The 72089-nt window shown below is 40.1% G+C and overlaps 2 protein-coding genes and 1 pseudogene across 4 annotated transcripts; 1 reads left to right on the forward strand and 2 right to left on the reverse strand.

The window, feature by feature from the left end:
- The first annotated feature begins 879 nt into the window (after positions 1-879).
- ERCC6L (ERCC excision repair 6 like, spindle assembly checkpoint helicase) lies at positions 880-30502 on the forward strand. Its single transcript, XM_081277915.1, has 2 exons — positions 880-1050; positions 26517-30502. Exons 1-2 carry the CDS (start codon positions 983-985, stop codon positions 30178-30180), a joined length of 3732 nt encoding a protein of 1243 aa, XP_081134041.1. The 5' UTR covers positions 880-982; the 3' UTR covers positions 30181-30502.
- Positions 30503-38081: 7579 nt separating this feature from the next.
- PIN4 (peptidylprolyl cis/trans isomerase, NIMA-interacting 4) lies at positions 38082-50249 on the reverse strand. 2 transcript variants are annotated; one of them, XM_081278282.1, is made up of 4 exons: positions 50101-50249; positions 45897-45970; positions 39095-39214; positions 38082-38258 (listed from the first exon to the last, which is right to left on the reverse strand). In XM_081278282.1, the coding sequence occupies exons 1-4, from the start codon at positions 50135-50137 to the stop codon at positions 38100-38102; spliced, it is 390 nt and encodes a 129-aa protein (XP_081134408.1). In that variant the 5' UTR covers positions 50138-50249; the 3' UTR covers positions 38082-38099. The 2 variants fall into 2 exon arrangements, with proteins under 2 accessions (XP_081134408.1, XP_081134409.1); XM_081278283.1 differs by having other exon boundaries at positions 50151-50180.
- An 11246-nt stretch (positions 50250-61495) lies between these two features.
- LOC308639202 (ferritin heavy chain-like) lies at positions 61496-62295 on the reverse strand (annotated as a pseudogene). The gene has a single exon. The product of its transcript is annotated as a ferritin heavy chain-like (transcript).
- Between the last annotated feature and the right edge of the window lie 9794 nt (positions 62296-72089).

The following is a 72089-nucleotide window of genomic DNA, read 5'->3' on the forward strand; positions in this document are numbered from 1 at the left end:
GCCATTCTCCTAGCTAGGATTACAGAAGGGGACCAACACAGCCTGCTCCTTTTATTTTTTGTGACCGGGTCTTGCTAAGTTGTTGAGGCTGGCCTGGAATTTATGATGTTCCTGCCTCAGCCTCCCTAGCGGCTGAGATTATAGACTGCCTTGACTTTGTTCCTTTTTTTAAAAAAAAAAAAATATTTCTTAGTTGTAGGTGGACATAATCTTTCTTTCTTTCTTTTTTTTTTTTTTTAATGTGGTGCTGAGGTTTGAACCCAGTGCCTTATGTGGGCTCGGCAAGCACTCTACCATTGAGCCACAACCCCAGCCCAAAGGTTTTTTTAAAAATCTTATTTATTTATTTATTTATTGGTGGGGTTCCTTTTTTTTTTTTTTTTTTGTCTTTTTTGGAACTGGGGGTCGAACCCAGGGCTTTGCGAATGCAAGGCAGACGCTTTGCCACTGAGCTACATCCCAGCCCGGCTTTGTTCCTTAAGACCCTTCTTCAGTGTGACTTTAAGTCATCAGTACTCCACCTTCCAGGGCGTTTGAATTCAAAGTGTGCTGGGCCAGGAACTGGCGAGCAGGAAATGATACGGCGGAGGTCTCTAGAGGCCACTATCACGACTGAGAGCACATCAGGCCACCTCTACTCACAAGGATAGCACAGGCAAGCCCGCAAGCGCGCATGTGCACACTGTAATTCCCCAGTACCGGAATGCACTGAATTGAAAATGCGAGGAGGGTCACAGGATGACGTAATCCTCCCGCGCAGCGCAACCCTGACGTCCCAGGTACCGCGCGCCTAGGCGCAGGCGCACGACCTTCGTGAGCGGGGCTCCGGAGGGGGGAGCTAGAATACGGAGCTACGGATTGGTGAGTCTGGAGGCCGACGGTTGGCTCCTCTCGCCACACGTACACGCACAGAGCCTGCGCAGGGCGGGAGAGAGCGAAATTCAAGCTCCAGCGGAGATACTTGGAATCTTATCTGAGGGTCATGGAGCTCTCCGAAGGCTTGGCAAAAGGCGAGACTTTGAGCCCAGAGCAGACTGCCCAGTACGTGAGGTATGTTTGGGCCTCCAGGTGGGTGTAGCTCGAAGGCCCTGCCGCGGCGGGGTAAGGGTGGCCCTCGGACCCTCCCAGGGGAAGGCCGAAGCGGAGCGTTGTGAGGCTGGCTCCTGCATTCCCATGGGAGTAGGGAATAAGAATAAGTTCTGGACATTTATCGCATTCCTAGTCTAGGGAATCCCCGACACCGCCCTCCCCGTTGGCCAAATAACCCTCCATTATGAGCGACTGGAGAACCAAAACTTCCAACTGATTAAGTAAACCCTCCTTTGGTCTTTTCAACCTACCAAGCGCCAGGACTAGGGATGAGAGAAACACTGTCCCTGTCCCCAAATTGTGTATAATCTAATAGTGGGAATAGACCTGCAAACCAATACTTAACTATAATGTTATAAATGTTATAAGTGTTGTTTAATGTGCAGGGGAACAATCTCACCAATCTCAGCAGAGGAGGAAACATTTCAGCTGTGTGTTGAAAAATGAATAAGCATTCACCAGATGGCTGATGGTATGGGGCATGGTGATGTGGGGATAAATATTTCAACTTAAAAAAAATTGTAAAATATGCATAACATAAAATTTACCACCTTCATCATTTTAAGTGTATAGCTCAGTAGTGTTAAGTGTCACACATTTTTGTGTATCCCATCTCCAGAACTTTTGTATCTTGACAAATTAAAATTATTCCCAATAAACTCTCCATCTCCCCCGCCCCTCCTCCCTACCATACACCATTCTTCTGTATGTCTGTGAATTTGACTACTTTAGACACCTATAAAGTGGAGTCGTACAATATTTATCTCTGCCTTGCTTATTTCACTTAGCACAGGTCCTCAAGGTTGTTCATGTTGTGTCATGTGACAAGATTTCCTTTTTAAGGCTATATTCTATTGTGTATACCACATTTTGTTCTTGTATTTATCTGTTGATAGGCATTTAGCTTGTTTCTGTATATTGACTTGTGAATAATGCTGCAATGAACATGGGACTGCAGATACTTCTTTGACATACTGATTTCAAATCCTTCAGCTATATACCTAAAAGTGGGGTTGCTGAATCATATCTATTTAATTTTTTTTTAAAGAGAGAGAGAGAGAAATTTTTAATGTTTATTTTTTAGTTTTCGGCGGACACAACATCTTTGTTTGTATGTGGTGCTGAGGATCGAACCCTGGCCACACGCATGCCAGGCGAGCGCGCTACTGCTTGAGCCACATCCCCAGCCCTATTTAATTTTTTAAGAGGCAGGATCTCTTTATGTTGTCCAGGCTGGCCCCAAACTCCTGAGCTTAAGTGATCCTTCTGCCTTGGCCTCCCCAGTAGCTGGTACTACAAGCACATACCACCACTCCTGACTTTTAAGTCATTGCTTTTCTCTTTTGTTCCTTTTGTGTGTGTGTGTGTATACACAGGCGCTGGATATTGAACCCAGGGTTTCTAAATACCAAGCACCTACCCTTAATTTTTTGAAGAACCTCATACTGTTTTTTACAGTGGCGACACCAATTCATAGTCCCATCAACAGTGTACAAGGGCTCCAATTTCTCTACATCCTTGTCAATGCTTGTTATTATTTGTGTTTTTTTAAAGAGTAGCCATCCTAACAAGAATGAAATGGTATCTTGTTGAAAGGATACTCGCAAAGTCTACAGAAAGTCCAAGGACCACACCACACACCGAAATCCCACTCAAGAGAGTTATTGTCAGAGCATGGAGCAAACTGACAAGGCTATCCCTCCGAGGAGAGCAGCAGTGTGTCGGCACTTACAGAGCAGCTTTATAGCCTGCAAGAGGAATTTCACAAACATGCTTAGGGTTTACACCATGGGCTGGTGTGGGGTTGACCCTTTAGTAGGCACATGTTCTTAAGGGAGGCTAAGCAGCATTGCCTCAGGATCTCTAGATAAATTGGCTCCTAAATTGAAATCTGGGAGTCCCTGAATAAAATGGTTCCTAAATTGAAACCTAGGAGTCCCTAGATAAAATGGCTCCAAACCTAAAATGGTGGATCTAATGCCAGTATTGATCTGATGCCAATAGTTGTGGTTTCAATTTGCATGTCCCTACTGAATAAGTGGTTTTCATACTCTTTTTGTGTACTTACTGGCCTTTGCATTACTGGGGATTGAACCCAGGGGTGCTCTGTCACTGAGCTACATTCTCAGCCATTTTTTGTTTTTTCTTTTGAGACAGGGTCTTGCTGAGTTGTTCAGGCTGGTCTCAACCAAGTTGCTGGGATTATAGGCATGTGCCACCATTCCTAGCTTGCTTATTTTTTAGTTAGGATTTTTTTGTTGTTGTTGAGTTGTTGTTCTTTATATCTGGATGTTAACATATCTATATGTGATTTGTATTTTCTCCAATTGTGCAGACTGCTTTTTATTCTCTTTTTTTTTTTTAAAAATTATTGTCTAGGGCTGGGGTTGTGGCTCAGTGGTAGCGCACTTGCCTAGCATGCATGAGGCACTGGGTTCGATTCTCAGCACCACATAAAAATAAATACAATTAAAAGTCCATCAATAATTAATTAAAAAAATTATTGTCTAAGTTGCCTTTTCACTGTGTTTGATTATGTCCTTTGATGCACAGAAGTTTTTTTTTCTTTGACACAAGTATGTATTCGTTTTACTCATAAAACAGCCCCGGTTTCCTAAAACAGTGCAGGTTGCTTGTTTATCATCTGTCTGGGGCATCCAGGCCACAGGGAATCCCCTGGATACCCACCTTTATGGGCTGGTGACCATGCAAAAAATCCCCTTTTTTTCTGTACCCATCAGCAAGGCCAGAAAAAAGGACTTTTCTCTAAAGGAAGTAGCCAGGATCAGAAATATCAACCTACAGGGCTTCCCAGATCTCAACAGATAAATACTTTCATTTTTCCAAAATCAGCACTGTTGGGTGGGAGACTGTGGGTGCAGCCCAGCTACCTATGCTTCTCCTCACCATTTGAGCTCTTTGCCAGCACTTGTGGGTGAAAACATAGGGGCCTTTACACAGCACCATTAACTTTGCCAGTCCATTTTCCAAGTGGATTTTTCAGGTGAACTGCACTGTTTCATAGTTGGAAAGACACAAGGGAAGTTTAAAAGAAAGTGGAGTTAAACTCTGATGTATAGAGATTTTTATAAAAAGGGGTTGGGGTTGTAGCTCAGTGGTAGAACACTTGCCTTGTAAGTTTGAGGCACTGAGGTCAATTCTCAATGCTACATATAAACAAATAAATAAATATGAAGGCCCATCAACAACCAAAAAACTTTTTTTTTTTTTTTGGTACCAGGGATTGAACCCAGGGGAGTTTAACCAATGAGCCACATCCCCAGCGATTTTAAAAGCATATTTTAGTTTGAGACAGGGTCTCACTAAGTTACTTAGGGCCTCTCTAAATTGCTGAGGCTGGCTTTTTTAAAAAATTAGTTGTAAATGGATACAATTTTTTTATGTATTTATTTTTATGTGGTGCTGATGATTGAACCCAGTGCCTCACACATGTGAGGCAAGCACTCTACCACTAAGCCCCAGACCATGAGGCTGGCTTTGAACCTGATTATCCTCCTGCCTCAGCCTCCCAAGTCACTGGAATTACAAGCATGGGCCACTGTGCCCAGCTTAGAAGTTTTTAAATTTTGATGTACAAATAAATAAATTGGGCTATGTGTAGTGGCACAGGCCTGTAAATCCAGCTACTCAGGCAGCTGAAACAGGAGGATCACAAATTCAACATTAGCTTCAGCAACTTAGCAAGACTCTGTCTCAAAATTAAAAAAAAAATTAAAAAGGACCGGGGGGTGTAGCTTAGTGGTAGGGTACCCCTAGGTTCAATCCTCAGTACCAAAAACCAAAAAAGCACAAAGAAAGAAAAGAAATAAATTGGGACAGTGGAATAATTCTATTTCTGTTATTAAAAACAAAATTTTTTAAGGTGCTGATGTCTTTGGATTCATTACATTGCTTTCTTTTCTATCTTTCTTTTTTGTACCGGGGATTGAACTCAGGGGCACTTGACCACTGAGCCACATCCCCAGCCCTTTTTAATGTATTTTATTTAGAGACAGGGTCTCACTAAGTTGCTTAGCACCTCACTTTTGCTGAGGCTGGCTTTGAACTCACAGTTCTCCCGCCTCAGCCTCCCAAGCCACTGGGATTACAGGCCTGTGCCACCATGCCCAGTTTACACGGCTTTCTTAAGAAGGCTTGAGGTTGTGTTTTTAGTAGAGTGCTGACTTCAGAGTTGGGTCATTTTACTTTTTTCAATGCTGGGGATTGAGCCCAGGCCCTTCCTTATGTTTGGGCAAACACTCTCCCACTGAGCTACATCCCTAGCCCAGGTTGGGTTGTTTTAGATTCAAATTACTGGCTGTGGGCTGGGGGTGTATGTCAGTGATAGGGCACTTGCCTAGCATTCATGAAGCCTTATGTTCTGTCCCCTTCTTACTAGCTCAGTGACCTCAAGCAAGTGTCTTGAGTATATTGAACCTCATTTTTTTCATCTAGAAAATGGTGATAAAGAGGCTTAGGACCTTTAGCCCTCCTTACCACCCATTCCCTAAGCAAGCAAGTGATTTCCCCACCACTGTGCCTCACACTGACACTTTTCTCTTGCTCCCAGGGGTACCTTCTTGAACCTTCTCAAACAATTCTTTTCACCCCCTCCCTGCAGCAATCACCCCCCCCTCCTCTCACAATCCTTATTTTCTCTAAAAATCCCTACCGTTTCCTGTCTCCTGGTTCCTCCTCTCACAACCTCCCCATCTCTCATGACCCATCACCTATCACAATTGCTCTTCTGTCTCTTTTGATTGTTCTCAGTCTCTGCTGTCCTTACAAATCCACTCACACAAGTATCTCCTCCTCTGTTGCTCATATTTCTGCTCTTCTTGCACAGTTCTCTCTCACACTTTCTCCCCCTCTCCCCTTTCTGTCCCTCTCCTTCCTTTTCTCTCTGTCTTTGCTGTGTAAGCACTGAAAGAGAGCCCTGCATCTTGCTGTCACACACCTTCATCTTTCACAGCAGCTCTGGGGCATACTCTGTCACTCATGGTTTCTCTTGGTGATGCCTGATTGCCAGTTTCTCTCTTGTCCACCTTGTCACTCTCCCACTCATGCTCCCTCTCTAGCATTCATATTATGTCTCTATTTCTCTCTTTCCCTGTCATCCACCACCTCTCTGATACCTATCTGTTCACACTCTCACCTGCATACTGTTCATTTTCTCTGCCATCCACTTGCTTGTTCTGCCATCTCACCCTCCTTCTGTCCCTCTGTCATCCTCCCCACTCTGGCCTCTTATCATCCCTTCCCCCTTTCTCCTCACTCTTGGTTTTATTACCCATTTTCTACTTTTGCCTCTCTACCACCTATTTTCTTTCTATTCTCAATGCTTTCCCTGTCAGCCTTTCTCTCATGGCCTACTCTCTTTCTCTGTCACTATCATTCTGGGTCCAGTCAGCAGATAGAAACCACAGTGTGGGGCTGGGGATGTGGCTCAAGCGGTAGCACGCTCGCCTGGCATGCGTGCGGCCCGGGTTCGATCCTCAGCACCACATACCAACAAAGATGTTGTGTCTGCCGAGAACTAACTAAATAAATAAATATTAAAAAAAAAACAAAAACTCCCTCTCTCTCTCTCTCTCTCTCTCTCTCTCTCTCTCACTCTCTCTTAAAAAAAAAGAAGAAACCACAGTGTATTAAAACAGGAATTTTAATATAAGGAATTATTAAACTGATAAATGAGATGCCAACTGATGAATGAAGTAAGGTATGAGGAAACTCTGAGTGGTACTGTAGGACTAAGGAAGAATATTTAGGGAAGAGTGAACTTGGAAGAAAACTTCTTTCCCCAGGTGCCGGTTGAGAATTCTTAGAGGCGTCCAGGGGCAGCCCCTTGAATAACAGTCTGCTTGCCTAGACTGTATCTGGTGTGTGTCCCAGTACACACAGGCAGGCAGTAACCTCTGGAGTACAGGAAGGGAGAGTAGGCTATTAGCAACTAGTGGCCTAGGCATGCACAATTCATAGGCCTAGTCCCAGGTGAGCTTCAGGGCCCTGCAGAGGGCACCACAGCAAGAGAACTTCAGGAACTGGTTCCATGTAAAGGAGGCTTAAGAAAGTTATCTGCAGCCTAGTTGGAGGCTTCAGGGTCATTGAGGATCTGGGTACTCTGGGTCTGCTGAGAGCCATAGCCATGTAGGAATGACGCATGGCATTTTGGGTTGAAAGGTGACCCTGCTCAGGGATTAGGGTGGCTCTGGGATTAGGGCGTACCCTGCTGCCTCAGGCGCTGGCTCCTTTGGAGTTCCCGTGGAGTTCTCAATTGGCGCACGGAGCCTGGTAGGGGCAGGGTGTTCACGGGAAGTGTGTGTAGAGTGTCGGTGAGAGTTCGGGAATAAAGAGTTGCTGTTTGAATCTACAAGGCTGTGTGGTGGCTCGGTTATTTCCTGCCCAGCCAGACTGCGGCATGGGTCTGTGGCTATAGCTGAGCTCCACAGGATGTTGTTTTTATTTGTAACAGCTGGAAACTTCTAGAGAACCCCTTCCTCCTGCAGTGTCCCTCTAGTACCCTCTACTGAGAAGCTTGCCATTGTTCTGATTAAATGAGGGGTGCTAGTTTATTCTATTATCACAGAACAGGCATTGAGGGGTGAATTTGGAATTGAGAGGCAAGAAATAATGGCTGGAGAGTCATCCAACCTCTTTCTGTTGTCGATCTTCTCTCTTTTCAACTTACTGTGGCTCTGTCACTTAACCTGCTTGCACTCTATTGTCCACTCTTTCTCATTGTCACTTACCTTCTCTATGACTTCCCCTTGCTCACTGTGTCTATCACTCTCTTGTTATATCTTTTGTGATACTGGGGATGGAACCTAGGGGTACTCTACCATTGAGCTACATCCCTAGCTCCATTCATTCATTCTGATAGTTAGAAATACTGGGCATTAGACATTAATACCCTATGTGCATATAGGACTACACCATGTACAACCAGAAGAATAAGTTATACTCTATTTATGTATAGTGTGTCAAAATGCATTCTACTATAAGTGTATAACTAATTAGAACAAATAAAAAAATGATGTACTGGTACTGGGAATTGGACCCAGAAGCACTCTACCAGTGTACTATATCCCCAGCCTTTTTTATTTTTAATTTTAATTAATTTATTTATTTTTATTTATTTTTTTCCTTTTGGTACTTGGGATGAACCCAGGGGTGCTTAACCACTGAACCACATCCTTAGCCCTTTTTTTTTTTTTTTTTTGAGACAGGGTCTCATTAAGCTTCTTAGGGCTTTGCTAAGCACCAAGGCTTGCCTTTATCTGGGGATCTTCCTGCTTCAGCCGCCAGAGCAACTGGATTACAGTAATGTGCCACCATACCCAGTTCTTGTTGCTTTTCAGTTGTGTTTTCTCTTATTCTCTTCTGCCCAATATGTTCATTCTTTTGCTTACCCTTCCCTCATCACCCAGTTCTCTCTACTGCCCACTCTTTGTTTCTGTTGCTTTCCTTTTGTTCTCTTTGTCATTTAACCTTTTTCCCCATCACCTGCTTACTCTCTCTGTCATCTGCCCACTCTGTGTTGCCTACTTTCTCCGGCACCCTCTCATGTGTTCTCTTTCCTTGTCCTCCATGCTTTTTTTGTTGTTGCTTTCTGTTTCTTACCCCCTTTCTATCTGTACTCCCCCCTCCACCATACCCACCCTTATATCTCCTTTGCCTACCCTGTACCCTATTTTTTAAAAAATATTTATTTATTTATTTTTAGGTGTAGATGGACATAGGACAATGCCTTTATTTTTATGTGGTGCTGAAAATCGAACCCGTGTCCCGCTCATGCTAGGCAAGCACTCTACCGCTGAGCCACAATCCTAGTCCCCCCCTGTACCCCTCGATTGCTTTTCTCTGTCACCAGTCTCTTTCTCCCCCACTTTCTAGGATGTCGTCACCCACCCATTCTCTTGCCCATTCTCTATGTCATGTGTTTTGTTCACTTTCCTTCTTTCTGTTCCTCACTGGCTTGTTCTCCCTGTGCCAGCACACATATCCTGTTGCCCACACACTCTGTCACACAAACACACATACACACACAGTCTCTCTGTTACATATATTTCCTCTTACATCTCTCATAACACTCTCTGTCAGAACACTCTTTTGAAACATTCTCCATCACAATTTTGTTTCTGATTTTGTAATACCACACACTGTCTATTCAACTTCTCTATCGTATACCATTTTAATCTTGTAGGCTTTCTCTTTTTTCACATTCTGTGTTTTTGTTGTTGTTATTGTTTGTTTTGTTTTTTTGAGACAGGGTTTCATTATGTTGCCCAGGCTGGTCTCAAATTCATGGGAATTAGCTCAAGTAAGCCTCCTGCCTCACCATCCTGAGTAGGTAGGACTAGAGGCATGGGCCAACATGCCCTTTTTTTGTTTTGTTTTGAATATTGAACCCAGGGACACTTAACCACTGAGCCACATCCTCAGTCCTTTTTATTTTTTGCTCAGGGTCTTAGTAAGTTGCTGATGCTGGCCTCAAACTTGTGATCCTTCTGCCTCAGCATCCCAATTCATGGGGATTATAGGCATGTGCCACTGTGCCTGACTCATGCCCAGTTTTTAAAAAATTATATGGCTATTAATACCACTTTTGTATTTTGATGCCTTTGTTTTATTTATTTTTTTAAAATATGGTGCTGAGGATTGAATTCAGTGCCTCACACATGCTAGTCAAGAACTCTACTGCTGAGCTACAACCCTAGCCCCTCATGCCCAGTTTTATAGTGTTTTCTAGTATTCTCTATCCTCTGAATTTTCTTGCTTATTTGTTCTCTTGCTAGTATGCTGGGACTTTTTTATGCACTGTCCCTCTGCATAGCTTTCTTCCTTTCCTCTCAACTTTTTTTTGATATATGTTACCTGTTGAAAGTGTACAGTTCAGTGGCTTTTAGTTTATTCACTGAGTTTTATGTCAATCATCACAATCAATTGTAGAACATTTTTATTATCCTTAAAAGAAACCCCATATATTTAAGCTACCATTCCCATTTTCTTCCTGCTCCCAGCTCTAGTCAATCACTAATCTACTTTCTTTCTTTCTGATTTGTCTATTTGGACATTTCATATAAATGGAATCAAGTATGATTATTTGTGACCAACCTCTTTCCCTTAATATAATGACTTCATTGGTTCACCCTCATTGTAATGTGTATCATTACTTCATTTCTTTTTATTGCCAAATAAAATCTCCCACCTCCCCAGGGATTGAACCCAAAGACACTCTAACAATTGCCATTCAAGAAAACCACACCAGTTTTTATTCCAATCAACAGTACATTTGTAACCAGTTATCTATATTTTCTCAGACTGTTAATTAAATAACTGAGTTAATTCAAAAGTTAGGATATGTAGCTGGGTGTGTTGGTGCATATCTGTAATCCTAGTTTCTCAAGAGACTGAAGTAGGATTGCAAGTTGTAGGTCAGCCTGGACAACTTAGCAAGATCCTTCCTCAAAAAAATTAAAAAAAAAGCTGCTTATGTAGCTGAGTGGTAGAACAACCTTGGGTTCAATCCCTAGTACCACAAAAAAAAAATTAGGATATATGGTTTGCCTTTTTGGGGATGGTATGGGAATAGAATCCAGGGGCACTTTACCACTGAGCTACAGCCCTTTTAATTTTTTATTTTGAGATAGGGTCTTGCTAAGTTGCTCAGGGTCTTGTTAAATTGCTGAGGCTGGGCTTGAACTTGGGATCCTCCTCCCTCAGCTTCCTGAATCACTGGGATTACAATGCTGCTAAGCCTGGCATAGTTTACTTTTTGAAGCTAGAAATCTAGTATTTTCTTGTATAAATACACTTGCATGACTGGGCAAAAGTGTGTTTGTTTAAACATATGTGTATGTATGATTTATCCTAGTTTTGCTAGTTATAGCAACTTTTCAGAAGGAAACAATCTACATAATTTGTGTGTGTGTGTGTGTGTGTGTGTGTGTGTGTAGTATTGGGGATCAAACCCAATGCCCCTCACATGCTAGGCAAGTGCTCTACCACTGAGCTACATCCCTAGACCTCTGTTAAGATTTAATTGCCAGTCTGACAGTATTGAGAGGTGGTGGGACCTTTAAGAGGTGGCTGGGTTCATAGGAGCTTTGCCCTCATGAAGGAATTAATTTTCACAAGAGAAGATCTGCTCCTTTTGTCCTCTCCCTCTCTTTTGTGCAGTTTCCTCTTCCATTTTTTCATCATGCATAGAGCAGCATGGGGGCTCTCACCAGAAGCTGGTCAGATGCTGGTGCCATGCTCTTGGACTTCCAGAGAAGTGAGCCAAAGTAAACCTCAGGTGTTTTGTTATGGTAATAGAAAACAGACCAAGATGGACCTCCACTCAAAATTTTGGTACAGATGTGAAGATTGCTGATTCCACATACAACCAGTGTTATGGTTTGGATGTGAGGTGTCCCCCAAAAGCTCATGTGTGAGACAGCACAAGAAGGTTCAGAGGAGAAAAGATTGGGTTACTAGAGTCTTAATCCAACCAGTGATTTAATCCCCTGGTAGGGATTAACTGAGTGATAATTGAAGTGGTAGGGTATGGCTGGAGGAGGTGGGAATTGGGGCGTGGCTTTGGTTATATATTTGTATCTGGCCAGTGGACTCTCTCTGCTTCCTGGTCACCACAATGGGAGCTGCTTCCCTCTTCCGCACTCTTCCGCCATGATGCTCAGCCTTACCTTGAGCCCTGAGAAATGGAGCTGGCCTTCTGTGGACTAAGACCTCTGAAACCGTGAGCCCTCAAATAAACCTTTTCTCCTCTACAATTTTGCCGATTGGGTCCTTTAGTCACATCAGCGAAAAAGCTGACTAAAACAATCAGGAAAGTATAAGATGTTTATTAGGCACATAATAAATTCCTTTTCTGGAGGAAAGCAGGGCAGGTTTCTTGAGAAAGCAGGGAAAGGATATAGGCTTGGTCTTGGGTAAAGGTTCCTGTGTGTAGGATAAGATAAGTTTGAATTTCCCTCTGGTGCCAAAAGAGAAAGAATTGGGATTTCTTTTTAGCTTGCTTAGATGTGGGGCAGAAGGGGAAGAAGGAGATGTAGAACTTAAAAGTTGTCAACAGTCAAGCATAAGTAATAGAGTCTGTCTTTAATTCTACCTCCATTATCTAAATTTTAAGCATTCCTCTCTCAAACTTCTACCTTATCCCCCCAGTTTGCTGATTTCACAAACTCTTTCATATCATTGGGACTGTATAGTTTATTGATTCAGTCTTTTCACTATTGCTCATGCTGCTTAGGTCTTCACTTCCCTCCTTACATAACTTGAAGTTTAGAATCAATAATTATAGAGACTTACTTGCCTACAACTTTTTCCCCCTCTCATTTCATTTTATTTGCTTTGCAAGACTACAACTTTCCTGTAGTAGGCAGAATAATGACTTCTCAAAGATATCTACATATTAGTTGCTGAAACCTGTTAATGTTACCTTATATGGCAAAGAGGAATTAAGGTTGAAGATGGAAATAAGGACACTAAGCAACTGACCCTAAAATAGGGAGATTATCTTGGAATACCTGAGTGAGCCCAGATGTCATCACAAGGGTCCTTAAAAGTTAAAAAGAGGGGCAGAAGAAGAGCTCAGACTGATGCCTTGTGATGACTTAACCTGTTATGGCTGACTTGTAAGAAAGGAGCCATGATCCAAAAAATGGGGGCCCCTACAAGCTGAACAGAGAAGAAACATTTTCCACAAAGGAATGAAGTCCTGCTGATACTTATTTTTTTTTTTCCTCAGCACAGCAAGACCTGTTTCAGGTTTCTACAGAACCATAGGATAAAAGATAATGTCTATTGGTATAGCAGGGACTAGTTCCAGGACCCCCCATGGATAAAAATGCTCAAGTACATTATATAAAATTCCACAGTATTTGCATATAACCTACACAATCCTCCCCTATACTTTAAATCTCTAGATTACTTATAATAGCTAATATAAAGTCAGTATATATTGAGTACACACACAATTTTTTTTCCAAATATGTATTCTTTGACACTGGGTGTTAACCCAGATGTGCTTTACCACAAATCTATATCCTAAGTCCTTTTTTATTTATTTATTTATTTATTTGATTTTGAGACAGGGTTTTTCTAAATGGCTGAGGCTGACCTTGAGTTTACAGTCCTCCTGCCTCAGCCTTCAGAGTAGCTGGGATTACAGTAGAAATATTTTCAGTGTATGGTTGGTTGAATTTGAGGATACAGAATCCATAGATGCATAGGATTGTTTGAATATTTGTGTTATTATTTTTTTTTAATATTTATTTTTTAGTTCTCAGCGGACATGACATCTTTGTTTGTATGTGGTGCTGAGGATCAAACCTGGGCGGCACGCTTGCCAGGCGAGTGCGCTACCGCTTGAGCCACATCCCCAGCCCCTATTTGTGTTATTTTAAGCCACTACATTTGTGATCATTTCTTTTTTTTTTAAATATTTATTTTTAGTTGTAGTTGAATACAATATCTTTATTTCACTTATTTATCTTTTTGTGGTGCTGAGGATCGAACCCAGTGCCTCATGAATAGCTAGCGAGCACGCTACCACTTGAGCCACATCCCCAGCCCTTGTGATCATTTCTAACAGCAGTAATAGGAAACTAATAATACTTCACTAAACCTGTGCCATGGCACATGCCTGTAATTCCAGCTACTCTGGAGGCTGAGGCAGGAGGATTGCAAGTTGGAGGTTAGCCTGGGTAACTTCATGGGACCCTGTCTCAAAAAAGAAAAAGGGCTGGAGATGTGGCTTGGTGGTACAGTGCCTCTCAGTTCAATTCCCAGTACTATAAAAACAAACAAAAATCATTTCATGAAATCCAGCTACAGCCTATGCAGATGAAAATGACTGAAGAGACAGTCATGCTGATGGGCCTCACTTGAAATCTGTAATTATCAATGTCAAGTAGGTCCTTAATAATACCTGACAATCATATTTCTCTAATGTATTCAGTCATCCATTCTAGTATATTCCTGTTTCATACCTTCTTGCTTTTCATACCCATAACACCTTTCTTACTTCTCTTGAGTCTGTGAACCTGCTTCCAATTTCACTGGGTTGATAGAAGCAATCAACAGAGAATGTCCTCAAGCTTCTTCCTTGTCAGCCCACCTCCCAGCATTGTTCCCATTCTATTTTCTGCCTTTTCTCCTATTATTGTGAATGAATCCTCCATGTTCCTAGCCAAGACACAAACTCTCTGCATAACCCCTCCCTTTATGCAAAAGGTATAAGGACTTTGATCCCATGATTCTTTCATCTCTTACAAAAAAGTAAATCCCTCTCTTGATTCTACTTCCCACCCCAGTTATTGTTCCATGTCTTTTCTTCACTTTACATCAAAATTGAAGATACAAATATCATGGTTTGTACTCTATCACTCTAGTCAAATTGCTTTTGTCAAGGTCACTGATGACTTTCTTATAACTAAATCTAACAGTCAATTCTCAATCCTCATCTTCCTTGACCAATAGTATTTGACAAGATTTGATTACTCTGTCATGAAACCCATAAATTATCCTTGATTTTTGTCCTGCCTCACTGGCTACTTCTGCTCAGATTCTGATTTCTCAGATCTTCTAAGATTCTTTGAATACCTGAAGGGCACACCATGACAACTGGCAAAAACGCAATTCATTGATGACCAACTACCTGCCCCCTTATCCCCATCTTCCTTTGTCCTCATGCATAGAAGGATGATTAGTCCTCACTTCAGGCTCTTAAAATTTATAGATCCTCAGTTACCATTGATGATGGCTCTCTGCAGGTTTTAAACCTAAGTGTCTGTTGACCTCTCATCAATTTGGTGGTTTCTGTGATCTCATTGTTTCTGTATTCCATAGATTCTCAGCTGCCATTTGATTTCCTACCTTGTCCAGAAGCATTTCCAAAATATTGTTCACTTTGAGGCATCTGGCAGAGTCATAAGGTCTGAGAATACAAACAATTACCTAGTATGATCATGGCATCTAAGGTCAAGAAGAGTTTAGAAACTCATTAAGAAACAGTTTATTTGGAAAGGGTGAATGAATACCTGTCAGTAATCTAAGCCCTGTTATTTCATTCATCTCAAATTTTTCTTCTTTTCTGTTTTTTTTAATACCTGAGATTAAATCCAGGGGTATTTAATCACTGAGCCACATCCCCAGTCCTTTTTTAGTTGTCAGTGGACCTTTATTTATTTATATGCAGTGCTGAGAATTGAACCCAGTGCCTCACACATGCTAGGCAAACGCTGTACCACTGAGCCACAACCCCAGTGCCCCAGTTTTTAAAATATTTTATTTAGAGATAGGGTCTTGCCAAGTTGCTGAGGCTGGCTTTGAACTCAAAATCTTCCTGCCTTAGCATCCCAAACCAAGCTGTTGAGATTACAGGCATGTGCCACCGCACTCAGCTCAATCTCTTTTCTTATGGGGTCTTACTGTGTCACCCAGGCAGACCTTGAATTTGGGATCCTTCCTGCCTCAGCTTCCTGAGAAGCTAGAATTACAGGCACACCTGGCTCTCATCTCAAAATGATTTTGAATTCCTCCCAAATCCCTAATGGGTTTAGATGGTAATAGGGCTGTGGATCTGAAACCTTGAGAGCATCAGGTCTGAAGAGCCATGAAGAGGGAAGGAAAAAGTAGGCAAGTCTTGCACCCAATTGATGATATGATGGATTGCTGGACCAAGACATATAAATTAAGTCTGTGTATATGAGCTGTCCAAAGATTGGAGTTTTGATTGTGTGATAGTCATTTTATTTTATATTTTTTTAATATTTATTTTTTTAGCTGTAGTTGGACACAATACCTTTATTCCATTCATTTATTTTTATGTAGTGCCAAGGAGCGAACCCAGGGCCCCGCACATGCTAAGCAAGCGCTCTACCGCTAAGCCACAATCCCAGCCCTAGTCATTTGATTTAAAAAAAAAACTGGGTTTAGTGAACAAATTTTTGATTATTTTGTATGTACATGGTATGTAATTTTGAAAATAAAAAGAAACAAATATCACGGAATTTCACCCATAAATACTAAGAAATATCTCTAAAGAACAACAACAGTATACCATATCACACCTAACAAAATTAACTCCCTGATATCAGGGAGTATGGCCAGTTTTTAGTTTTTCAAATGGTATTTTTATCGTTGTTTTTATGGAATCGGGATTCAAAGAAGGTTCACACTGAATTTAGTTATATTTATTAAGCGCCCCCCCCCCTTTTCAGTGGTTGGTGCTGGGGATGAACTCAGGGCCTTCTACACGACAACTCCAGCACTAAAGCAACCTTAATTTTTAATGTTTTTCTTCACAGTTCTAGGGATAAAACCCAGGGCTTGAACCAGGCACTGTAGTGCACACCTATAATCCCACATTTAGGAGAGGCCAGAAGCAGGAGGATTGGAAGTTTGAGGACAGCCTGAGCAATTCAGTGAGACACTGACTCAAATTTTTAAAAATAAATAAATAAAAAGGGTTGGGGTTGGTCTCTGTGCTAGCATGCCAATCCCCAGTACTGAATGAAGGTGGGGGCTTGGGGTAGGGGAGAAAAAGAAAAAGAAACCCAAGGTCTTGTACATGCTAGGCAAGCACTCTACCACTGAGCTACACGCCCATTCCTTAAGCCTCTTAATGAAGGACAGCTGCCTCCTCCCTTTATTTCTATTCCAATGATTTGGTTTAGCCTGATGGCTTCCTTGCAGTGTCTTTAGCTTATTCCTTTATCTCCTGTAATTTAAATCTAAAGGCTTGATAAGATTAGAGTTCAATATTTTTGTCAAAAATATTTTATTGATGAAGCTTTGTAATTTATTATTTATTTATTTATTTATTTTGAGGTGCTGGGGTTTGAACCCAAGGGTTCTTTTACACTGAGCTACATCCCCAGCCCTTTTTTACTTTTTATTTTGGGACAGAGTCTCATTAAATTGCTGAGGCTGGTCTCAAATTTGTAATCCTCCTGTCTCAACCTCTCAAGTTGTTGGGATTACATGTATGTGCCACTATGCCCAGCTGATTATTTCTTTTTGCATCATCTCAGGAAGCATGTTTGATTTTCCTACTTTTAGTAGTTTTTCTTTGGTACAGTGGATTGAAGCCAGGGACTCTTAACCACTGAGCCACATCCTCAGCCTTTTTTTTTTTTTTGGAGGGGTGGGTACCATGGATTGAACTCAATCAAAGAGCCACATCTCCAGCTTGATTTGTATTTTATTTAGAGACAGGGTCTCACTGAATTGCTTAGCACCTCACTTAGTTGCTGAGGCTGGCTTTGAACTCATAATCCTTCTGTCTCAGCCTCCTGAGCCACTGGGGTTACAAGTGTGTACCACGCTGCGTGGCCTCAGCCCTTTTTATTTTGAGACAGGGTCTCACTAAGTTACTTAGGGCCTTGCTAAATTGCTGAGGATGGCCTTGAACTTGTGACCCTTCTGCCTCAGCCTCCTGAGCCACTGGGGTTACAGGTATGTGTTGAGAGCCACAGCCAAAGGGGCCCCAGCAAACTTCCAGCTGCCAGCAAACTTCCAGCTGCCAGCTGATGATTGGCTCACAGCGGCCCAGCAACATCTAGCTGATTGGCTCCTCCACGGAGCTGCTCATTGGGGGACTTCTTTGGCTCCGCCCACATGACCCAGCCAATCAGCCTCAAGAGCAGGAGGATTGTGGGAGGTGGTGAGGTTTGTGTGGGGGTGAGAGGCTTGTGGGAAGCCTGTGGTGGCAGTTGGGCTCTGAGGGTTTTTTCCTGAGGAGCTGTTTTGTTTGGCATTTGTAGTTCTAAAAATAAAGTTAGTTTCTTTTGACAAGTGGCTCCTGAATTGTGCCCAGCCAGACTGCGGCAGGTATGTGCCACCATGCCTGGCCCCCATTTTATTTTATTTTATTTATTTTTTTTTTAAAGAGAGAGTGAGAGAGGAGAGAGAGAGAATTTTTAATATTTATTTTTTAGTTTTCGGTGGACACAACATCTTTGTGTGTGGTGCTGAGGATCGAACCCGGGCCGCACGCATGCCAGGCGAGCGCGCCACCGCTTGAGCCACATCCCCAGCCCCTATTTTTTTTTATTTTTAAATTTTTATTAGATGTTAATGGACCTCTGTTTTACTCATTTATTTACATGCAGTGCTCAGAATCAAACTCAGTGCCTCACGCATGCTAGGCAAGCACCCTACCACTGAGCCACAACCCCAGCCCCCCTGTTTTAGTTTTAAAGCTTTGGCAGAAGTAGTTTTATTTATTTGTATTATGTAGTATTGAGGATCAAATCCAGTACCTCATGTGTGCTAGGTAAGTACCCTACCACTGTGCTACAACCCCAGCTCTATTTTATTTTTAACTAACCTAACCAATAGTGTATATATTTGTGGGGTACAATGTGATGTTTTGTTCCCAACTTAAGTCTCACTTTCCTGATGCCGGAAGGCCAATTTCTCAGGAGATGAGAGTTGGTAGAAAAGAATCTGGTTTATTCTTGAAGAAGTTGGAGGGACTAGGTCCTCAAGGCTCCATTATGGGAGTTGGGGGTGCAAAAGAGTTCAATAGGGAGGAGCAGGGCAAGGCAGGACCTTAGTTTCCCAGGGCTTGTGTCTCTTTTATTCCTTTAAATTTTATTTTGTGGTGCTGAGATTAAACCCAGGGCCTCAGACATGCCAGGCAAGTGCTTTACAATTTGCATCCCCAGTTCAATCCTTTCTTTTTTTTTTAAAGAGAGAGAGAGAGAATTTTAATATTTATTTTTTAGTTTTCGGTAGACACAACATCTTTGTTTGTATGTGGTGCTGAGGATCGAACCTGGGCCGCACACATGCCAGGCAAGCGTGCTACCGCTTGAGCCACATCCCCAGCCCCCAATCCTTTATTTTCTGGCAATGGACTTCAACCTCTTGGGGCTAGCTAGCTTCTGTAGTTCTTTTTAAGTTGTTGATGGGCTTTTATTTATTCATTTATTTATAAGTGGTGCTGAGAACCCAGTACCTTGCACATGCTAGGCAAGCCTCTACCACTGAGCCACAACCCCAACTCTCCTGGAGTTCTTTGTGTTAGTTGATACAGAACTAAAGAGGAAGGAGAGGTGTTACAAATGTCATCAGGTGTTTTGGGTTTTGCAAGTATGAAGAAGGATTTAGCACTTAACATCTTAACCATTTAGAAGAGGCGTCTCTTTAGAATGCTGAACAAAGGGAAAGGGACCTAAGGTTTAATGTGGTGCAAATGGGTAAGAAGAGTAACTCTACTAAGGACAACTTCACAGAAATAGCCCTGTTAAATTTTGACAGGTATATTCATTATGAATGTTTCAGCCTAATTAATTAACATATTTATTACCTGAAATCATTTTTTTTTTCTTTGTGATAAGAACATTTAAAATCCATTCTTTTGGGCTGGGGTTGTGGCTCAGTGGTAGAGTGCTCTCCTCACACGTGTGAAGCCCTGGGTTCGAGTCTCAGTACCACATAAAAATAAACACATAAAGGTATCGTGTCCATCTACAACTAAAAAAAAAAATTTTTTTAAAATCCATTCTTTTAGCTATTTTGAAATTTATAATACATTATTATTAACTGTGGTCCCCATGCTGTGCAGATCACTAGAACCTTTCTAACTGAAACTTTATATTCTGACTAACCCTAACCAGGATATCATGATTGCCAGGAAAGTGCTCTACCAATGAGCCTCATCCCACTCCTATTATATTATTTTTAAAAATTAAATTTTTTTTGTTTTATTTATATTTGTTCTTTTTAGATACACATGACAGTAGAATGTACCTAACAATATGCTACTTTATTCTTTTTGATACTATTACAAATGTATTTGTTTTTGTTATTTCCTTTTCAGATTGTTCATTTTAGTATTTAGAATTGCAATTGATTTTTGGCTGTTGACTTTGTATCCTGCTACTTTGCTGAATTCATTTATTAGTTTTAACATTTTTTTATGTGTGTGTATGTGTTTTCATCATCTGGAATCAGATAATTTTACTTCTTTCCAATTTGGAGACTTCTTATGTTTTTTTCCTCACCTAATTGTTCTGGCTAGAACTTTCAGCAATATGTTGAATAGAAGTGGTGATAACTGGCATCCTTTCTTTCTGGAAAAGATTTCAGTCTTTTAACATTGAGTATGATGTTTACTGTGGGTTCTTCACATATGAGTCTCATTATGTTCAGGTAGTTTCCTTTTATTCCTAGTTAATTGAGTGTGTGTGTTTTTTTTTTCATCATGAAAGGGTGTTGAATTTTGTCAAATGTTTTTCTTACATCAGTCAAGATGATCATGTGGGCTTTTCCCTTCTATTAATTTGATCAATTTTTATATGTTGATCTATCCTTGGATTCTGGGACTAAATCCCACTTAGTCATGTTGTATAGTCATTTTAATATGCTACTGAACTGTGTTTGCTAATAATTTGTTGAGGATTTTTGCATCTCTGTTCATAAGAAACATTGGTCTATACCTTTTCCTTTCTTGTAGCATTTTTTTCCTGTGGCGCTGGGGATCAAGCCCAGGGTCTTGAGCATGCACGGCAAGTGTTTCTTTACCACTGATCCCCTTTTTGTACTATCTTTTTTTAAAAAAAAATATTTATTTATTTAGAGAGGGGGGGGGAGGGAGAGAGAGAGAGAGAGAGAGAGAGAGAGAAAATGAATTTTTTAAAAGGATTTTTTTTTTTAAAGAGAGACTGAGAGAGGAGGGAGAGAGAGAGAGAGAGAATTTTTTTAATATTTATTTTTTAGTTCTCGGCGGACACAACATCTTTGTTGGTATGTGGTGCTGAGGATCGAACCCGGGCCGCACGCACGCCAGGCGAGCGCGCTACCGCTTGAGCCACATCCCCAGCCCCGAGAAAATGAATTTTAATATTAATTTCAGTTTTTGGCAGACACAACATCTTTATTTGTATGTGGTGCTGAGGATCAAACCCAGGCCGCATGCATGCCAGACGAGCGCGCTACCGCTTGAGCCACATCCCCAGCCCCCCTTTTTGTACTATCTTGATGTGATCTTTTATATGGAAAAGCCTGGTGAATACACACACACAAACACACACACACACACACACACACACACACACATACATACACACACAATTAGAACCAATAAACAAGTTCATCAAAGTTGCAGGATATAAGATCAGTATTCAAATTTTACTTGTATTCCTGTACATAGCAGAGAAAGACATCAAAATTTTTTTACAATGGCACCAAAAGGAATAAAATGCTAGGAATACAGTTATCCAAGAAAGTACTCATTGAAAAGTACAAAACATCCTTGAAAGACATGGAAGGGGTCCTAAATAAATGGAGAGATGTTTGCTATTCATAATTGGAAGACAATATTGTTAAAATAGCAATATTCTCCAAGTGTTACATAAATTCCAATGCCACATCTTACAAAATCCAAGCTGACCTTTTTACAGAAATTGACAGGCCATAGTAAAATCCCTGTGGAAATTCAGGAGACCCAGAGTAACCAAAACAATCTTGAAAAACACAAAATTATCAGTTCCTGAATTCAAATTTTAGAACAAAGCTACAGTAGTTAAGACAGTTTTGTACTTGTATGAATATAGATATAGGTCAATTGAATAGAATTGAATCTAGAATCTTCTACAACGATATAAAGCACCTTATTTCAGGTATTTGCTAGTATTAGGGAATATGGTTGCTATTGTGTTTTGTTTTTTGGTCCTCCCTACTCCCCTGCTAAGCAAGCTTTCACAGCCACTTTATTCTGGTGATGATTTTTTTTTATATATATTGGGGATTGAACCCAGGAGTGTTTAACCACTGAGATACATCCTCAACCTTTTTTATTTTTTATTTTGAGACAGGGTACTGCTACATTGCTGATGCCAGCCCCAAACTCACTATCTTTCTGCTCAGCTCCCCAGTTGCTGGAATTACAGGCGTGTGCATCATCATGCCTGGCCTGGTGATGGATTTTACCCCCTAACCATTAGATTGACAAGCAACATTGAGTTATGAATTATAAAATGTATATAGGAAAATATATAAATCATGGATATTCAGTTTAAGGTGGTCCAGGGTCTCTTAGGATAGGCTTCTGCACAACATTCTGTTTGGGACTTAATGCTAGCTACGTTGTTTCACCTATGAGTACAATCACTTAAAACCATGTAAAACTTTGTAGTGTTTATTACCTGTCAATGGCTTTGGATTCCACAGACAAAAACTATGTGGATCAAGGTATATGTTGTGGAAGAGATTCAGTGTTCTTACTGCCCCTTCAGGTCCTTTATATCCTGCCAGAAAGATAATATATGCAGGTAGGAGGAGCAAGGCCTGTTTCAAAGGGAGTAAAATCAGGCAGGATTCTACAACCCCTCTTTTGTAATGTAGACCTGAAATTTTCAGTGCTGCTTTTGGTCACTGGGCAAATCTAGCTAATTATTCTGGAAAAAACAGCTAATTAGTAATTATGCCAAAACCAAAATTATCTTTTTTTCTATTATAGCAGATGATGTGCTTTGGCATCTAGATGGATCATACCAGCCAATGCCTCTCAACAGGAAAAAAATCTTTCATTATTTGGGGGAACATTTGGTGGTTAATACCCTGACTAGTCCTTTGGGATAATGTTTAGCTAAAATGAAAAATTCACCAGAAACAATATTGAATTAGTTTATAGTAGGTATAGAACTTTAGTGCCTGCAGCCCTTTAATCTTGCATCCCATAGTTATCTGTTTCACAACTGGCAGACATAAAAGGACAAATATTTATGATTCTATCTGTATGAAAGATCTAAACTAGGCGAGGTTACTAGGGACTGGAGGGAGGGAAGTTGTTACTTAATGTGTACAGTTGTTTGGGGTGATGAGAAAGATAGTGGTAACAGTTGTACATTATGAATGTAATGTCACTGTATACTTATATATAAAAAAGTAATTGAAACGGTAAATTTTGTTATATATTTTACAATATTTATTTTTATTTTTGCCACCAGAGATTGAAAGCAGGGGTACTTTACCACCACTGAGCTGCATCTCCAGATCTTTCTTAAATTTTGAGACAGGGTCTCCCTAAGTTGCCTAGGCTGATCTTGAACTTGTAATCCTCCTGCCTCAGCCTCCCCAATTTCTGGGATTATGGGTGGGCACCATTGCACTCTGCTTTTACCAGTTTTTTAAATTCTAAAAATTTATTCTCTCACAGTTATGGAGGCTAGAAGTCTGAAATCAAGGTGTCAGCCAGGTTAGTTTCTTTTTGGAGGCTGAGAGAGAATTTGTTGCATGACTCTGAAAAACCAGCCTCTACCTCAGAGCAAAGCCTGTCTAAGGAAGGGGGTGTGGCCTTTGTCCTTGGAAAGACCCACAGAGCACTCCTAAGCACATACCCTTGTTTATCTATAAATAACAGGAGAGATCTGCTGAGCCTGGTGTCCCTGACTCAGTCAGGCTAGGTGGGGACCCATAGCAACCCCCTAGCAGCCACCAATCAACATGAGACCAGGAAAATACCTGGGATGCCAGATGACCCTCCCAGTAGTTTATGGTGGTTGATAACATGTAGGGAAACCATGTAGTTTAGCATGTACACCCCTTGTGCCTAAACCAATCAGTTCAAATAAATCCCCCTCTTGCTCTAACCAATCACCCCTACCCAACTTGTTCCTGCCATTGAATGTGCTAATCACATTTTAGAGTTGTTGTTTGATTTTCCTGTGACGTGTGATGATTTGCTAAGAGATGCTATGATGTATGTGGGGGTCCCTCCTTCCCCAAAGAGTGTATAAAACTGCTGGAAACCCTGGGCTCGGGGCCTCTCAGCGTCACCTGTTGCTGTGTGCATGCGGAGGACCGAGCTAGCTCGCAATAAACACCTCTTTGCTGCTTACATCAATCTGGGTCTCTGGTGGTCTTTTGGGGGTCCCAAATTCGAGCATAACAACTCTTTCCTAGTTTCTGAAATACCTGCAATCCTTGAAGCTTTTCTGCTTGTACATGCATCACCCCATTCTCTGATACCATCTTTGTATGGCACTCTCCTGTTTGTGTCCCAGTTTTAACATCAATCATGTTGGATTAGTGCCCTCTCCCCCAAATCCAGTATGACCTCATCTTAATTTGATTACATATACAAGAACCCTACCTCCTAACTCCCTTCAGTGAGGTGTTTTAATACGTTTTTAATACAGTTAAATTATTTTGTGATTCTAATACTGTGTGTTAAATGCACCAGTAGAGATACACAATGGGGAGTATTGAGGTGGAACAATTAATCTACTTGGGGCATGGGGTAGGGATGGAAGGTATCTTAGAGGAACCTCAGGTGAGGCTGGAGCTGTATCTTGAAGTAGCTCTTAAAGTGTGGTCTCTAGACCAGAAGCATTCACATTAACTGGGAACTTTATAAATAGAAATTCTTGGCGCTTATTAAAGAATCAGAAAATCTGACATTGGGGCCCAGCAATCTGTTTTACGAGACCCTCCAGGAAATTCTGTAGAAAAATGAGAATGACTATTTCTAAAGAGTAAACAGTCCCATGATACTGTTGCTGACTCTTATGTAGACAATGTAGTGAAGAGGACAAGAGTGAATGTAGGGAGACCAGTGAGCAGGAAGTTGCGGTTCCAGGCAGTGGTGGTGAGATGGAGAGAAAGAGGTTATACATGGGAAATAAAATTAGTAGGACTTGGGACTGCTTGGCCTGGGGAGGGACAGAAAAGAAGAGGAGAGGTCAAAGATAATGCATATTTGGGTTGGGGCTCAGGATAGTCTTCAGATTTCAAGCTTGGGTAGGCAAGTGAAAGGTACTATTTATTACCATACAAATTGGAGAAACATGTATTTAGAGGGGAAATAATGATTTTAAATTGGCATGAATTGAATTTGAGGTTCCTGTGAGACTTTTTAAAATACCTTCACTTTATTTTTGATGTGCTGAGGATAGAACCCAGTCCCTTCCACATGCGATGTGAGTGTTCTGCCACTGAGCTACAACCTCAGCCCCTCCTGTGAGACTTTTAAGTAGAGATAACTTGCAGGCAGTTGGGAATATGGTTCTAGACTAGAGCTTGTGCCTAAGCTCTGCCTTGGAGTGTGATATGGGTATCATGAGCGCATATGTGGGAATGGAAACTCTGGGAAATATAAGGGATGGAATATAAGAAGGAAATATAAAAGAGGAAAAGTCCCAGGACTGAGTCCTCTGGGAGGAAGAACAGGAGCCCAAAAGAACATAGGGAAGAAGTAGCCAGTTGGATTAGTCATCTTTTCATTGCTATGACCAAAATACCTGACAAGAACAATTTATAAGCTGGGTGTGGTGGCGCAGGCCTGTAATCCCAGTGACTTCAGAGGCTGAGGCAGGAGGATCATGAGTTCAAAGCCAGCCTCAGCAACTTAGTGAGGCCCTAAGCAACTCAGTTGAGACCCTTCCTTCCTCCCTCCCTCCCTCCCTCTCTCTCTCTCTCTCTCTCTCTCTCTCTCTATATATATATATATATATATAACATTTTTTTAAAGGGCTGGGATGTGGCTCAGTGGTTAAGCACCCTGAGTTCAATCCCCAGTACCAAAACAAAAAAACAATTTAGAGAATAAAAAGTTTATTTTGGGTCACAGTTTCAGTAGTACAGTCTATCATTTGTCAACTCCATTGCTCTGGGCCCATGGTGAGGCAGAACATCATGGTGGAAGGGAGTGGCGAAAGAGCACTACTCTACTTATGGTGGTCAGGAAGCAGAGAGAAAGGGGGAAGAGGCCACAGGGAAAATGAACCCTTCCAGGGAGTACCTGTAATCTCCCACCTCCTCTAGCCATGCCTTACTTGTCTATAGTTATCACCTAGTTAGTCCTTTCAAATTATTAATCCATCAAATGGATTAATCCACTAATTAGGTTCCAGTTCTCATAATTAATTATTTTGCTTCCTACTCATACAGGAAACTTTGCAGGACACCTCTTGACTGGTCCAAATCCTGACACCAGTGATGGACGAAGAAAACTATAAGGTTTTCTTGCCCTCCCGCCCCCCCCTCAGAGGTTTGCTGCTCTGTAATTCTTATATCGGCAGTTTTTAAAATTCCGTACAATCAATAACCTTTGTGCATTTTATGTTTTCACAACTTGTACCTGAAATTAAGTGTTGCTGGTAATGACAGTGGATTTTTGTTTGTTTTGAGTGATGACAACTTTCTTTCTTTTTTCCTTTTTTTGCAGTGCTGGGAATGGAACCCACGGTCTCACACATTTTAGGACAAATGCTGTACCACTGAGTGACATTCCCAGCCCAATAACAGCTTCCATTGGCATCTTCTATGTTAATCTTTCCCACCCTGAATCTCAGATATTAAAAGCCCAACTAAAGTTTGGATTCTTAAGTAGACTCGAAAGAGTTTTTAGACTGAATATTCAGTCTTTTCTAATCCTGTTTGTATAATTTTTTAAACCTTTTTTTTTGTAGATATGTGAAAGAGGCCAAAGAAGCAACTAAAAATGGAGATCTGGAAGAAGCATTTAAGCTTTTCAATTTGGCAAAGGACATTTTTCCCAGTAAAAAGCTGATGAGCAGAATCCAAAAGCTACAGGAAGCCATGGAGGAGTTGGCAGAACAAGAAGATGATGAATTTACAGATGTGTGCAACTCTGGCCTGCTGCTTTATCGAGAGTTGTACAACCAACTCTTTGAGCACCAAAAGGAAGGCATAGCTTTTCTCTATAGCCTATACAGAGAAAAAAGAAAAGGGGGTATCTTGGCAGATGATATGGGATTGGGGAAGACTGTTCAAATTATTGCTTTCCTTTCTGGTATGTTTGATGCTTCACTTGTGAATCATGTGCTATTGATCATGCCAACTAATATCATTAGCACATGGGTAAAAGAATTTGCCAAGTGGGCTCCAGGAATGAGAGTCAAAACTTTTCATGGCCCTAGCAAGGATGTACGCACCAGAAGCCTCAATAGGATTCAGCAAAGGAATGGTGTCATAATCACTACATACCAAATGTTAATCAATAATTGGCAGCAGCTTTCAAGCTTTAATGGCCAAAATTTTGTGTGGGACTATGTCATCCTTGATGAAGCACATAAAATAAAAAGCTCATCTACTAAGTCAGCAATATGTGCTCGTGCTGTCCCTGCACGTAATCGCATCCTCCTCACAGGAACTCCAATCCAGAATAATTTACAAGAACTATGGTCTCTATTTGATTTTGCTTGCCAAGGGTCCCTGCTAGGAACATTAAAAACATTTAAAATGCAGTATGAAAATCCTATTATTCGAGCAAGAGAGAAGGATGCTACCCCAGGAGAGAAAGCCTTGGGATTTAAAATATCTGAAAGCTTAATGGAAATTATAAAACCTTATTTTCTCAGGAGGACTAAAGAAGAAGTACAGAAAAAAAAGTCATGCAACTCAGAAGTCAGACTTATTGAGAAGAATCCAGGTGTTGATGCCATCTGTGAAATGCCTTCCCTTTCCAGGAAAAATGATTTAATCATCTGGATACGTCTTGTACCTTTACAAGAAGAAATATACAGGAAATTTGTGTCTCTAGATCACATCAAGGAGTTGTTGACAGAGACCCGTTCACCTCTGGCTGAGCTAGGTGTCCTGAAAAAGTTATGTGATCATCCTAGGCTTCTGTCTGCACGGGCTCGTTGTTTGCTCAATCTAGGGAATGGCAAATTTTCTGCTCAAGATGGCAGTGAGGAAGAGGATTCCTCAGATATGGACAACATTGATCATGTAACTGATGATACATTGAGGCAAGAATCTGGAAAAATGATATTCTTAATGGACCTTCTGAAGAGACTGCGAGATGAAGGACATCAAACTCTGGTATTTTCCCAATTGAGAAAAATTTTAAACATCATTGAACGCCTCTTAAAGAATATGCACATTAAGACATTGCGTATCGATGGCACCATTACTCATCTTTTGGAAAGAGAAAAAAGAATTAATCTGTTCCAGCAAAATAAAGATTACTCTGTTTTTCTGCTTACCACTCAAGTAGGTGGCGTTGGCTTAACATTAACTGCAGCAACTAGAGTGGTCATTTTTGACCCAAGCTGGAACCCTGCAACTGATGCTCAAGCTGTGGATAGAGTTTACCGAATTGGACAAAAAGAAAATGTTGTGGTTTATAGGCTAATCACTTGTGGGACTGTAGAGGAAAAAATATACAGACGACAGGTTTTCAAGGACTCATTAATCAGACAAACAACTGGTGATAAGAAGAACCCATTCCGCTATTTCAGTAAACAAGAATTAAGAGAGCTCTTTACAATTGAGGATTTTCAGAACTCTGCAACCCAGTTGCAGCTTCAGTCTCTGCATGCTGCTCAGAGGAGATCTGATAAGAAACTAGATGAACATATTACCTACCTGCACTCTCTGGGGATAGCTGGAATCTCAGACCATGATTTGATGTACACATGTGATATGTCTGCTAAAGAGGAGGTCAGTGTGATAGAAGAATCTCAGTATATTCAACAAAGAGTTCAGAAAGCTCAATTCCTTGTTGAATTTGAGTCTCAAAATAGGATGGAACAAACTGGAAATGAGGGGGCCTGGGAAAGAGCACCTGTGTTTCCTTCTCAAGCAAAGAAGAAATGCCCTGAATTGAACAAACCACAGCCTCCGCCTTCTCCTCTTCTAACTATTCATCCTACCCAAGAAGAAGATATCAGTTTTCAAATGGCAAATATAAACATTAATGAACAGTCCAAAGAGAGTGACACACAAGAAGATCTTTCCAGTGTACAGATGAACGTTACCATGCTGCAAGATAGCAAGTACCCACATGAAGATACATTGGAGGCTGACTTTGTAGCTACATTACCCAAAGAGATGGGAAGTGTTGAAGGAACTTGTACTGACTCATTATTGGGAACAGCAAAAAACATTGAAACAGAAAATGAGGCTCTGCAAAAAGAGGCATCACAAGAGAGGCCTGAGCAAGAGGCACTGCAAGAGAGCCCCCAGGGAAGTTTTAATTATTTACTTAGCCAACCCATGAAAGCTGATCTTGGGCCAAATCTAGATCTACAGGATGATGAGATTTTACATGACTCTAATCCCTGGCCCATAACAAGTGAAAATAAAAATACAGAATTGGATGCATCTGTTATTGCACTATCTGATGACTCATTGGCATCCAATAGTGCAGTGCAGGATACTCAAGTAAATGAGGCCAACTCAGAAAGGGAAATTTTAGCATCTTCACAATATATGTGTGATTTCAATCTTTTTCTGGAAGACTCTACAGACAATAGACAAAATCTCTCTAGCCAGTCTTTAGAGCATGCTGAGAATGAAAATAGCTTGTGTGGCTCTGTAGGTAATTCTACAGCAGAGTCTGTGCATAGCAAAACACATCCCAGTTTGGATCTTTCTGATAAGAAAGATAATGAATCAGTAGTAGTAGTTAATGTCAAATCCAGAAGCAAATCTAGAAGGATTGTTTCAGATGATGAGGATGATTTTTTTAAAGGTTCTTCAAACATAAGTCCAATCAACACATCTCCCTTTCAATTCTCATCTGTGAAACAATTTGATGCTTCAACTCCTAAAAATGACACCAGTCTATCTAGAGGGTTCTTTTCACCTAAACTATCCGATGGTATAAATAAGTCTATAAACTCAAGAAAATCCCTGGCTTCTAGGAGGTCTCTGATTAATGTGGTTTTAGACCATGTGGAGGATATGGAGGAAAGATTTGACAACAGCAGTGAAACAGAGGGTGCTGAAGATGATTGGGAAGAAGAAAAAAGCAGTGATGAAGACTCAGAGCATACAGAAGAGGATCCTTCTAGAGAAATGATGTCTTCAGAAAATAAGTTCAGTGGGCTAACTGTGTCTAAACCACTAGACTCTAGCCTACAGACCTCTGCTGATGTCCCTGAGCCTTTGCCAGGTGCAGTGTTGGTTGATTCGCCCCAGGACAAGTCAGTGGAGGCTGCAGATGACTACGAGACTCTTGTAACTCGTGGAAAAGAACTGAAAGAATGTGGAAAAATACAGGAGGCCCTCAACTGCTTTGTTAAAGCACTTGACATAAAGAGTGCAGATCCTGAAATCATGATGATGACTTTGGGTTTGTATAAGCAACTTAATAGCACTTGAGAGTTCCATAATCTATTTGTTGTATTTTAAAGTGAAAGAGAATATGAGATAATTTTTATTGTTCCATCATTGGGTTCTTTGGGAGCATGAAACATTTATGTTAAGAAAAATCTCAAAAAGCAAATTTTATTTCTACTCCCTGGTTCTTATCTTGCCCCTCATATATAAATTCTGTTTTCTGAGCATGAGGTTAATATTTCCACACTTGAGTATTGTTTTATTTTAGGCATAATCTATTAATTTTACTGTTTGTGTTGTTTACTTTATTAATTAAAACTTTCTAGAGAAGTTTTTATAAAACTATTCTGGCTACTTTATTCTGAAAGGGATCACCTTTGTATATTCAGATAAGAAAATTAAAATGATTTTTCTCAAGTGTTTTCCACTCACTTTCTTTCACTGAGATGATACTGGCAAATGCATATGGGGATTCCTTAGTTTAGCAGGAGCCTGTCATTGGCATTCCAACTCTGAGCCATCCCTATTAATATGTTGTTATGTTTTCAACTTAACACAGCAGAAGGTACCTGTGCTGGCATACTTCCTTACTAGTTGCCTGTCCTGGAGTCACTTTGCTGACTATTTAGTGGTTCTTCACTCACCATCAATTGTATTCTCCTTTTCTCAAAGGAGAACCAAATACCTGCATGTCTGTTTTGATGTGTGCCATCACAGTCTCTCTTCGGGTTGTAGACTGGAAAGAAGTTCATCTCCCTCTGAGAAACAAAAAGTGCAACATAGCATAGCACTCTAGACTGTCACCAGAGAAGGTGGAACTATCATTTATCAAGTACCTACTGAGTATTGGGCACTCTACACAGGCTTCTCATTTAATCCTTACCAAAATCCTCTGAGGTAGAGGGAGTGTAGTACTTAACGTTTTTCAGTTGAGACTTTCTTGAGGCTCAATGGGGCTGTGACCTGTCCACGGTGATACAGTAAGACATAAAATGGATTTTTAACTGGTATTACCAAATGAAAAGTCACTGAGCAGTTTTTGCTCCAGATGCTTCTTACACTACATATGTGGGGGTCTCACACCAAGCCATTTTCCAGTTCTCTGCAGACAGTAACCAGGGTCCAACAATTCAATTCTAACTCTCCAGAGTTTGCATCAGACTCTGCAGGTTGTAGGACTCACTCAGTCCCACAGGGACTGCCTTAGCTTCACATGGCAGTTGCCAAGTATTCAGTCTTCAGGTTACCCACACTTCTGTCCAACTTGGCTACAAATCAGGGGTTTCTCTGACTCTCCCCCAGTTCAATAATTTGGTAGAACAGCTCACAGAACTCAGGAAAATAGTTTATTTACTATCACCAGTTTATTTTTTTAAATATTTTTTTTAGTTGTGTATGGACTCAACACCTTTATTTGTTTTTATGTGGTGCTAGGATCAAACCCAGTGCCTCACACTTGTGAGACAAGTGCTCTACCACTGAGCCACAACTCCAGCCCCTACTATCACCAGTTTATTATAGAGAATATAACTCTATAATGGAAGAGATGCTTTTGTAGTAAGGTATAGGGGAATGTGCATAGAGCTTCCATGCCCTCTGGACACACTATCTTCCTAATGCTTAGATGTGTTAACTAGAAGCTCTGAACTCCATCATTTAAGGGTTTTATTTTTTTCAGTACTAGGGATTGAACCCAGGGCCTAGTACATGCTAGGCAAGTACTCTGCAGAGCTACATCCCCATACCTTTTTAATTTGAGACATGGAGGCCCTGTGTTGCTGAGGCTGCCCTTTAACTTGTATCCCTCCTACCTTAACTTCCCCAGTCAATGGGAATACAGGTGTCCACTACCACCCCAGTCCTGGAAGTTTCCTAAGAAGGCATGATTGATTACATAATTAGTCATTGATGATTGACTTAATTTTCACCCTTTTCCCTCTACAGTGTTGGGGTTAGGCTGAAAGTCCCAATCATCTAATCAAACCTTGGTCTTCTGGCTACTATCCCCTATTTCTGAAGCTATTTAGGGGCCTCCATCCACCTAGTCATCTTTATATCAGCATACAAAAGACATCACAATAGAGATTCTAAGAGGTTTAGAAGCTATATGCCAAGAATCAAAAGACTTGTTTTTGAGATAAGCCTCATTACATTGTCCAGGTTGGCCTTAAACTCCTGGGCTCAAATGATCCTCCTCCCTCAGCCTCCCAAGTAGCTGGGACTATACCACCATGCCTAGCTAAAATATTATTTTCTATTATATCACACAAACATAATTACTTGTAAACTATGTGTATAAACAATATTACAGATATGTTTGAAAGATAAGCTGAATTTTAAATTTATTTTTTTGCATTACTGGGGACTGAACCCAGGGGTACTCTCCCACTGAACCATGTTCCCAGCCCTTTTCATTTTGAGACAGGGTCTTGCTAAGTTGCCCAGGCTGACCTTGAATTTATGATCTTCCTACCTCAGCTTCCCTAGTCACTGGGATTACAGGTGTGCACCACCAGGCCCAGCGTGAGTTTTAAATTTAAACAGGTAATTTATTGATGATATAAAATTTTTATTAAAAGCAATTACTACTAATATATTAGTAATGTGATTGAATGTTATTTTTGAAAATATATATGTATATATATTTTGTATTGGGGATTGAATGGAGGGGTATTTCACCACTCAGCTGTATCCCAAGCACTTTTTAAAATTTTTTTTAGTTGTTGATGGACATTTTATTTATTTATATGTGGTGCTAAGAATCAAATTCAGTGCCTCACACATGCCAGGTAAGTGCTCCATCACTGAGCCACAACCCGAGCTGCTATCCCCAGCATTTTTTTTTTTTCTTTTTTGAGATAGGGTCTCACCAAGTTGTTTAGGTCCTTGCTAAATTGCTGAGGCTGGACTTGAGCTTGTGATACTCTTGCCTCAGCCTCCTGATTTGCTGGGATTATAGGTTTGTGCCACCATTTCTGGCTAATTTTGAAAATATTGACTTAACACTTTGTGAGTCAGCAATTCACAGGCTGCATCTAAGTCCAGATCACTGTTTCCCTGTGCATTTTCCCACCATGATGCAGGTGAAGATCTGCATCAATCCATTCATCAAGCATACAAATGTGGAAATTCAGCTCATAAATTCCTCTTTCCTGGTGTACAAAACAAATCACCCAGGAGTTTTTACATTCCCTGAAGTAACTGAAGGAGCCTATATCCATTTGATCTGAACAATAAGGCTTAAGTTTTAGGTGTATTTCTCACTGAAAATGCAAAAAAAAAAAAAAAACAATTTTGGTACTGTTGGAGATGAACCCATGGTCTTGTGTATGGCTAGGCAAACACGTCCAGCCCATCAAAATGCTCTATTTGTGTACTATGACAATTTTTGTTTGGGGAAAAATACACATGGTAAAATATTGAAAATATCCATGACAGGGATTTTTACCCCAGGAGTTCATGGATAGAATTTAGGTGTCTGAATTTGGGGGAAAAAGTTATATCTTTCCCCCACTACTATGTATCTGGAATTTAGCATTTCCTTCTTTTTTTATGAATGTAGGTAACAAGTATTAGTAATACTTGTGACTTCATCACTAATAGAAATCAAATTGACTTCATAATTGTTGCAGATATGTCAAATAAATATTGATATTTGTTAAGGTGAGATTGCAAGTCGATCTTAAAGCAGGAGATGGAAACTTTATTCACCAGCCGGTAGTCAAGATCCACCAGCTGGCAGTCCAAAGGGGTAGGCTGCAACTCTACACCCTTTGACCTCCTCCTGGGGATTGAGTACACCTTTTATAGTCCAAAACCATATTAATCATAATAGCTGTTGCTGTGATTCAAAACCATAAACAAACGTCATGAGATCTAAAATCATAAGCAGAAGAGGGGAGTGGGTCAAAATGTCCCTAGTTGAGTACAAGTTAAAGAATGGTTACTAACATCTAGACAATCAATGTCTGACAGGGTATATTGTCCAAAAAATGGGAACCAAAGAGAGAACAATTTTACAATGTATGAGAATTGTCATTTTGTATTGCCAAACATGCTATGCTAAGCAACTATTGATGGGTAGAGGAAGGACTTTCCCATGGGAGAAGCAGTTTTTACATGAAGTGGAGTCTCAGGGTAAGATGGAGTCTGTTTGGTCATTGCCCGTATAGCCTGGCCCATAACATATTTATCACTATAAAATCACTGGTTGGAGCTGGGGATGTTGCTCAGTCAGAGTGTAGTATGTGTTTAGCATGTGCAGAGGCTCTGAATTTTCTATCACCAAAACAACAACAAAGAAACACAGTAGTTTTTAGACTTATCATTAGAAATTACCTAATAAAAAGGCATAAATACACATATTACAAATTTTATTATTAGTAGTAGTATTGGGTATTGAACCAACAGTTGCTTTATCACTGGGATACATTCCCCAATCCTTTTTTTTTTTTTTTAATTTTGTGACAAGGTACTGCTAAATTGCTGAAGCTGGCCTACAACTTGTCAATCTTCCTGTCTCAGTCTCCTGAGTTGTTGGGATTACAGGTGTCTGTCAGCACACCTAGGCATGTATTATAATTTAAAATTTTTCAATTACTGTATTTCATTGTAGTTGGCATCCTTTTAAATAAATACATAGTCCTATGTATTTATTTGTTTTGTGATACTGGGGATTGAACCCAGGTTGTGTTCTACCACGGAGCTACATCCCAGCCCTTTTAATCTATTTATTTTATAGTACTGAAGACCGACCTCACAGGCATTCTACCACTGAGTTGCATTCTCAGCCTTTTTATTTTGAAACAGGGTCTCCTTAAGTTGCCCAGGCTGGCCTAAAACTTGGGATCCTTCTGCCTCAGCCTCCCAAGTAGCTGGGCTTTCAGGGGTGCACCACCATGCCCAGTCTATGTATTTTACTTTATGCATTTGATCAATATTCTGAGAAAGGATCCATAAACATGGGCAAACTGCCAAATGGCTCTGTGGCACCAAAAATTTAAAACCCCTGATATAAGGCTATGAAGGAAAAACCCTCTTACCCTCTCCTTTCTATTCCCAGTTGAGGATTGCCACTTCCAGAGACAGTCTGTGTATAATCAAAAGCAGTATGTGTGTGTGTCTGTGTATTTTTACATCTGTAACCTTTTTTGTACTGCTAGGAATGAAGTCCAGCACACACTCTACAAATGAACTACATCCTTAGCCTTTTCAAATTTTACGACAGGTTCTTGCTAATTTGCCCTGGCTGGCCTTGCCTGTGTTCCTCCTGTCTCAGCCTCGTAAGCAACTGGAATTATAGGTGTGAGTCACCATGCCTGGCTTTTTTTTTTTTTTTTTTTTTGCAGTGCTGATGATCAAACCTACAGCCTCAACATGCTAGACAAGCACTTTACAACTGAGATACAACCCCATTTATTTTTTTTTTTTTGCATACTAGGGATTAAATTCAGGAGTGTTCTATCATGGAGCAACACCCCCAGTCCTTTTTATTTTGAGGGAGGGTTTTGACAAGTTGCCAGGGCTGACCTCCAAGTATAATTCTCCTGCCTCAACTTCTCAAGTAGCTGGGATTATAGGCATGTACCATCATACTTGGCTTTACGTCGTTTTTAAGATAGTTTCTTTTATTTGAAACTACATATTCAAGTAGTTTCTTTGCCTACTATTTGAACATCTCTATATCATATTGGTATACCTACTCAGTGGGGAAAATCTCATGTAGGCATAAAGCTGATGGGTTGCTCAGAAACTTTTAAAATGGGAAACTTTGGTCTCTAGGTTAAATTGCCATTATTTTTTTTTTTTTAAAAGAGAGAGAGAGAGAGAGAGAGAGAGAGAGAGAGAGAGAGAGAGAGAGAATTTTTAATATTTATTTTTTAGTTCTCGGCGGACACAACATCTTTGTTGGTATGTGGTGCTGAGGATCGAACCCGGGCCGCACGCATGCCAGGTGAGCGCGCTACCGCTTGAGCCACATCCTCAGCCCCTTAAATTGCCATTATATATAACTTGGGATAATGTAAGGATAACATCAGATGTAAGCAAGGGAGAGAATGCAGTGTGTTAAAAGAAATGCTATTGATGCTGGACATGGTGATACATGCCTCTAATCCCAGTAATTTGGGAAATTGAAGCAGGAGGATTACAAATTCAAAGCCAGCCTCAGCAACTTAGTGACACAGTCTCAAAATAAAATAAAAAATAAAATGGGCTTGGGATGCAGTTCAGAGGTTCAGTGCCCCTGAGTTCAAACAGTCCCAATAGTGCAAAAAAAAAAAAAAAAAATTGTATCGCTCTTGGTGCGGGGGATGTAGCTCAGTGATTGAACATGTATACAACCCTGGAAATCTAATCTCCAGTACTGCAAAAAGAAAGAAAAAAGAATTGCTGTTAAGAATCACATAGTTGTAAAAATAAATAAATAAAAAGAAGAATCACATTATAGCTGGGCATGGTGTTCCATGCCTATAATTCCAGTGACTGGAGAGGTTGAGGCAGGAGGATGACAAGTTCAAGGATAGCCTCAGCAACTTAGAACCTATCTCAAAAAAGAAAAAGGCTGGGGATGTGGCTCAATGGTAGAGCACTTGAGTTCAATGCCCAGTACTGAAACAAAACAAAGCGAAACAAAAAAGAATCATCTGGTTGTCTGGACAAAGTTTCATTTTTGAAGTAGTATTTTATTATTATTTTTTATACATTTTTTGAATGACACAAATATGGCATTTTATTTATTTAAGGTGGGGAGGTTCTGGAGATTTAGCTCAGAGGCTCTTTACCTCTGAACTACATCCCCAGCCCTTTTTTTTTTTTTTAATTTTGACACAGGGTCTCACTAGTTGGTCAGGGCCTCCCTAAGTTGCTAAGGATGTCTTTGAACTTATGATCCTCTGGTTTCAACCTCCCAAGCTACTGGGATTACAGGCATGCACACCATGCCCAGCTCAAATATGGCATTTTAAAATTTAAAACTATATATCTATAGAATTTTGGTCCTAGAAAGGAGAGTCAGAATGTAATCCATACACTGAGGTTGAGGGAATGCTGTTTTCATGCTGATATTTGTCCCATTATCTAGCATTTGGTGAATGGCTTAGTCTAGTAAAAATAACCAATGGAAGAACGAAGTGCCTTTTCCCCACAAATAGATGTTTATTTAAAAAGAAAGAAGGTTTGGGGAAGATTATGTTCCACAGGCTAGGCAATTTAGCTTCTTCACCAACAGGTGAAAGCTAAGAGACAGTGGACAACATTCAAAGTCAAACTAACATTGTGTATGTTGCTAAATAAATACAATAGAAAAAAATTAAAAGAGTTAATGTTGGGGCTGGGGATGTGGCTCAAGTGGTAGCGCGCTCGCCTGGCATGCGTGCGGCCCGGGTTTGATCCTCAGCACCACATACAAAAAAAGATGTTGTGTCCGCCGAAAAACTAAAAAAAATAAATATTAAAAAAAAAGAAAGTTCTACACAGAACTTTAAAAAAAAAATTTAAAAAAAAAAAAAGAGTTAATGTTGAATGGCTAAATGTGCCATGTACTGACAATGGAGTTAATAATACCTGTCCTGGTAGATCAGTTCACTAAATTGTAAAGGAGTTTTGTCCAGGAACTTCCTGCATGATCCTCATTTACGAATTCATCCGTTCAATGCCCAATATTTTCAGTTGCATGAATAGTGTGACCTGAGATTTGACTCCCGTGAAGATGATTTCTGAATAAATTTACAGGATACACTGAGAGGTAAAGTCATTCTGGGAGGAATGTAAATACAGGTTAAAAGTATTACACTTGACTTACCTTCTGAGAATTACTGACTGAATACTGAGTGTAGTATACACTATATACCCATCCTATTTTGTATCTACAAACCCACACTGACATTTCATAAAATACAAGGATTATTAATTACCTTTAAAGAAATAAAATGCATAAGACTTACTCTGTTTTTCATATGATTTTATTTTCTCCCTTCAACCATAATAATATGATATCCAAATTTTGTCTTAACTGGTGGGTCTGTAAACACAGGTTTATCCATCCCACTTACAGGCAAGGCAAATGCTGCTTCTTGAAATGGTCCAACCATTGACCCTCTTGTCATCCAGCCCAAGTCACCCTGAAAAATCCAAAAGATATATGATACCAAATGGCCCTGAAAAGGAAACAGTTCTACAGTAGCTTGAAAGAACTTCTCAACATGAACCATAAAGTTACTAGGTTTTAAAAAATTATTTGTTCTTGGGGCTAGGGTTGTGGCTCACTTAGCATGGGCAAGGCCCTGGTTCGATCCTCAGCACCACATAAAAATAAATAAATTAATTAAAAGATATCGTATCCAACTACAACTAAAAAATAAATATTTAAAAAAATTATTTGCTCTTTTTAGTTATACATGACAGTAGAAAAGTATTTTGATATATCATACATATATGGAATATAACTTCCCATGATGTGGAGTTACACTTGTGTATTCATACATGAACATAGAAAAGTTATATCTAATTCATTCTACTTTCTTTTCTGTTCCCATCCCCCCTACTACATTTATTCATCTGGGTTATGTAGGAGTTATTTAAATGAGAACAAATAAGTAGAAGTCTACATCTAGACTGAACACACAAGCACTCATAATATTGCTGGGCTCTGAAGTTAGCTGTGCAAGTTTGGTCATGCCAGGGTTAGACATAGGAAACTCTTATTCAACTGTTCACAAGTTGGACATTTGGACCTCTTTTTTTTTCCAGTAGTACTGGGGATCAAACCCAGGGCCTCTGTACATGCTAAGCACATGCTGTAGCTAAGCTACAACCACAGGCCCAGAAATTGGACATTTTTGTGCTTAAGATCTTTAAACCAAGATCTGAATAAAATTAATAGAAGAAATTAAGAAATAATCCTTGCTTTTGTGTTTGCTCTGTGGAGGCCACAAAATTTTAAATAAAAGCAACATACCCCTTGCCTGGCTTTATCTTCACTATATTGTGTGGCCACTTCATTGAATCTCATTCCAGACTTTAATTTTTCCATGGCTTCCATGATTTTGCTGTGTTTTTCACATAGAATGTGTCTAACCTACAAAGAAAAAGCATGTACTTGTAATACTTGGACACCCGATTCCTCTCAGTACAGCAGTTACATTCGGATTAATCTCACTAGTTAAAAATAGTTTGTGGGGCTGGGGATGTGGCTCAAGCGGTAGCGTGCTCGCCTGGCATGCGTGCAGCCCGGGTTCGATCCTCAGCACCACATACCAACAAAGATGTTGTGTCCGCCGAGAACTAAAAAATAAATATTAAAAAAAATTCTCTCTCTCTCTTAAAAAAAAATAGTTTGTGGAAAATGAAAATCCTGCAAGTCTGCCCAGGTGGATGACTGCCACAAATTTATTATCAAGACAGTATCTCAGAACCCTGATAGAGATGGAAAATGGGCACTCTGGCTATGGGAACCTCCCCTCTTTCACCATGTATCTCAGTGGTAACAAAAAGAAGAAACATGATTGACAGCATGTTAGCATCCAATCTCAGCTCTGCTGTATGACCTTGGGCATGTCTTTAAACCTCCAAATGTTTCCCCATTTGTGCACTGAGATAATAACAAGACCTATGTGTTCTCCCGGGATTGTGAAGATTGAGATAATGTAGCTAACATTCAATAAATGCTATTATTTCATCGGAATAGGCATGCTATAAAAAAGCTCACCAAGAAATATTTTCTACCCAAAGGACCTCATGTGTAACAGTCACCCCACAATTCAACACTCTGAAAAAGTATCACATATTGAATATTAAGAATACCAAAGGAGGGGCTGGGGTTGTGGCTCAGCGTTAGAGCACACGCCTAGCACGTGCGAGGGGCTAGGTTCGATTCTTAGCACCACATAAAAATAAATAAATAAATAAGGTATGTGTCCAACTACAACTAAAAAATATTTTTAAAAAGAATACTAAAGCAGGGGGCTGGAGTTGTAGCTCAGTGGTTAGAGCACTTGCCTAGCATGTGTGAGGCACTGGGTTCAATCCTCAGCACCACATAAAAATAAATAAAGGCATTTTATCTGTGTACAATTTTAAAAAAATAGATGCATAAAAGGAATACTAAAGCAGGACATGGTGGTGAGGATCACAAGTTCAAGGCAAGCCTGAGCAATATACCAAGCCCCTCTCTCAAAATAAATAGGGCTGTGGATGTAGCTCAGTGGTAGGGAACCCCTGGGTTCAAGCCCCAATACTCCACCCCTAGCACACACAAAGAATACTCAACACAGGGTTGGGGATGTAGCTCAGTGGTATAGTGCTTGTCTAGTATGCATGAGGCTCTGGATTCAATCCATAGTAGCAAAAAAATAAACCCCCAATAGTATAGAAACATTCATTTTGACTTGTGTTTACATAAAACAATGGTTTCTTAAAAAAACTATATTTCTAAAATGATTTTGTCATCATATCTGTTTTGGAGAATTTCCTATTTTTCAAACAATCAGTTTTTTGTTTCAGTGGGTATGGTGGCTCATGCCTATAATCCCAGTGACTCAGGAGACTGAGGCAGGATCGTTGTAACTTTGAGGCCAGCCCCTTCTGTTTGGCAAGACCCCATCTCAAAAAATCAAACAAAAGGGATGGGGATATAACTCAGTGGTACAGCACCTCTGGGTTCAATCCTCAGTACCACAAAAAAAAAAAAAAAAAAAAAACAACCCCCTCAATAAAACACCAACCAACAAACAAAAAACACCCCAACAACCCTCAAACCCATAATCATTTGTTTCACATTGGAGGTGATAAACTGGGGTACAGTGAAAGGACTCTCCCTGTTAATTTAGACAAGCAAGCTAAGTATCTTTAGGGTTAACTACAAAAATCAGGGGGATGGAGAGTATCCTCATTCCACTGGAGTAACTTTCTGACTAGTGGAGTTGAATGCACCAAAGGAAAAAAAAAGCAGGGCTCGGAAAGCCAAATGTCTATAGAACACGTTCAGCACTATCCAAGGCAGACAGGGTAAACAATCTGGAGAAATAGCCAGAGTTAGCCAGATGGGAAACAAGAATGGTTCATAAGACCTCAAACTGACCTGGCCACAACAGCATCTAGACTGCACCTCTCTTTTTACTTCCACAGTTATGGAGCAGCCTTTTGACTTACCTAATTTTAGTAGTGTACACAGCACTCATGATCACAGAAAGGGGACACTGCCCACCATTTTATAAATGAACAAATATTCTGGTTTGGACAGTGTGACAGAGTGAGTTTGTAGGACCCATGGTGTTTCATAAGTGTGATGACCAGCTGGCAATTCTATAACTGTGTCTTGGAAGAGAACCAAGCCCCAAAGTTCAGGAGCGATGAGCATGGAAGAGGTGGCTGAAGTTGTGGGTGTTGGTGAGATTACTTATGGAGGCTTTGCAGGATGAGAAGAGGAGGAAATAAAGCTGAAGACAACCTTGGAGAATATCAATGTCTGTGCAAACAAGAAAGCACAAAAAGCCTAACAAAAAGGAAAGGCAAAGTAGGTAGGAGAGAAAAGTGTGTTAGAAACCAAGTAAGAAAAAAAGAAGAGGTGAGGGTATAGCTCAGTGGTAGTACTTGCCCAGCATACCTACGGCCATAGGTTCCATCCCCAGCGTTGCAAAACAGACAAAAACAACATAGGAAAAAGTTTCAAGGAGGAAATGATCAACAGGGTTAATTAAGTGCTATAGATATTACGAAAGAAATATAATAAATTTAGCAATGGATGGGACTGGGCATGTAGCTCAGTGGCAGAGTACTTGCCTAGTATGCATGGAGCCCTGGGTTGGAATTCTAGCAACCCACACAAACAGCAATGACTGATCAATGTCCTTAGCAAAAGGAGTTTCATAGGTGCAGAAGCCCAGATACAGCAGGTTGACCAAGGAGGCAATATGAAGTGGGAAGGTAAACCATCATGTTGGGCACTTTCAACTAATTTAGTTCACAAAGAAGAAAGGGCTCTAGTTAGAGAAAAAAAAAGCTTGAATATGTATATATTTTCAAGATTCCTGAGCATACTTTCAGAATTAAGGGAAGGATCCAGTAAAGAGTTAAAGGGTGGAGACAGAACAAAGACAGGAGGGTACAAATAAATGAAGGCGCAAGGCCTGGTCTTCAAAACACTTTGAAATAATAGCTTTAGCCGGGTGCTGTGGCACATGCCTGTAACCCCAGTGGCTTGGAAGACTGAGGCAGGAGGATTGCAAGTCCAAAGCCAGCCTGAGCAATTTAGCAAGACCCTGTCTCAATAAAATAAAATAAAATAAAATGAACTGGGGATATGGTTCAGTGGTTAAGTGCCCCTGGGTTCAATCCCTAGTATGAAGAAAAGAAAGAAAAAAAAGAAAAATTAGCTTTAAAGGAAAAAGGTTGAGGAGAGAGAAGGGCAATTTGGGCAAAGATAACTTTGTTGATGAGGGCTGAAAGCCAAGGAGTTCCTGAATCCTTGTGAAAATACTAAAATATCATTAAGTCACTGATACATTAATTTAACAAATCAATAATTTAATTAAATTTAATTAATTTAATAAATTTAATTAAATAACTTAATTAAATTAAACTAATTACCAAATAATTATTGTGAAAATAATAAACCTACTTAAAAATTATCAGGTACTTAATGTTTGCTAGACACCCGTGCTAAGTGCTTTACTTAAATTATCTCATTAAATCCTCACACCAACCTATGAGAGTAGACCAGCATTTCTTAACTCTGGTAGCATATTCAAATCACCTCAAGAGCATCTAAGAAAGATATCAAGGTCTAGACCCCACTCCAGAGATTCTGATGTAGTCTGTCTGGAGTGAGCCTCTAGGCTCTTCAGGTGAACTGGATGCAAACCCAGGGTTGGGAACCACTGGACGAAGTTATCTGCTGAGTGGCTGGAGCAGAGTGGTAGACAGCTTGCAGTGAGTAGTAAAAGATTGGTGAGTAGCAAGGCCTAGGGCCTAGCTAAGATTAGATGACTGATACTAGTGGCCCCAATCCTCAATATCCTATGGGACCCTCCAGTAGGGCCCAGCAATTCTGGGTTTAAATACAAAGAAAGTAGATCATTGGATTAATCCTCAGCTGGGTAATTTGGAGGTGGATGCAATGAGGATGACCAAAAGGAAAAATGTCAGGGCTCCTTAATCCATGGATCAAGCCCTTAGATTCAATTTGCAGTTCATAGGAAATAGGACAGGAGAAGAAATATGAAACCTGAGAGAAAGTGGGGAGAGCAGAGCGGGCTTGAGGGCCTGGAATCTGGGAGGAGAACAAAACAGGAAGGGAAGGAAGGAAGCTGTGGTCAGGAGGTGGGTCTCAGAATCTATAGAGCTTGTATACAAGGGTAGGGTGTGAACACAAGGGTGGAAACTGAAACAATCAGAGGATATGGAAGGAGCAGAGACCCTAAAAGCTAGAGTGTCCCAGGGTCTCTTCCCTGCTGAGGCCTTTGAAAACACTAGAAACAATTTAGCTGTCCTTCAACAGGTTAGTGGTTAAACATACTATGGCACTTTTACATCATGGAATACACAACAGTTTGAATGAAATCTCTAGACAACTATGCTAAGTGAAAAAAAAAACAATCTCATAAAGTTACATTTAATATTCTTGAAAATTATCAAATCACACAAATGGAAAACAAATTAGTTGTTTTCAGGAGTTAAGAAGTGGGTAGAGGAAGGGGCAGGAAGGAAATGGATGTAGCTATCGATGTGCAACAGGAGAGGTTCTTGGGGTGATGATAATGTTCTATTCTTTGAATGTATCAATGTCAATGTCCTGGGTGTACTACTGTACTCTAGTTTTGTAAGATGTTACTATTGGGGAAAAGAGGGTATAAGGTAAGATATTATTTCTCACAAGTGCATGTGAATCTACAATTATCTTAAAAATAAAAAACTTAACCCAAATCTACTTTACTACCAAATTACATATCACTCCTTTCCATATACCTTGTATATAGCCATTCTGGAATTAATTTTTCTATAGAGGGCATGGTGTTTCTTTAAATCCACCAGCAATACCTCTTTGGTATCTCTTTGGTTAGGTGGTCATAAAAGTTGCTATTTGAGGCAACTTCCAAATTGCATATAGCCAAAATTAGCCTAGAATATCCTTTATGAAGAAGTCATACTGGAGACTAACAGTTAACTCTCATTAGCCCAACTCTTGGGTTGTAAAAGTGGACAATTCTTCAGCTGAACAGCATATGAAGCACCTAGGTTGTATTTAGGGTCCATGTTTTAGGAAAAATTTCTTTGAACACCAGGATCCCCACTTTTCATGGTTGGATGGTCATACAGGAATGGAGGACAACTGCAGAAAAGCAATCATTTATCTCCTCATTGAATAAATGAATCAAATTACAGACTCCCAAATCCTAACTTGGGAACTGCCTTGTTACATAGCACACGGTAGTACAGTTCTGTTTCCAGATTAAATTTTCTCATGCAGATGTTCCTCTGGGACTAGGTTAAGTACTTCATGTAATATTTGCTGACTGTCTCCTATTACCATATTTATGGTCAAGGCCCTGGCTTATAGCTCCCCAGTAGGTGGGGAGCTTTCTAATGAGACCTACACCCTTACTTGTTTATTTAGCTGAGGTGGCTTTTAGCTTTTATCTGAGCTCTCAGTTTCATAAAAGATTTCTTTTCTCAAATGAAATCCCCAGAGAATTATGCTGAGTGAAAATCCCAAAAGGTTACATACTATGTGATCTTCATAAGGAATGTTCATCTTCAGGTACTTCATTTGATGTTCACCTGAAGAAGTGGTCACTTTTATGACCCAGCAATTGGGCTAATGAGAGTTGATATGTTAGGTTCCAGTATGATATTCTTCATAAAGGATATTCTAGGCTAATTTTGGCTATATGCAATTTTCATCTTAAATGCTGACTTTTATAAGCACTTAACCCAAGAGACTCTCCACTGATGGCTTTAAAGAGGCATTCTGTCCTCTCTAGAAAAATTAAGTCCAGTGTGGCTATACATGAGGTATATGGAAAGGAGTAGATTCAGGTTAAGATTTTTTAATTGGGTTTTTAAAGATAATTGTAGATTCACATGTAGTTGTGAGAAATAACATCTGTACCTTTTGCCCTCTTTCATTGAGAATATCTAACAATGTTTTAAGGAATAATAGTAAAGTATGAAGGAGCCTGAGAGGTGGTACACACCTGCAATCCCAGTGACTCAGGAAGCGGACACAGAAGGATCATAAATGCTCACATGGAAGGATTACAAATTTGAAATCAGCCTGGGTAACTTAGCAAGATCCTATCTCATAACAAAATTTTTAAAAAGGGCAGGTGATGCAGCTCAGTGGTAGAGCATTCTTCAGTTCAAATTCCAGTACCACTATAAAATAAACAAATAAATAAAAAATAAAAGCAGGAAGAAATTCTAGATGTCTGAGAAAACATTTGAGAAAATATTTAAAAGGAATTTTTAAAAATATTTTTATAGTAGATGGACACATTTTTTTTTAATGTGTGTTGAGCATCGAACCAAGTGCCCCACATGTGCTAGGTAAGTGCCCTACCAATTGAGCCACAACCCCAGCCCCTAAAAGGAATTATTTTTTATAAGCAAGATTGATCCTTATTTTCCAGTTCTGCATCACCTTGGTTTTATGTCAGTGTTAGGTTAGCCTTTAAGAATGAGTTAAGCATCGTGTGTGTTTGTGTGTGTGTGTGTGTGACTAATGCTGAACATGGAAAAAGGGAACTAGTTAATCAACTCACCTTTACTGCATTGCCACCACCTTTGGGTCCCTGAGCCTTCTTGTCAGCACTGTCACTCCCAGAGGCTGCTCCCCCTTTAGAGAAGAGATGACAGGTACTCTTTTAAACTGTTCCTTGGTATTCACAGAAAGCTCCAGCACACAAGACAAGTTGATACTTCCATCACAGCATGAAACTACAAAAAGGAACTCTGCCAGAAACTTTACTATATCAAACTAAATGAAATCTGTGACTCACCTTTCTTAAAACAAAGGAAATTCAGGCCCTTCGTAAACATTACATCAGAATGGATACATGAATGAATGTGCTAATGGATGAATGAAAGCTTCAGAATCCTGGTCCAGATTTTCTGGACTCAATTTCCAATCCTGCCTTCTAAGGACAAACCCCTAAACTCTTGTAAGATTTCTCATATGTACTGCAACTATAGATTGAGCACTCACAATTCCAATAAGTAAAATTTCCAAGAATATATTTGGCTAAATAATATATTCATGTTTAAATTCCTATAGTCTATTACACTGCCTATTGATGTCTCCCTATGAAAAATCATTGATATTTAGATTAATGACCACTGGCAACACCTTATATTTTACTGAGAGGCTGATGTTCCCAATAACTATAGCTGGATTAAGTGTTCAGTTAATAAACATTTCCTAAGAAACTACTAAGTTCCAGGTATTGGGGGTACAAAGATGAATAATCCATAGGAATTCACATTCTAGTGAGGAAGACAGATCATTTCAGGAAAATGCAGCAGGCACAGAGAAAATTATGGACAAGAGGTTGTGGAAGGACATTTTAATCAGGCAGGGAAGACTTCCTGGATGAGCAGGAGTTGACTAGCTGAAGAAAGGAGATAGGGACATTCCAAGATGGGAGAAACAGCATATGTAGGAAATTGTACAGATGAGGTCAATTTGAGGCAGGAGCACTGTCAGATGGGCCAGCCTAGGGGAGGGGGCTTAATATCAAGACATGAGAGCCTTTGGGCCCCATTAAGGAATTTGGGTTTTTTGTGTGTGATGCTGGGGATCAAACCCAGGACCCTGGGCATGTTAGGCAAGTGCTCTGCCCCTGAGCTACACTCTCAGCTCAGAATTTGGAATTTATTCTAAAATATGAAGCCATCAAAAAGTTTTGAGCAGGAAACTACATCTTACTTGTATTAGTACAGGTTGAGCATCCCTTATCCAAAAATCCAGAATTCCCTGAAATCTGAAACTTTGTGAATACTTAACACAAAATTTCAGATTTTGGAGCATTTCAGTTTTCATATTTTCAGATTAAGAATGTTCAACTGGTCAAGTCTATGCAAACATTCCCAAATCCACAAAACTCCAAAATTTAAAACACTTCTGGTCCCAAACATTTTGGACAAGGGATATTCAACCTGTGTCTCCAATGCCTAGCACAGTATCTGGCACACTACTGGTGTTCAGTAAATGTTTAATTAAACTGAAAATCAAAATACTGACTACCAGAAGTCTAAGAAAATGTTATTACTAAGAATTTTACTAGGCCAAACTCTTAATTTGCTATGTATTCGCTTTTTTTTTTTTTTGGGGGGGGTACCCAAGGGTGCTTAACCACTGAGCTACAATCCCCAGCCCTTTGTATTTTTTGAGACAGGGTCCTGCTAAGTTGCTGAGGCTGGCTATCCTCTTGCCTCAGCCCCTGGAGTCACTGGAATTACAGGGATGTGCTACCACACCCAGCTGTATTCACTCTTGAATGCTGATACCTTCCAATTATCCCATGCTCTCCTCTCCTGGATGCTATCATCTTCTAACTGCCAACTCACTCCCTTTCATTTACTAAGGACTCTGGCCTCAACTTGGGCTTTCTCTCCACTCTCAGTCCTGCCATCAACTTGGGTGATTTCACCATCTAAATTGAGGAATTTCATCCAACAACCTAATCTCATAGTTCTGAATTTTCCTCCTGAATGCCCATGCTCTCTACTCAGGCCACCTGTCCCAGAGGCAAATGACAAAACTGCATCACTCACAACTAGTAGTTCAGTCTATGTTTACAATCTGATCTTTCAAGATTTCTTATACCCGATTCTCACAACACCAGCTCCTTGACTTCACAGAGTACCACCACTGCCCCACTCCCACCCCTACCACTGAGTTCCCTTATCTTGCTAAATTACCCTAGACTATCAGATTTCTCCTCCTCTTCCCAGGCTGAACCCCTATGCTTGAACTGCATTCCAGTGGCACCCTTATTTACCATGTGTTGCTATCCTACTATCTTATTTATTTCTACTGGGAATTGAACCCAGGTGTGCTCTACAACTGAGTTACAATCTCTGGCCCTTTATATATTTTGAGATAGGCGTCATTAACTTGCTGAGGCTGGCCTCAAACTAATGATCCTCCTGCTTCAGTCTCCCACATAGCTAGGATGACAGGGCATACCACTGTACCCAGCTACTATCCTACTAAAATTGTCCAACAAAACCTCAACGCTGGCTCAAGGCTACACCAGGCTTTTTTTGATCCAATATTGTGCCAGGTGCAAGGCGCTAGGTAAAATTTGAGTGTGTAGACTGTGTTTTCTCCAAATACATGGCCTTCAATCTGCCAGGCTCCCAGCCCTGAGGGCAATCCTTCTATTTGTGTTTCATTTCCACTCCCAATACCACATTCCAAACTTTTGTCACTCTTTTCAAGACCCATACTGAAACCCTGCCCACCTCAGTCTTAAAAAAAATACTCTTGCCTTCCACTTTATTAAGGAATTGAAAGCATACTCTCCCTAATTTTATGCCTTTCCCCTCCCTGGCTCCAATTTTTTACAACAAAACCCATTCTGTCTCTTTCTCTAGACCTCAAACCTGCAGTGCCACTTCTATGCAAAGGTCAGCAGCTCCACCTCAGTCATAGGCTCCAGTTTTTCTGAAATTTCATTCTTCTGTACTTTGACCTTTCACCCTACTAGATCCTTCACTTCAGCCTCACTCTCATATTTTCACTCTTCTGATGAAACAAACAAAATAAAACTGTCTCCTAATGTTTTATCCTCCTCTATCTCCCATCCCATTTTTATGCTTTTTTAATTAAAACTTTCGACAGAAGTCCATACTGATTGTAGCCAACTAATCAATTCCCTGTCAGTCTTCTAGTACTACAATATGGCTTCTGCCACTCCACTGAAACCACTCTTTCCTAAGGTCACCTTTAATTTCCAAGTGTAAAATAGTATTGTTTTCATCTTATTTGGTCTCTTTATTGTGCTTAACACACCATATCATCTTTCTTTAAAACATTCTAGTCTCTTGGGCCTCTGTGACATCATTCTACTACTTTCTCTTTTGATTTCCCACAGCCAATACCTTAGTTCAAGCCACCACCATCTCTGAGCTGGAGTACCAGAACAGTCTCCTTATGGGTCTTCCTGACCCTTAACCCACCTTCTTAACATCATATACAGCACTCTCCATGATTTGTTTTTGTTTGTCTTCAGTGAGAAACTAATTGCCATTCTGTCTTGATTTTTTGCTCCAGCAACACCACACTGCACAAACCATACTGTTTTTCACCTCTGCTATTCCTGCTGTCGAGAATGCTTTGCCCTATCTATTGCCCATCTTGGCCTGCCAAACTCAACTCCAGGAAGTCTTCCCTTCCCTGTTAGTTTCCACAATATCTGACACAAATCTCTCTAAGTACTGCATGTAGTATGGTACATTATGGTTACTATACTTCTATCTTCCCTTAAGAGTAGCAATGTGTACCTTATTTTTATATCCTCGCACTGTGCTTAACACATGTGTGTTCGATTGAAGAATGAGTCCTTCCCCCATGGTGGGCATGTCATTCTCTAAGCACTTAAGATAACCTTAGGACTATCTATATGGGTTTCCTTTAACTGGTGGCTTTTGATGAGATTACACTTTACAGCTGTAATAATCCCTTGAAATAGCAACCCCACGTCATTGCTTCCGAGGAGCCATTCCTATCAGCTTCTACTACCCACCAGAATGGTCCCTGCACTATATTCCAAAGTGTTTACACAAGTAATACCCGGTCGCCCACTTATCCTTTCCAAGCCTCGCCGGAGGAAGTCCTGACATAATCTATGGCAGCTCTGTGGGGCCACTTGCTGCCTCCGTCTTGGACCTGAGAATCGCTTGTCTGTTCATTCCCCTCTCCTCACCCATACCCATTCTCCCTGATTATTTTGGATGCTCTACCTTTCCCCCCTTTTCCACTTTTTCCTTTGGGCGGCATCTTCGAAACTTGCCGTTGAACTCTCAACTGCTCCGGTAGCCGTAAAAAGCCCCTTCAGGCCCCATGGGTATGTCTTAAACAATGCCTGTAAACGGCATCATAGTCGACCATTTTAATCGCGGCTCCGGAAGCAGGCATAGCTTGGGACAGACCCAGTCCTTTAGCTCTAGGACCAAAAGGGCTAAAGATGATTGACCAATAAGAAGCTGGGTGCCGTGTTGAGGGGGAGGAGACAAAGGTGGTGTTGGGGCGGGAAAGCCCACCTCTGCGCTTTTTGTTACTTCTTCAACACGCCCTTATTTGCACCACTTCCCCCGCATCCCCACTACTTCCTCCACGCGTGCGCAGTGAGAGCCTCCGGCTTCTGCAGTCCCTCGGCGCCAGCTCTGGCCAATCCCGTGCGGTCACTAGACAAAGGGAAAGCAGGAAGAGTTATGGTGGCCACCCACTTCCGCCGCTGTCCTCCCTTACGTGGGACCTGCCCTCCCTGGACATTTTTCTTTCTTCTTTTTTTTTTTAACATTTGTTTATTTTTAGTTATAGGTGGACACAGTGTCTTTATTTTTTACTTTATGTGGTGCTGAGGATCGAACCCAGCACCTCACGCATGCTAGGCGAGGTATTTTTCGTTTTTTAAATTTTATTTTGCAGCTGTAGCTCATTGAGTTCAAAAGGTGGTTTTAAAAAAGGCCTATCACCCATCCCTCTGCAATACTCTGTCACGGAGAAACGTTGGAAGCAGTCTAAATGCTAAATACCCTCAGTAGTTTATTGTTTAAATAAATAATGTTTGAACAACACAAAGTGATATTATGCATATTTAAAATGATGATTGTAAGACTGTGTGTACACATAGGGGAAATGGCCTTAAGGAAGGTTACAGACCAAGATACAAAATGTGATTGCATTTTAAACAGTATATATCATGTACTATATAATCTATGCATCTAAATGGCAGGCAGTCTATAGGGTACAGCAAAATGTGACAAGTGGTATTAGTCTACACAGGTTGTTGTGTTTTTCTGTATTTTTCCGAAGTTCCTATAATGGTGCATCATAATGAAGTGGTTAAAAGCATGAATTCTGGAGCTGGATTGCCGGATTTCAAATCCCTGCTTCATTGTCTACAATGTCTGTGACCTTGAGGAAGTTACCTCACTTATCTGGCTCCGTTTCATCATCTGTGAAGTGGGGTTGTTGATAATAGTACTTACAGAGTGTTAAGAGAATTAAACAAGTTCCTATTTGGGTGGTTTTCATTTGTTTGTTTGTTTGCTTTACTGGAGATTGAACCCACTGAGCTACATCCCCAGCACTTTTTATTTTTTATTTTGAGACAGGGTCTCACTAAATTGCTTAGGGTCTTGCTAAGTTTCTGAGGCTGGCCTCAACCTTGCAAGCCTCCTTCCTCAGCCTCTCAAATTGCTGGGATTACAGGTGTAGCCACCATGACCTGTACAAATTCCTATTTGTAAAGCACATAAAACAATGAGTGTGAAGCACATAAAACATAGAGTGAATTTAAGATGAATGATTTTTGAACTTGTAACCCTTGTTTTTTCTTCCTTTACCAACAACCAGCCTTCATTTACCATTAATTTGTGCATAATGTCAACTTTTCCTCTCTTCCATGAGATAGCTGTCCCAGCTTGCCACTGCCAGCCAGAATACATGTTACCCTGGTTCAGAGTTAAGCGTTTTGTTTTGTTTTTGGTTGTTGTTTATTCATTTTTCAGCACCAAGAATCAAACCCAGGGCCTTAGGCAACCAGGCAGATGCTCTACCACTGAGCCACACTCCCCAGCCTAGAATTTAATCTCAACATAGTCTTTGCTGGACTTATATAGTCTTTGCTGGACTTAGATGCCTAATGGCCAAATAAGGGTGTCAGATATTTTTGAGAATGTATCCATCCACAAATCAGACATAACAAAGAGCTCCCTTATGTTGCACTGCTGTGATTTCAGGACATATCTTGGACACTCCTTGTTTTGGACTGGGAGAGAGTAACTGTGAAGAATGTAACCAGTGCTGAGGGGATCATTGCTTCCCACATCTGAGATATATCTTGCCCATGTATTGATTTTCTAGTCAGGAAAGAGATGAGGGTTGGGGTTTTACAATGAAAGTATGACCTCATGTTTATGTCCAGGAGACTCTTTTACTTCTGGTGTTTCATTGGGAAGAGCCTGTAAGATCCTTGCTTAGCATCTGGACAGCCATCTTAAGTGACAGCCGCCATTTTAAGAAAAATTTTGCTTTCCCACCCAAGGATGTATCACCACTCCCTCATACCAACCTCACCCTTAACTGCCTCCTTTAGGACCTGCCAGATTCGGTTCTAATCCCTGAGCCTGCCCCATAAAAGTCCCAACCCCCAAGCCTGTTTTGCCTCTCTCTCCATCTATGGAGAGATGTGCCTTTATTTGTCAGCTCTGACAAATAAACTCTCGTGTGTATCTCTGCCTGGTCTCCGTCTTTCATTTCTTGATCTCCAATCTCCCTGTGCCTCGCTTTCCTTTCAGAGCCTTTCCTGTGACCAGTGGCTATGGCAGTTGGGAAGTAGGAATGAAGAAAACCAGAGTTCATATCCCAATGAAGAGCCAGCGTAAATAGCTGATATGAGAGGCAAATGCTTGTGGAAGTTCCATGCATTCCAGCAGACAATAACAGCAACAATTATGATAAGTGAGCCTGTGTACATGGCTGAATTTGCCCAAAGCAATGCCTAAAGGCCATCAGATCCAAGAAGAAAAAGATGAGGGTAGGTCTTCTGGTGTTCAAAGTAAAAAACACTTTAAGACTTTAATGTATGATCTCAACCATGCAATATGCATCACAAAAAATGGGGCAGAGAACATCATAAAATTTTCAGTGTTTTGGGATATCAGTTTATGTATAACTTTCATTTTCTTCTGTTTATATTCTGCTATATTATTTTGGTATGTAGTATTTTCTTCAAGAAAAAAGGCATTAAATGTTATTTGAGAGATAAACAACAACAACAAAAAAGCCGGCTTCAATATAGGGTTAAGTCTGCACCAGTCTGTGGAGGCAGACTGTGGAGGAGTCTGTGAAGCAGAGTGACAAATTAACTAAGGAGAGAGCAGAGGGAGCAGAGAGGAGGAAGATTCAGCCTTGAAACCATGGTAACATCTGCTGGAGTGTGCAAGTGACTCAGAGCCAGTAATGGCTGCCAGTTGTATTTTCTACTAATTATCTCCTCAGACTGAGGCTTCTACGCATTACTTAAACAAGGAAAAATCAGGAAGGAAAGCTGGCAGCCCTCTTCCCAGAACAGAGGTTCACAAACCTTGGCTCAGACTCGCTGCCCAACCCCACTTGCTCCCAAATCAAAGGGCTACAGTTTCTTTCCTACTTGAGATACAAGCAGATCTTATTCTGAAATGGAAAGCTTGAAGCAATAAAACAGAGAGACCTAGTTGATTCCATTCATAGGTGGTCAATACATAGAGAGCTGTGGGTTCCAGACTCTGGGGAGAAGGGAAGAAAAAGGTCACCCTGAGAAATTGAAACCAGGAGAAAAATAAGAACATGGTGGACAAGATCAGCCACTTAAAAAAGTAGCCACTCATTATGGCAGACAGATGTAGGTATATTGCTGATAGAACTGATGTGTCTCTCTGAGTACAATCAGTGGCTGAAGATTTTCTAGCCCATTTGGTGTTATTGTGACATCTCTGACATGAGGTAATGAGGCTTTGGAGTAACTGGTTTTTCAAAAAGGGCTTCAGAGAGGAAGAATCCATCCATGTTTGCCCAGTTTCGTCTAAGCAAAAGAACGCCAGTTTCTGGAAGACATGTCTATTACAGTATCTAAGAAGGTGGATTTTTTTTTTCCAGAGGCTGTGTTCATTTATGACAGTAGAAAACAACCAACAGAAATAGCATATATACTATGAGCCAGTAGCTTTCCCTGTATGTAGGGGTGTGTTTGTGTGTGCGTGTGAGTGTGTGCATGCACGCATGCCCCCGCACGCATACCCCCCGCACTTTCACACACGTGCATTCCATGCTAGGGATAGAATCTACAGCTTCATGAATGCTAAGCAGACACCCTCTCAGTGAGTTTCACCTCCTACCTGATCTCCTTAACTTTTCACAATAGCCTTATTTGCAAAATACCACTATTGACATTTTAGAGCTAAAGACTCAGAGAAGTCAAGAAATGTGCCCAAGTTTTCACAGCTAACTACAATCAGGTTTGGGTTCTTCATTCAGGTCTTTGTGACTTCTAAGCTGGTACCCTCTCCAGAATGCTACACTGTTCCAGGCTTTGTCATCTTATAAATAAAATCTAAGTATACCCAGTACCCTTTGTTCTAAGTGCTTGTTCACCATGTCAGCTATCCAGGGACTGTGAGGTCTGCAGTAAACACTCTGGGCAAGAGGCTCCAAGGGTCAAATTTTGTCCCCAGCATGGGACATAAAATAAATTAGCTTTTTGATTATGCATCAGTGTGTGGGTTATGAGTAACCTGGAATGTGCCTACCTCTGCCTCCTGTGCCGGACCTTCCATATCATAAAAGCACAGAGAAAACAAGAAGGAACCCAGCATAAATGGGGAGCAGTGGGAAGCTGCTGCACAGTAGCTGAAGTAGCAAGGAGCTTGTTAGGAAAGGTTTTCTATATCCTCACCTTCTGGAACTATTTTCCATGTCTAATAAATTCTGCCTCCTTAATAGCTCTTCTCTTTTTCTCCCCTTCATCCTCTCTTTATTTCCATTTTTTTTTTGAGACAAGATCTCCCTATATTGCCAAGACTGACCCTAAACTCCTGGGCTCCTGGGCTTAAGCCATCCTCTCACCTTGGCGTCCTAAGTAGCCACAGCACTTGACTGCCCTGACCCCCATCATTTTATGAAGAACAGTGAACATGCTAGATTTACTTTATTACATATCCACCCATCAATCCATCTTGTTCCTGTAGCATTGCAAAAGAAATTATAAATATTAGTACATTCTATTCCCTAAATACTTCATTAGTTGTAATGTTAACTAAAATTTACCAGTCGTCTCTGGCACCTGTCCCCTGTCTTCTGCCCCACTGCCACACCCTTCTGCATGTTCTCAGGACGATTGAAACAACCTCTGCATTGAAAACTCTGCATCAGTCTCACTTCTCTTTTAAACTATCCTGTGTGGTATCTGAAAGAGAACTCTAAGAGGCTGGGGTTGTGGCTCAGTGGTGGAGCACTTGCCTAGCATATGAGGTACTGGGTTCAATCTTTAGCACCACATAAAAATGAATAAATAAAATGAATGTATTGTGTCCATCTACAATAACAGAAAAAAAAGAGCTCCAAGAAACATAGAGCTTACACTATTACTCACCCTATTAAGACCCTTCAATGATTTCCTGTTATCTGATAGGATAGGATAGTATCCCACTCCTTAACCTGGAGACCCAAGGGCTTCTCCCAAACTCTCACAAGGGGGATTGAACCCAGGGCTGCTCTACTAACATCTGCAGCCTGATTGCTTGATAGATTCTCTGGGATCTAACCATAAAGTCACCATTTATAAACCCTCTCTTTTTTTTAATTGTTGGTAAATGTCATCATATATACAACCTCAGTGAGCCTATTTTTATATTTATTTTTTAGTTATAAGTGGACACAATATCTCTTTATTTTATTTTTATGTGGTGGTGAGGATCGAACTCAGTGCCTCATGCATGCTAGGCAAGCGCTCTACCTCTGAGCCACAACTCCTGCCTTATAGGCCCTCTCTTAAGATCCTCTTCTGTGCTGGAAATGTGGTTCAGTAGTAGAGCACTTGGCTAGCATACATGAGGCCCTGGGTTTAATCTCTAGTACTGAAAAAACAAAAATAAAAAATATCTCTCTCTACTTGGAATGCTCCCCCCCCCCTTTTTTGTTTTTGGTACTAGGATTGAGCCCTGGGGCTCTTAACCACTGAGCCACATCCCCAACCCTTCTTCTTCTTCTTTTTTTTTTCTTCTTATTTTATTTTTATTTTGAGACAGGGTCTCACCAAGTTGCTTAGGGCTTTGGTAAGTTGCTGAAGTTGGCTTTGAACTTGTGATCCACCTGTCTCAGCCTCCTAAATTGTTGGGATTACAGATGTGTGCCATCATGCCTGGCATGTATAATTTTTATTATTTTAAATTTTTGATATTTTGTTTTATACTCCCTGCACACATAACAGGAAAAAAAATACCTAAAAGATGTATATGGTTAGTTTTTAGAGAAAATGCCAAATTAGCTGGGCGTTTTGGCACACACCTGTGATCCCAGGGGCCTGGGGAAGGGCGCTGCTGAGGAAGAAGGATTGGGAGTTCAAAGCCAGTCTCAGCAACTTAGTGAGACTCAGTTTCAAAATTATATATACACCATATACACACATATAAAGGCGTGTGCACGCACACACACACACACACACACACATACATATATACATCTGGGGATGTGGCTAAGTGGTTAAGTGCCCCTGGGTTCAATCCCCAATATTTTAAAAAAAGCCAATTTTTTCCAGAGTGATTACAACATTCTATGCTCCCACCAGAATTTGTGAGTGATTTATTTCTCTAATTTGCATCAGCATTGTGTAGTATCATTGTAGTATCATTGTTTTTATTTCTGATGTTTTAAGAGGTAGGTGGTGAGTTTTTAAGTTCTAAATTTTAATTTCTCTAATGTCAAACATATTTTTATATGTTTATTTGCCATCTGTAGATAACTTTGGTGAAATGTCTCATCACATCCTTTGCCCATTTTCTAATTACATTAAAAAAAAACATTTTATTTTGAGTCAGGTGTGGTGGTGCACACCTGTAATTCCGGCAACTTGGGAGGCTGTAGCAAAAGGATCTCAAGTTCAAGGCCAGCCTCAATAAATTAATGAGAACCTGTGTCAAAGTAAATAAAGGGCTGAGGATATAGCTCAGTGGTAGAGTGCACCTAGGTTCAATCCCCAGTACCACAAAAAATAAGTATGTAAATAAATAAATATAAAAGTAAAACATCTTATTTTGAGATAATTATAGATTCATATGAAGTTGTGAGAAATGATACAGAGTTCATGTGTACTCTATTTCCAGTTCCATTCAATGATTACAACTCAGAAAACAATAGTATGGTATCACAAATAAGGAATTGACAGCAATGATATACACATTATCAGTTTTGCATGCACTCAAATGTGTGTGTATACATTTAATTCTCTGCATACCATATGGAAAATCTTGGTGACCTCCACCACAGTCAAAATACAGAATAATTCCATTTACCTTCATGTCATTCTTTTATACCTATAGCACCACCCTGCCTTCATCCTTCTCTCCTTTATTTGGGAAAACCATTAATTTGTTTTCCATCATTATAAGTTTGACCTAACATTTCAAAACTGTTATGAAATCACACAGCATGTAATATTTTGGAATTAACTCTTTTAATTCAGCATAATCATCTGGAGAATCATTCCAGTTGTTATGTGTATCAGTTCCTTTTTTTTCTCTTTTTGCTAAGTAGTATTCCAAGACATGTATGTACCATAGTTTGTGTAACCATTCACTTATTAAAAGCCCTTTGAGTTGTTCCTAGTTTTGAGTTATTGCAAACAAAGTCGAACAAGTTTTGGTATGGACAAAAGTTTTCGTTTCTTTGGGTTCATTTCCCAAGAGACCAGTTGCTGGAATGTATGGTAATTGCATGTTCAGTTTTTTAAAAAGCCTGTTATACTTACAGTCATTACACCATTTCACATTCCCAACAGAGATGTATGAATAATCCAGTTTCTTCACCTACTTGCCAGAATTTTGTTTTATAAGTTTTTAAAAATTATTTTTACTTTCTGTGTTACCATGGATTAAACCTAGGAACAGTCTTCCACTGAAATACATGACCCATCCGTTCTTAGTTTTTATTTTGGGTCTTGCTGTGCTGCCAAGGCTGGCCTCAAACTTGCAGTACTCCTTCTTCAGCCTCCCGAGTAGCTGTAATTACAGGCATGTCCCACTGCACTTAGCTTATTTTTTATTTTATTTTATTTTTTATTTTTTGCAGTGCTGAGAATGGAACCCATGCCTGGCACATACCAGGAAAGTGGTAAACCACTGAAATATGCCCCAGCCCAGTATTTTTTGTACAGGGATTGAACCCAGGGGTGCTTTACCACTGAGCTACTCCCGAGACCTTTTATTTATCTATTTATTTTTAATTTTGACACAGGGTCTCACTAATTTGCTAAAGCTGACCTCAAACTTGCAGTTCTCCTGCCTCAGCTTCCTGAGTCGCTGGAATTGCAGGCTTGTGCCACAGTGCCTGGCTCCTAGCCCCGTTCTTAAATTTAAGCATTTGGATAGGTTTGTAGTGATATCTTAATATGAATTTAATTTGCATTTCCCAAGTTACTAATGATGTTGAATATTTTTTTTCACATTTATTTTTCATCACATATCCTCTTCTATGAAACAAATGTCATGTCTTTTGGCCATTCTCTAAATTGTGCTTTTAAAAAACCCAAAAAACTGTTGAATTCCAAGAGCTCTTTATATACTCTAGACGCAAGTCCTTTGTCAGATTGTGATTTGCACATATTTTCTCTTAATATCCAGGCTTGTCTTTTCCTCCTCAAAGAGAGTTTTTTTTTGCAGAGCAAAAGTGTTTAATGTTTTTCTTTTTATATATTATTTTGTGGCATTACATCTAAGAACTCTTTATTAAGCCTTAGTTCTGAAGATTTCCTTCTATATTTTCTTGTAAAATTTTTAGCTTTACATTCTACATTTAAGTCTATGATTCAAGTTAATTTTTGTATAAGGTGTGAGTTTTAGATCAAAGTTGATATTTTTGCCTGCTACAGCATCATTTGTTGAAAAAGCTAACCTTCATTAAATTGCTTTTGTATTTTTGTTGAATATCACTGGACTCTACTTGTGTGAGTCTATTCTGGACTCTGTATTCTGGTCCACTGACTTATGTGTCTATGTGTCCACCATTCCAACTAATATTACAAAATATCATAGAGTGTTTTTATTTTTTTCTTGGATTTTAACCCAGGGACACTTTACCACTGAGCTACATCCCAAGTCCTTCTTATTTTTCTTTTTCTTTTCTTTTCTTTTCTTTTCTCTTCTTTTCCTTTCCTTTTCTTTCTTTCTTTCTTTCTTTCTTTCTTTCTTTCTTTCTTTCTTTCTTTCTTTCTTTCTTTCAGACAGGGTCTTGATAAATTGCTGATGCTGGGATTATAGTCATGCACTATTATGGTCAGCCCTCTTTCTTCCTGTTTTTCAAATTAATTTTTTTAAAGAGAGAGTGGGGGAGAGAGAGAGGGAGAGAGAGAGAGAAGAGAGAGAGAGAGAAATTTCTTTAATATTTATTTCTCAGTTCTCGGCGGACACAACATCTTTGTTGGTATGTGGTGCTGAGGATTGAACCCGGGCTGCACGCATGCCAGGCGAGCGCGCTACCGCTTGAGCCACATCCCCAGCCCCTTTCAAAATAATTTTAGCTATTTAGTTTCCTCTTACCTTTCTGTATGCATTTTAGAATAATCTTGTTGTATCTACAGAAAAAAAAAAGTTCACTGGAATTCTGATTGGACTATTAAACATGCAAGGCATTTCAGGGAGAATTGACATCATTACTATATTGAATCCTCTGATACATGAAAATAGTCTGGTTCTCTATGTGGTCAGGTCTTTGAATTCTTTCATCAAAATCTTGGAGTTTCAGGGCTGGGTTGTGGCTTAGTGGTAGAGTGCTCGCCTGGCATGCGTGAGGCTCTGGGTTTGATCCTCAGCACCACGAAAAGTAAAATGAAGACATTGTGTCCACCTATAACTAAAAAATAAATATTAAAAAATATTGCAGTTTCAGCATAAAAATCCTGTACAAGTTTTGTTCGATTTATTCCTAAATATTTTCTTTTTAAAAAAATATTTATTTTTTAGTTGTAGTTGGACACAATACCTTTATTTTATTCATATATTTTTATGTGGTGCTGAGTATCAAACCCAGGGTCTCGAATGTGCAAGGCAAGTGCTCTACCGCTGAACGACACCCCAGCCCCTATTCCTAAATATCTTCTTAGAGTGTTGTTAATGATATTGTTTTTTCACATGTTCATTGGTAATATATGTAAAAATTGAGTTTTTTATGTTGACCATTTTTTTTAAAAAAGCTTCCTTTTTAATTTTATTTTTTATTTGGTCTTTTTAGATATAGGTAACAGTAGAGTGTATCTTGATATATTATACATACTTGGAGAATAATGTATTCTAATTAGGATCCCATTCTTGTGTTTTTGCATGATGCAGAGTTTCACTGGTATGTTGACCTTTTACCCTGTGACTTTGCTGAACTTTTTAGTTCTCAGATGTTTTTTGTTTGTTTGTTCTTTGTTTTAGATTCCTTGTGATTTTCTACATAGATCATCAAGTCATCTTCAAGTTATCTATCTATCTATCTATCTATCTATCATCTATCTCTCATGGTACTGGGGATTGAACCCAGGGCCTTATGCATGTTAGGTGAGTGCTGTACTATTGAGATACATCACAGTCCTTTTTATTTAATTTTGAGACAGGATCTCTCTAAGTCATGCAGGTTGGCCTTGAACTTGTGATTCTTCTGCCTAAGTCTCCCTAGTAGCTGGGATTACAGGTGTGCAGCACTATGCTGGGTGCTATATGCTTTTTATTTCTCACAGTGTGTAGGACTTCCAGTTCTATTAGGTGGAAAGCATTTAGGCTTTGACCATTAAGTATGATGTATGTTCTCAGGTTGTTTTTTTTTTTTTTTTAAGATGTTCATTATCGAATTAAGGGAGGTCCTCCTCTCTATTCTCAGTTTTCTGGAGGATTTTAAAAGCATGAATTAGCATTGAATTCTGTCAAATGTCCCTTTTTCATAGATTGATAAGATTATTATATTTTACTTTAGCCTGTTAACATGGCAAACTTCTTTGGTTTTCACATACTGAACCAGCCTGGCATCCCTGAAATAAAACTTCAGTGCTAAATTCTATTACTGATATTTTGCTGAGGAATTTTGCATCTATTTTGTGGAATATTGATTCATAGTTTCATTTTTGCACTTTCGTTTTCTGGTTTTGGTATCAGGGCCTCAAAATGAGTTGGGAATTGTTCTGTCTTCTACTTTCTTTTTTTTATTTTCTTATTTACTTTATTTCCATATAATAAATTTGATAAATTATAATTTTGTAAAATACATTTTTGGAACTGTCTTCTACTTTCTAGAAGAGATTATGTACAAGTGGTATTAATTCTTTTAGACATTTGGTAGAATTCACCAGTGAAACCAGTAGGATTTGGATGTTTCCTTTGAAAGAGTTTTTTTTTTTTTGGGGGGGGGTATCAAATTTCTTTATTTGAAGGAATGGTACAAATTAAAGAACATAAGTGGATGTTTTGGTACAACTTATAAAAAAGGTAAAGGTAACCCCAATATGCATGCACTGCCTTGGTGACCAGGGAAGTCACTTGCACTGCTATGGGAAAGTCAGGCTGAGGTTTAGCTCTCATTATCACTGTCTCCCAGGGTGTGCTTGTCAAAGAGATACTCTGCCATGCCCGATTCTGGGGCTCCCATCTTGCGCAAGTTGGTTACATGGTCACCCAATTCTTTGATGGATTTCACCTGCTCATTCAGGTAATGAGTCTCAATGAAGTCACACAAGTGGGGGTCATTTTTGTCAGTGGCCAGTTTGTGCAGTTCCAGAAGTGACTGGTTCACACTTTTCTCCAAGTGCAAAGCATTGAGCCCACAGTCCCAGTCATCACGGTCTGGGTTTCTTGATATCCTGAAGGAAGATTCCGCCACCTCTGGTGGTTCTGCAGCTTCATCAATTTCTCAGCATGTTCCCTCTCCTCATGAGATTGGTGAAGAAAATATTTGGCAAAATTCTTCAAAGCCACATCATCACGGTCAAAGTAGTAAGACGTGGACAGGCGTAGAGCTCCAGGTTGATCTGGCGGTTGATGGCGGCCTCCGAGTCCTGGTGGTAGTTCTGGCGCACCTGCGAGGGGGACGTGGTAGCCATGGCGGGTGGCCGAGGAGAGGCGCGGCGCTGGAGCGGCGGCAGAGGCCTGGGGCGGTCCGAGGGCGCTGTGAAGAGGTGGCGAAGGGCTGCTGGCTCTGAGCGGCGGCCGGGGTAGGGGTCGAGCGCCTGGTTCCGACAGAGCACTGTTGAAGCAGGAAACCGCGGCGACTCTCGGTGAAGAACGTCTGGCCTCCTTTGAAAGAGTTTTAAATTACAATTTTATTAAGAAAAACTTGTCCATTTTATAAATGTCGAATTTATATGTATAGTGATGTCGGCATGACCTGTGGTGCTATGTTTCATTTCTTTCCCGATACTGTTAATTTGAGTTATCTATTATTTTTTTTCTAGTCTGGCTATAAGTTTGTCAATTTCATCAATCATTTTGTTGACTTTCCATTGTTTATCTGTTTCAGATTCCATTGATTTCTTCTCTTATCTTTATTATTCTTTTCCCTCAGTTTTGCTCTTTTAACTTAGGTTCTTGAGACAGGAGGTTATGTTATTGATTTGAGATCTTTTATTTTTTCTTTTCCTTTTTCCCTCCTTTCTCTCCCCCCCCCCCCCACCGGTAATGTGGGAAAAAATGCACTCTACCACCAAGTTACATCCTCAGTCCTTCTATTTTGTTTTGTTTTAAGAAGGGTTTCACTAAATTACCCAGACTGGCTTCAAACTTTCAATCCTCCTACCTTAGCCTCCTGAGGAGTCATGATTGCATTGCACTGCAATGCCCAGCTCATTTTTTCTAATATAAGCATTTTAGTTCTCTATATTTCCCTCTCACTACTGCTTAGCTGTGACTTATAAATTTTGATTTTGAATTTTCATTTGGTTTAGTATTTGCTTTCTGTCCATTGAGACTTCCTATCTCATCCATGAATTAATTAGAAGTATGTTAGTTAGTATCCAAGTATTTGAGAATTTTTTTGTTATCTTTCTATTATTGATTTCTAATTTGATTCCACTGTAGTTAGAGAAGACCTACAGTATGATTTCAGTTATTTTAAATTTATTATGATTTGTTCTATGACCTAGGATATGGGTTTATCTTGATGAATAATCTGTGAAAATTTAAAAAGAATGTGTATCCTGTTGTTGTCAGGTAGTGTGCCCTAGAAATATTATTAAGTCCTGTTGGTTGATGGTATTGGTAATTACTTCTATACACTTACTGATTTTCTATCTAGAATTTTCATCAATTGTTGAAAGAAAGCCATTGAAGTCTCCAACTAGTGATTTGTCCGTTACTCCTTTCAGTTCTTGTTTCACACATTTTACATTTATTGTTTGGTGCATGCACATTTGGAAGTACTATGTCTTCTTGATAAATTAATCCTGTCACATTTTCATAATATAGTGTTTTTTTTTGTGGTGCTTGGGATTGAACCAAGGGCCTTGTGTAGGCAAGGCAAGCACTCTACCAACTGCCCTAGTTTTTGTTTTTTAATTTTCATTTTATTTTTTGTGGTGATGGTTATTGAACTATGTAAGTTTTTTGACCACTGAGCTAAACTGCAGCCTCTTGTAATATACTGTTTAGATTCCCTTCTCATTTCTTTTTTGTGTTTGTGTGTGCACATACATATAGGTATACATATATTCACATACATATGGTATGTTGAATCATACTCATAATCGAAATCTGAAATTCTTCTTGGTAGTAGCTAGAGAAAACTCTGCTTTTAAGGTTTCAATGTGATAAGATTGAGCCCACAAGGATAATCTCTTTATATTAACTCAAAATTAACTGATTAGTGAACTTAATTACATTCCCCACATTCACTTTTGCCATGTAACTTAACATAATTGTAGGCATATCATCAGATCACATTCATAGTCTTTGGAATTAAGGCAGCAAGTCTTGGGGAACCATTTTTGAGTTCTGCCTAACACGATCTTAATAGTCTCTTGGATGCCAGACACTGAGTTTTATGTTGTGTGTGTTAGATTTTTGTATTCCTTTATAAAGATTTTTGAGCATTGTTCTCAGATGTAGTTAAGTTGCTTGGAAATAGCGATTCCTTCGAGGCTTTTTTCTCCAGTGCTGGTAATGGAATCTGGGGGCTTTGTGTATGCTAGGCAAGCTCTCTACCACTAAGCTACACCCAGGTTCTGAGGCTTATTTTTAAGCTTTGTTAAGTAGGACCTAGAATGTCCTTTAGTGAAAAATTAAATTGACTCCACTATAGAGGCAGTAACCTTCTGAAGACTCTAATCAATTCCACTTGTGTTTTTAACTCTTTCTGGTAGAGACATGAAATATTTTCAAGCTCTATATGAGTTCCAGCAATCATTCCCCTTTCCCCTTTCAGGCAGTTTCCTTCAATTTGATCAGTACTCATTTGAATATTTGAGGAATACCCTCTTCAGATCTCTGGGCTTCACTCTGTGCAGGATTCATCTTTCTGGGACACTTTCTAAGTCGAACTACCATGGTCTCCCTGGATTCTCAGCTATATTTACTCAACTCAGAGAGTTCACTGGACTCCAACTAGGTTTCCCCTCCCTGTGCCATGGCCTGGAAACTCTCACAGTAGTAAGCTGAAGCAATTGTAGGGCTCATCTAGTATGTTTCCTGTCTCTCACAGATCATCATACTTCCATATTCATGCCTGTAATCTCATTGGCTCGGGAGGCTGAGGCAGGAAGATTGTAAGTTCAAAGCCAGCCCCAGCAACTTAGCAAGGCCCTGTTTCCAAAAAAATACAAAGGCGGGGGGGGGGGGGGGGGGGGGGGCGGCTAGGGTTGTGGCTCAGCGGTAGCGCACTCACCTAGCACATGTGAGGCCCTGGGTTCTATCCTCAGTACCACATAAAAATAAATAAATGGGGCTGGGGATGTGGCTCAAGCGGTAGCGCGCTCGCCTGGCATGCGTGCGACCAGGCCCGGGTTCGATCCTCAGCACCACATACCAACAAAGATGTTGTGTTCGCCGAGAACTAAAAAATAAAATATTAAAAATTCTCTCTCTCTCTCTCTCTCTCTCTCTCTCTCTCTCCTCTCTCAAATAAATAAATAAATAAATGAAATAAAGTTATTGTATCCATCTACAACTAAAAGATATTTTAAAAAATACAAAAGGGGCTGGGATGTGCCTAAGTAGTTAAGTGGCCCTGGATTCAATAGCTGGTACCAAAAAATATATTCTATATTTTCACATATTCTATTGTAGTTTCAGGCAGGAAGATGAATCTGGTTCCTATTATGCCATCTTGGCTGGAAAAGGAAGTTCCAAACTTCCTGTAAATTGAAACATATCATAGGTCCTCTAGCTTCTTTTGTTAATCCCAGCATGCTCTGGTTTGAATGCCCCTCCCAAACTTGTATTGAAATTTAATTGCTATTGTAACAATATTAAGAAGTGGGACCTTGCCAGGCATGGTGGTGTATGCCTGTAATCCCAGAGCCCAAGGAGGCTGAGGCAGGAAGTTTGTAAATTCAAGGCCAGCCTTAGAAAACTAGTGAGATCCTATATCAAAATAAAAATTAAAAAATGATTGGGGATATAGTTTGTGGTAAAGCACCCCTGGGTTCAATCTCCAGTACCAAAAAAAAAAAAAATGTGGAACCTTTAAGAGGTGATCAAGTCAATAAGCCTCCACCAACACGAATGGATTAATGCTGTTTATCACAGGAGTTTGTTACTATGGGAGAGTGTTCCTTATAGGACAGGTTCAATGTCTCTCTCTCTCTCTCCCTCCTTCCCTCCCTCCCTCTCTCTCCCTATCCCCTTCTCTCTCTCTCTCTCTCTCTCTCTCTCTCTCTCTCTCTCTCTTTTTCTCTATGTGTGTGTGTCTGTGTGTGTGTCTCTCTCTCCTTCCTTCCTCCCCCCTCCCTATCTCCCTTCCCCTCTCTTTGCCCTTCCATGTGGGGCGATGCAGCAAGAAGGCCCCCAATAGGTGCTGACACCTTGATCTTGATCCTAGCTTCTGGAACTGTGAGGAAATAAATTTCTGTTATTACTAAATAATGCAGTTTCTGGTATTTTGTTATAGCAACACAAAATGGACTACAATGCAGTAGTCTCTCCTAAAAATTGCTCAGTATTGCATTATATGAATGTTCTTTCATTTTTAAAAGGCTGCATAGAATTCCATTGTATGGATGTGTCATTTATCTAATTCATTTCCTATTGGTTTAACTTAGAAATTATTTCTAATTTCTTGCTGTGACAAATAGTGATGTAATGAACATCTTTAACATATATTTGCACAAATATGAGATGTGTTTAGGATAAATTTCTAAGAATGCAACAGCTGGGGCAAAGGACATGTGCATTTTGAATTTTGATAATAATCTTCAAACTTCCTTCAGGAGAGACCAGCCTTCCACTGACCATACCTGTTTTTCCAACAATCTGTTATTCCTACTATGCTTTTTTTTTTTGTCATATTGGGGATTGAACCAGGGCCCCCCACATACTAGGCAAGTGTTCTACCCCTGAGCTATATCCTCAGCCCTTTTTCTTTTATTTTGAGATAGGGCCTTGTTAAGTTGCTGAGGCTAGCCTTGAACTTGCAATCTTCCTATCTCAGCCTCCTGAGTTGCTAGGATTAGAGGCTTGAGCCATAGTGCCAACCCTAAGAAGTTCTTGAAGGAGTTATCTTGATTACTCAATTAGCTAACAATAGAACAAGATCTTCCTATAAAACTTTTCTCTGTAACCAGGCCACAGGGTTGCCTCAGGAAAGGAAGATATCAGCTAGCAACGGGCTCTGACAATTTAAGAAATGAACCTCTTGGATTCTATCCAAGGCCTGTGACCTGATACTGAATTGGCTTTATAGGGAACAGTGCCATGGCAAGGTGCCAATGTGGTAGTAGTTGCTCTGCTGAAATGGTATTCCGAAGCGAAGTGAATTAATTACAGAACTTTGGGGGATTTATTCTAGATTATAAATCTGTGAACATGTCTATGCTCCTTCAAGACCAGGATTGTATCTAGATTATTATTTTTTTTAAAGAGAGGAGAGAGAGAGAGAGAGAGAGAGAGAGAGAGAGAGAGAGAGAGAGAGAGAGAGAGAGAGAGAGAATTTTTTAATATTTATTTTTTAGTTTTCGGCAGACACAACATCTTTGTTTGTATGTGGTGCTGAGGATGGAACCTGGGCCGCATGCATGCCAGGTGAGCGTGCTACCGCTTGAGCCACATCCCCAGCCCTAGATTATTTTAAGATAGTAATTGTGTGTGTGTGTGTGTGTGTGTGTGTGTGTGTGTTAGTGGGGATCAAACACACATACTAAGCAAGCACTCTATCACTGAGATACATCCCTAACCCCTTTATTAAATTTTATTTTGATACAGGGTCTTGCTAAGTTTCCCAGACTGACTTTGAGTTTGTGATCATCCTGCCTCAGCCTCTTGAGTATCTGGGATTATAAGCATGAACCATGGTAGTGGGCTATCAAGACAGTGACTTTTTTTTTTAACACAATAGTAGACTCTTTTGTAACCTCAACAAAATTCTTTCTCCAAAATTAATATGAATATGAAGCCAGATGTGGTGGTGCACTCCTATGTGGTGGTGCCCACCTGACTTCATATTCAGGTGGTACAGGAGGATGGGAAATTTTAGGCCAGCCTCAGCCAATTAGTGGGACCCTATCTCAAAAAAACCAAAATTAAAATGGCTGAAGATGCAGGTTATTGGTAGAGTGCTTGATAGTATGTGGGAGGCCCTGGGTTCAATCTCCAGCACCCCGCCCCCCAAAAAAAGAATATGAAGTTTACTTTGTCTAATGGATCAATTTTATGTCTCAAAGAGTTGCCCCTTCAAATATAATGGTATGAAATTATGCTAGGCCTGCTCTAAGAGGTTGCATGACCCAGGTAATCAAAGCTATCTGACTTAAAACAATACAAAAAGTAATGCTGGTTGTATCTGTATATGTAAGTTTTTAGTTGAGTATAGTGAGGGTGGCACTGGAGCCCAGGTGTCTGGTATGAATCTGATGTTTTGCCACCTCCTAGCTGTAACAATTACAATGATGTTAATATTTCTGGGTCTCATCTATAAAACAGGAATAATACTAGTGTCTTCCTCAGAGAATTTTTGGGAGGATTAAGCAAATTAATTGGAACAGGGCATTCTAGAACAATGCTTGACACATGGTATACTGTCAACAAACATAAATAATGATTATGTTTGCACGAGCCAGCATTTTTTTTTGGGGGGGCAGGATGTTTCCACTGCCATAATGCAAGCTGATGGCCTAATAGATGGTGGGGTGTGTAACAGTGTAAGGTGGCTCCCTCCAGCAAAACCTATGAAAACCCCTAGGAGCTCTTCCAAAAAACAAGAAGCAAAAATCGTGTGTGCATATGTGCATACATACAGAGATACAATTAACAGTAATGAATAAATGTCCATAAAGACACATGAGGACTCAGAGAAATCATCTTTGTTCTGGACATTCCACTGTAACTTGTAAAAAATATTTTTCTTAGTGTTGATGGACCTTTATTTATCCATTTATATGTGGTGCTGAGGATTAAACCCAGTGCCTCACAGATGCTAGGCAAGCACTCTACCACTGAGCCACAGACTGAGCCCAGCCACTATAACTTTTAATTCCAGAAATTTGCTGGTAGAGATTATTTACCCTAACTAAATATCTGAACAGGTTAGTTGGAGGAGTTGGGCTAGAAATCTGGAAGCTGAAGGAAACTGACCAGAAGTAAGATGTATAAACAAACAAAGGTCAAAGCCCTGGGGTTGTCTGAATAAGAGGGACAGAAGGGAAGTGAAGTTTGTGTAAGGTTTCTAGACTCATCTCTCCTTAGAATGTGAGCAACTTGAGAGCAGGGGGCTCATATATTAATCATCTCTCCAGCTTCTATAGGCTGGAGTTGACTCAGTAAGTATTTGTTGATGAATTTGAAGGGATTAAAATTAAACAGGCCAGGAACATTGTCAAGGATTTCAAAACAAGCATGAAAGAACAGGCAGAGTGAATTCCTATGGGGAGTCTGGGAACAGTTGAATGCAAGCTGAGACAGATGGATGCATGAGATTGGCAAAACCCATTAGAAAAAGACAAAACATTGCAGGAAATTTGGAAAAACTACCTCTAATCTTATCTCACTACTGTTATTTTTGTTTATTCCCTCAGAATGGCTGTCCATATGTATATTACTTTTCATTCATTAATTCATTTAACAAATGTTTACTGGGCTCTTGTGCCAAGCATCTTCTGCACATGGTCCAATATGGTTGCAGTCATAATTTGCATACCATTTTGTAGCCTGCTTTTCCACTTTCAGTAACATAAGCCAGCATTTTCTTTAGTGTGTTTTGCTGAGCACAAATTGCACCATGACAAAAAGATTCCATGATCAAAGATACTTGGGAACAGCATAGTTTAGAACCTTTCTTGTGACAGTTCACTACTCAGTTTCTTTTCTTGCTTGTTCTTTCTCTCTCTGATGTCTAACCCTTGGCCAAGCCCAGGGCTCATGCTGAGCTCTCTTCTGTATTTACACTCCCCAGATGAACTCATGCAGCCTCAGGGCTTTAAACCATCCCAGTTATTGTGTGATGCTTTGAGACACGTATTATACTAAGCACATTACTTTATCTAGTTTAATGGAACCACCTCTGAAGTCTTGGTTACTTGTGTTATGGAGAAAGGGAAGCTCAGGAAAACAAATTAACTTGCCAAAGATCACACAGCTAGTGAGTTTCAGGACCAGGATTTGAGTACAAAACAAAACACTTCTGGCTGCTGTGTGGGGGACTGCTGAGAATGATGCAAGAAGGAGGGCAGGAGATTACTGCATCGATTCAGACAGGGGGATGGTGTGATGTGGGCTAGGGTTGCATTCACAGAGGAGAGGAGAAGTGGGGTGGATGCCTTTGGTCATTTTGAATACTGAACCAACTGAATGATGGGCTGAGGAGTTGGAAGTGGAAATGAGCTAAAGGGAGGATTCAAGAATGATTCCTAATTTCGAACTTCAGAAGGTGCATGGATGCTGGGGCTATTTATTAGGATGGTGATTATACAGAAAGAGTAGGTTTGAGAGGGACAGGGGAATTGGTGATTATGCTTCTATATGTGAAACCTGAGTGGCCTACAGGACATCCAAGTTTTGATGACAGGTAAACTGCTGGATACATAGATCAGCAGCTCAGGGCAGTGGATAGGGCTGAAGAGAGATCTGAGAGTCACTTCCAAGACCTGTTCATATAGCCTTTTCTTTCGTCTGCATAATTTTCCTAGAACAGATTTGCAGAGCAGGATTACTGAGTAAAATGGCTTGAGAATTTAAAATTCCCTTGTGCATATTGCCAGATTTTATTTTCAAAGGGCGGTATTTATTCAGAGTGTTAGCAGCCAGTAACCATGCATCAATTTGGTACTCTTTCCAGTCTGACATATTGTAATTTCTTCCACCTCCCCTTAATTTTTGCTACTATAATTGGCAAAAAATGGTCATTCAGTTTTTAAACTGGGTATGTCTTTGCTCATTAGGGAGAGTAGACATTTTTTCCATATGTTTGCCTCCTGATAGTATTTCTTCCTGCCTGTTTGTGCCTTTGCTCTTTTTTTTTTTCTGTTGTGCAAGAGTATTCTTATCACAGCTATGAAGAAACAGGCCGGTGACTCTTGGCCTTGCTTTGATGTGTCCCGCAGAGCAGGGTTGGATAAGGGTTGACATTGTTGTCCATTCTCTTGGAAATTTAGAAGTCTTAGCTCTGAGTTTCCTTAACACCCTGATCTCATGGTTGACTGCCTGCCTCAGACTGCCCCTTCCCTGTCTCTTTTCTGAGGAGACGACCTTTTCTGCAGTCTACTCTGAAATTTGGTGTAACTCAGAATTGTATTCTGGATCTTTCAAAAAGTGTCTAATTGTGGGCTGGGGGTATAGTTCAGTGGTGAAGTGCTTGCCCAGCAGGCACGAGGCCCTGGGTTCAATCCCCAGTAGCACACAAAACAAAAAAACCTGAAAACTCTCTAATTGTCATATGTATACCCAAAAGTGCTTAAAACCAATGTCACCTGTAAAACTAATGACAAGTGAACAACAGCAAGACCATCATACAAGTCATAAAATACAGCTTTAGCTAGGTTCAGTGACACATACCTATAATCCCAGTGGCCTGTTGGAGGGCTGAGGTAAGAGGATCACAAGTTCAAAGCCAGCCTCAGCAAATTAGTGAGGCTCTAAGCAACTTAGCAAGACTCTGTCTCAAAATGAAAAAAATAAAAATAAAAAAAGGGCTGGGGATGGGCTCAGCACCCTTTAGTTCAATCCTTGGTACCAGAAAAAAAAAAAAGAAAAGAAAAGAAAAGAAAAACAAACAAGTAAAATAAAATACTTTGCTAGCACCCCCCAAATTCCCCCTATGTCATTTTTTATTTTTATTTTTAATTTTTTTTTATTTTTGGTACCAGGGATTGAACCTTGGAGAGCTCAACCACTGTCTCAAAATAAATGATAAAAAAGGGCTCTCCCCAGCCCTTTTTTATCATTTATTTTGAGACAGTGTCTTGCTGAGTTTCTTAGGGCCTTGCTAAATTGCTGAGGCTGGCTCTAAACTTGTAATCCTCCTGCCTCAGCCTCCTGAGCCACTGGGATTACAGGAGTGTACCACTGCCCCTGACCCATATGTTATTTTTTAAATTTATTTTTGGCTGATAAATAAAAATATTAAAATTGTACCTATTAATGGAGTATCATGTAGTTTTCATATATGTATACATTGCTCCCATGTGTCTTTTAAAATATTTCTTTTTTTTTAGTTTTAGCTGAACACAATATCTTTATTTTGTTTCTATGTGGTGCTGAGATTCGAACCCAGTGGCTCACGCATGCTAGGCAAGTGCTCTGCCTCTGAGCCACAGCCTCAGTCTCAGTTTTGCTTGTTTTTGAACTTTATTTAAATGAAATCATTG

Source organism: Spermophilus citellus (genome assembly GCF_964194105.1).
Source record: "Spermophilus citellus genome assembly, chromosome: X".
Lineage (NCBI taxonomy): Eukaryota > Metazoa > Chordata > Mammalia > Rodentia > Sciuridae > Spermophilus > Spermophilus citellus.

Excerpts from the sequence above, each read along its gene's own strand:
- ERCC6L (XM_081277915.1), top strand. The coding sequence starts at position 983 with ATGGAGCTCTCCGAAGGCTTGGCAAAAGGCGAGACTTTGAGCCCAGAG. Across the intron at positions 1,051-26,516 it reads CAGACTGCCCAGTACGTGAG|ATATGTGAAAGAGGCCAAAG; the intron begins GTATGTTTGGGC and ends TTTTTTTTGTAG.
- PIN4 (XM_081278282.1), bottom strand. The coding sequence starts at position 50,137 with ATGCCGCCCAAAGGAAAAAGTGGAAAAGGGGGGAAAG. Across the intron at positions 39,215-45,896 it reads GTGGTGGCAATGCAGTAAAG|GTTAGACACATTCTATGTGA; the intron begins GTGAGTTGATTA and ends TTTTCTTTGTAG. Across the intron at positions 38,259-39,094 it reads AAGATAAAGCCAGGCAAGGG|GGTGACTTGGGCTGGATGAC; the intron begins GTATGTTGCTTT and ends TGGATTTTTCAG.